Genomic DNA, 59,673 nt, shown 5'->3' with positions numbered 1-59,673 from the left:
GAGCCATCTGAGCTTCTCCCCTGCCTTTTCCTGGGGCTGGCCTTCAGGTCCTGGCTGCCCAGCATATCAAGAGTCAGCCTCTCCTGGGCTTGTCTCAATGTCTGAGAACAAGAAACTCTGATTTCCCACCAGGGCCCAGTTGGAGAGGAAACTATCTGGGAGGCTGAATGAGGGAGCTGGCCGGCCTTCCATTCTACTCACTATTGGCTCCCCAGGGTGAAGATAACACAGTCCCTCTGGGCCCATTTATCTTTGGACCCCAGGCTGGGAGGTAGCTGTTTTGAGGTGGGGACAGACACAACTTGGTGATCTTTCCTGACAAGGGCCTGGTCACTGGGTGGAGTAAAGGGACCAGGTCCAAAGGTCCCTTTGCCCCATCATTCTCGGTGTCCAGCAGAGGCCCTTGAGGAGGAAAAGCCTAGGGGAAACTCCTTGCAGAGGTGTTTGGGAAGGTGGGAGGGCCTGGAGTGGAGCTAGAAGGGATCTGGCATGGGAATGTCTGGGCTGGGTGCAGGGCAGGAAGCGCAAGGAAAGATGTGGGGACAGGGGATGTTGCAGGTAGGGCACAGGGCAAGAATGTTTGTGGGGCTATGATGCACAAAATGGCCCAGTGAGGACTGCCCATCTCCCACCCAGCCCTGGCAGAGGCCACTTCTTCCTTGCAGGCTCCGACCAGGTCAGTCAGCCCAACACCCTACGTCCAAGAAGTGTCCTTTAAGCCCCTGGCCCGGCTGCTGGTTTGCCTTCTGCACTACAGTCACGGAGGGTGGAGTGCCCAGGGTCAGGAAGGTGGCAGGGGAACAGAGGACGCCAATGGACCCCTTCCTCGGCCTCCAGGCCCTACTCTGGGTAGAGAAGTCCCTACCCCGAGGATGCATAAGGTAAGGGGATGTGCGCTGTGGGAAGAGGGCCAACCCTTCTGGCTTTTAACCCAGGAATGGGGAGAGCTCAGTCGCTTCTCCACTATAGATACGCATTGCATTCGCTCATCTGTTGGCTCCCCTCTTGAGCCTAACGTTTCCACTAGAAGTAGGACCTAAAGAACTACAAGTTCATGGACTTGGGTAGGCATGTACTGCGGGGCGACCAGGGCTCCTCTGCGGCAGCCCTACCTCTCCTGCCCCTTCTTTTCCTCTGGTGAAGAGGTTCAGCCAGAATTCCCACCTGCCCCCGGCAGCTGCCAGAACCCCTCGCGCTGGTCAGCTGCCGCTGGTTCTGCGGAGGCCCCCCAAGTCCCGACCCTGCGGCGAGATCAAGGGCACACAAACTCTAGCGTCCCGGTTTTATTGCAAACTCGGGCTGCACCGGGTAGACAATGCACAGGACGTGGGATGGGAGCAAGGCAGGACTCACGGAGAGCAGAGGCGCGTCTTAGATTAAATGGGTAGCCTCGAGGGGAGGTCCTAGGCCAAGGGTGTGGGTGGGCCCCAAAGGTAGAGGTGGAGCTTGGTCCCAAAGACTGCCACACTAGGGGCTACTAAAAACAATCTAACGACAGAGGGGTTCCAGGGCAATGGGGGCGGGGTCTAAGACAAAGAGGTGTAACCGGAGGAGCGGACCCTAAAACAGGGGTGGTTGGCAGGGCTACCGTCTGGCTTAGTGGAAAGTCTCCACTTCCACCACAGTCCAGTCACCCTGTGGGGAGGCCACGTCATCTGGAGAGAAGCTGGTGACCGAAGTGATGCTGGCACGGGATTCGTCCAGAGGAGACAACAGTTCGGCCCAGCGGCCCAGTTCGGCGTCGCTGAGCGGAGCTCGGGAGCTCCCCGTGACACCACCACCTCCCGCACCCCCTGGACCACTGCCGCTGCCTCCCGCAGTACCCTCGGCCGCCGCCAGCAGCAGCGTCCGGCTCAGCAGGTGCTGCACGACGCTAGCCTGCAGCGCCCCCAGCGGCAGCTCGCCTAGGCGCGCAAGCTTTGGGCTCCGCGAGGACACCCCAGTCCCGGACCCGGTCGCAGCCTTCCCACCACCAGCGCCAGACTCGGGCCCCTGATCCAGTGCTCCTGGTGTGGGAGTCGCCGACTCGGGCCCTTCCGCCTCATAGATGGTGCACAGACCATCAGTTGAGCCAGGCCCGGTAACTGGAGGCCACGGCAGGGCCGATCCTGCCGGGAAAGATTAGACCTTGAGCAGAGAGAGCTGGAAGTTCGGTCCCCAATCCAACTGGCCCTCCCACAAGCTGCGAGCCCCGCCTCCTGCCCCACCCACAGCCCGGTCCGGCCCACAATCTCCCTTACCTGGCGCGCCGCGGATTGCCAGTGGTGGAGCCGAACTTCGGCTCCAGGCGGCCGGGTGGCAGGCTGCGAGCTCCGCGTCTGCAGGTGGGGAGGCTGCGGCGCCACCTTCGGGCCCGCTGTCGTAGCCGCGCAGCTCCTCGGGCGTGCTTGTGGCGCTGCTACTGTGGCCGGCCAGGTCCGGGCCGCTCAATGTACTGGACGGGCTGCGCGAAGGTGGCGGCGGCGGGGCGGGGGCCAGTGCCAGGGTCAGCCGTGGACCCGAAGTGGAAGCATCTGGACCTGGGGTCGGGGGGCGGCGTGGAACCTGCGGAGGGGGCGAGGCAGGGGTCTGCAGAATGGGTGAGGACAGTGAGGGCGGAGCCTGTGGGGGCGTGGTCACGGGAGAGGGAGGAGCCTGAAGAGGGGACAAGGACAGAGGTGGGGCAGGCTGAGGGGGCGTGGTTGTGGGAGGGGCCTGCAGAGTGGGCAAGACTGAAGGAGAGAGAGGGGGAGAGTCCAGAGGTGGAACCTGTGGAGGGGGCGGGGCAGAGAGAGACAGAGGAACCTGCCAATAAGGTGAGGCGGGAGGAGAGAGAAGAGCCTGCAGAGGAGGTGAGGAAGGAGGAGAGGGAAGGGGCAAATGGTATGTGGTAGGGGGAGAAGGGGCCTGCAGAGGGGGCGAAGTCAGAGAAGGTTGGGTTTGTATCAGGGAAATGGGCAGGAAAGAAGGTGTGGCTTGCAGAAGAGGGGAGCCCAGAGAAAGTGAGGCCTGCGGAAAGGAGGAAGCCAGAGAAGGAGTGGACTGCAGAGGTGGTGAGGCCAGAGAAGTTGAGAGAGAGGGAGAGGGCTGTAAAGGGGGCGTGAGCAGAGAGGATGGGGCCTGCACAGGGGGCGTGCCCAGGGGAAAGGAAGGCGACTGCAGAGGCTGTGAGGCCAAAGGAGAGGGAGAAACTAGGGGAGCATCCTGCAGAGGGGATGTGACCGGAAGAGAAGGGTCTTGTGAGGGAGGCATGGCCAAAGTAGAGGGATTGGCCTGAAGAGAGGGCGGAGACAAGACAGGACTGACCAGTGGAGGGCTCACAGTCAGAGTGGAAAGGGCTGGCAGGGAGGGCATGGTCAAGGGAGAGGAGGGATTCTGTGGAGATACTGGCGGAGAAATAGGGGCTTGTAGAGGGGCCATGGCTAAAGGTTGAGGAGCGGACAAAGGAGGTGTGGCCAAGGGAGTCTGAAGAGGGGACCCAGCCGAAGCCTGGGTGGAAAGCACATTCTGCAGAGGGGGTGAAACTGATGTAGCCATGGGCAACGGGGAGACCGACGCCTCTTGAGGAAAGGCTATATCCTGGCATGTGGGTGGAGCTTGCAGGGGAGGCGTGGCCGGTGGAGAGGGGAGAGTCTGCAAAGAGAGTGGAGCAACCATGGCTAAAGAAAGGGGCGTGGCTGTCGGGCCAGTTAGTGTCTGTGAATGGGGCGTGACCTGTGGGGAGGATGTGGCAGGAAGATTCAGCAATGCAGGTGGAGGTGGTGTGGTGGGTGGAGAGGGAGGGAGTGTGGCCAGCAGGGGAGCCCCGGAGACTTGGGGAAGTGGTGCCTGTTGTACTGTGGAACCAGGTGGCGAGGATGTGGCCAAAGGAGGAGGAGATACCAGGCCCTGCACTGAGGCTGCGTCCTTTCTTGCTGATGTGGCCTGCAGAGGGCGTAGAGTGTGCAGTCCTTTGGACTTGGGCTGCGAGGTATGTGCAGGAGCTCGGGGAGTTCCACGGGCCAAAGCCCCAGAATGAGCTGGGGAGGACAGTGGAGTAGCATTGGAGCCCAGGGGACGAGAGGCCGGCTTCTGGAGACTCCCACCAGCATTGGGGCGCCTCCTGGTGGCTGGGCTGGGCTCTGTGGTACTGTGTTCTGTTGCACTGCTCACTGATTTCCTGGGCAACTCAGTTGGGGGACGTGGCCGGGCAGTTGCAGCTGTTCGGGGGAGTCCTGCTTCTGTGCCCATAGCCTTAGACCTCCGGGCGATGGCTGGGGAGGAGGCTCCTGAGGTGGGCCCTGAAGAGTCTGGAGACAAAGCAGAAAACCAAAAGTGCCAGATACCTCCTGGCTAGTCCCCCTCACATCCAGGAACTACCTCATCCCAGATCACATACCCTTTCGTGCTCCAGAGCTCAGGACACTCTTTTTGGGTGCTTCTGGGGTTTTTCCTCTGGCCACAGGTTCCTCAGCTGGAGGCCTGAGCCCCTTCTGTCCAACAGGGCCTGGCCTGGGGACAGGAGGGACCAGCTCTTTATTAGACCTCCCAAATTTACATTTTCCCATATGTAAAATGGGGCACATACCCTCTCTGCCATCCCCAAATGACTTTCACCCAATTTGCACCTATTTATCTGCAAACGTTCCTAAGCCCCAAACTCATGTGTAACATTAGAAAGTTCAGCTCAGCAAAGTGACACAGCCTAATCCCAGCAACTTGGTAAATTGAGGTAGGAGGATCACAAGATCCAGGACATCCTCAGCAATTTGGCAAGACCCTGTCTCAAAATGAAAACTAAAAAGGGCTGGGGATGTAGCTCAGTGGCAGTGCTTGACTAGCATGTGTGAGTCCCTGGGTTCCATCCCCAGTTCTGTAGAGACAAAAGAAATTAATAGCAGTTTAGACTGCGACGCTAACCCTTGCTTAGGGAACTAAGGAGGTGGAGCAAGTTACCTGATGGTCCCGCTGGCACGCCCCGGGCTGGAGATAGAGCCCTGGCCTGGGGTCTTGGCCGAGGCCCTTTCCCCTCTCCCAGCCGCTGCGGGCCTGGAGGCTGCAGGGAGAAAATTTTAGTTGAGGTGCCCCAGAACGGAGTCTCAGAAGCAAGAGGTGGGGTTTGGGCTCAGAACTGAGGGAGCTGGGTACCTGGGCTCCGCGGACCTGCTCCAGCGCTCCGAGTCGGTGCCACTCGGGCTGCAGCCTCGGGAACAGCGGCTCCGCTGACGCCCCCACCTCGTTCCGCCAGGGGCCTTCTTCCCATAGCTCCCGTTGCTCCCAAAACTCGAAGGGCTGCGGCGGTTACGGGGGGAGGAGGTCGAGGAGACCCTGGGGGCCTGGGGGTCGCAAGACCCGGAGGGCGAGAAGCCGGCGTTCGCACGGCAGCCCCTGCCTTGGCCTTGGCCTTCTTGTCCATGCCGCACCTGATGAGGAGACCGGCGGATCAGTATCCCTGCTCCCGACCCCCTGCGTTGCCTGTTGGGATCCAGACCCCGGCACCTCGCTGCCCTGTCCCCAGCATCGCCACCCATGGGTGTGCAAACCTCCGCCGGGGCCTGGTTCCCCTTCCTTCCCACACACCCACACCCACTCACGAGCCGGTCTGCTCATTCCAGCGCTCGAGTCCCACCCAACCCCTTTTCCCAGCCCGCCCCAGCCCCCTCCCCTCCCTCACATCGACATCCACGCCCTACCCTTCGCCCCACGGGAACCCAGAAGATCAGCCTCGGCCAGAGAGGGCAGTCAAAGGGTCCAGATGCGGGGGTCCGGAACGCACGCCCCTGTCTCCCCACCGTCCCCCAGCGCCATCCCCCATCCTCCCTAAGGGATGCCAGCACCTGCCACGAGACAGAGCGGCCCCTCGGCCCCGCGAACTGGCTACCGGAGACAAAGAGCCGCGTCCCGGGCCCGCCCCCTCCCCCAGCCCGGCCCCGGCCCGCGCCCGGCCCTTCCACCTGCTCGCGGCTCGCTCACCTCCGGCTCCGGCCTCCCGCCGCTCCACCGAGGGTCGCCTGGGGTGGGGCGGGGCCGGAGCACCGCGAGCGGCGGGAAGGCCAGCGGAGGGGGCTGCAGGCGGCGGCGCCGGGGGAGCCTGGCGGGCCCCGCCCCTCGGCCGCGGGCGGGGAGCCCCGGCGCGCGCGCTGGATCCAAACCCGGGAGCGCGCCGAGGGGTGGGGAGAGGCTCGCGTCGGAGGAAGGGGCCGCCTCTCGTTGGTCAGAGGGAGGCCTGTTTCCGCGACTCCGCCTAAAGACCCCAAAGACTCAACGAGAGGGACTCGGCGGGGAAATCACTTGGGGACCCCCAGTCCTCCCCACATGCACTCACGCACCTGCTCCGACCAGCACCCCGACCACCTGGAGACCAAGGCCCGCCTGGACGCGGATAGGCCGAGCCGTGGCAACAAGGGGGCGGGACCACCGCGCCTCTGGCCCACCCACCAATCCAGTCACTGTGTCCCTGGTCCCTGTCGTGGCCTTCGTGACTGTGGAAGCCTGGCCGCCCAGGGGTGTCTGGGGGAATCTACCCCAAGGCTTTTCTCAGACCCTATGAAAGCCCTTAGCTAAGGTGGGATAGGTCTTGTTGCTAGGAGACCACAGCCCTGGGAAACTAGAGGATGCTAGGCAGACCCCAGGAAGAGGAAGAAGGGAAGGATGGGAAATAGACAAGAAAAACAGTATGGTGAGAGTATGGTATGGTGACAGTATGGTGACCCAGTCTTCTGTAGGGCAGAGCTCTTCCATTTCTACACCCTCCCAACTCTAGGTCACAGCAGCGAAGGCTTCTCGCCAGATTTGGGCTTTGGGGAGACAGACTACCAGGGGCTGGGTGGTATCAAAACAAGTGCATGAAGGATCTGAGGACATCTTTTCCACTGCCTGAATCTAGCTTGAGTAAGTGGGAGTGTCCTTTCAGATATCTTCACCTGACAGCACAGGGGCCTCAGCGGAGATTGACATGAAGGGTGTTCAACCAAAACTCTGGAGGTCTAGTGGCCTCCGAAATAAAAGGATTCTTGAGCCATTACAGTTGCTAGACAGAAAAAGGACAAGGTCCTGGAACAAATTCCCATAACTTTCAGAAGCAGAGCTGGATAGAAGTCGGCAGTATGTCCACTGGACCTAGAGATAAAAGCATTTTTATTACAAAAATTTGGGGAAGGCAGGCATGAATTGTTTCACTGAACTTTCATGGCTATAGATAAAAGGAACAGGGTAACAAAATCATGCAGAGTTTTCCGATAGGAAGTCAGTCCACAAGGGAAAAGTCTTGCTGCTTCTAGAATGGTCGGAATAGTAAGCATGATGCAAGTGGTGTCCAGGGGTGGCAATGGGATTTGCCAAGGTTTCAACCTACATTCAGGAACATGGTTTTGTTGTTTGGGGACCACTGTTAACTTACTAACTCCCTTATCTCTCCTCCTCCTCCACTCTCTGGCCCTTACAATTAAATTGAGGATATCTCAGAATTTTTCTCTGATCAAGGGGGTGTAGACTAAAGCAGGCAATGGCCATTCTCAGCTGCCCTGTGCTGACCTCCTGATGAACCTCCCCTTGTATCTGAGGCTTTGTCACCTCTATCAGCCAAGTTCTCTCTCCATGTTGTGCTTTCTGCCTTGGTGCCTCCTGCCTCCCGGCTCACAGCCCCTCTTCACCCCATCCCAAAGAATCAGCTCCCTGTCACAAGTGCACACATGCATGCTCACACATGCACCGCTGCACACGGGTATGCACGCATGCACAGAGACATGAACAATCCATCTTCTGGAACTCAGAGGGCTTCTTGATGAGGGTGTGGCTAGAAGTAGGAGACTGAGCTTTCTCCATTCAAGCTTGGTGCCCATCTGAATTTCCAAAGATGGAAGAAAGAGAAAGATGGCAAGCTCAGAACTGAATGCCCTTAGCCGGGTGTGGTGGCGCATGCCTGTAATTTCAGCGACTCAGGAGGCTGAGATAGGAAGATCCCGAGTTCAAAGCCAGCCTCAGCAACTTAGCAAGGCACTTGCAACTCACTGAGACTCTGTCTCTAAATAAAATATAAAAAAGAGCTGGGGATGTGGCTCAGTGACTAAGCCCCTCTGAGTTCCATTCCCAGTATGGGGCGGGGGTGGGGGGGGTAGAATTAAATACCTTGCCTTATCCTCCTGATTGGATCATTCTAGGCCTTACCCCCTCCCCAGGTCTCCTGATTGTCACCTGTGTCAGCCACTTGTGGCATGACAGCAGCTTGGCTCCCCTGCCTGCCTATTCACCCATCTCCAACAGCACTCCCCTTCTGGGTCACTGCCACCTGCCAGAGGCCTGATCTCCTGCCTTCTGACCGAGATGCAGGGGATCCTCCAAGGCTACATTGACCCCACTGTGTATTCAGTTGGGATCTGGACTCTGTTCTCCTATAAAAACACTCCCCAAATGTCGACGAACAGGGAAATGGAGCCAGGTGCAGCGGCATGTACCTGTAGACTCAACTACCTGGGAGGCTGATACAGGAGGATCACTTGAGCTCAGAAGATCTGGGCCAACCCGGGCAGCATAGGAAGACCCAGTCTCAACTCAGCCAGGGGGATAAACAACACAAACTAAAGTACGCCTGCAAGAGAATAGGACTCAACAATTAAACAAAGACAACAACACAGAATACTGGCACACTGAAAATAGTAACTGATCTGAAAAGCATGACAAAGAAGACACACACACGCACGCACACACACACACACACACACTCTATGATTTCATTTATAGAACATTCTAGAAAATACAAACTAACCTATAGTGACAGAAAGCAAATCATGGCTTGCTTAAGGATGGTTGGGGGGGAGGTTAAATGAACCGCCCAGTACAGCCACTCTCAGGTTACTGACCTCAGAAATTATGTGAAATAATAAACACTTGTTATAAACTGTTAAATTTAAGGGAAATTTGTTCTCAGCAACAGATCTGTGAAATTCACATTTACAAAATTTTAGGGTATTAAATTACAAGTATTCGTGAGAATGTGGAAATATTGGAATCTTTGTGTGCTCTTGGTAGGAGTGTAAAATGGTGCAGCCCCTGTGGAAGATAGTATAGAGGTTCTTCAAAACATTAAATAGATACCACATGATACAGCAATTCCAATCCAGGACTTACACAAAAGAATTGCAAATGACAATTTAAGGAGATTGTACCCCCCACCATAAGCATAGCAGCATTATTCACAATAGCCAAGTGTAAACAGAATAATCAGAATGTGGTCCATCCATACAATGGGATTTTATTCAGTTTTAAAGAAAATTCTGCCAGGCATGATGGTGCACACCTGTAATCCTAGCTGCTTTGGGGAGGCCAACTCTAGAGGATCACAAATTTGAGGCCAGCCTCAGCAATTTAACAAGACCCTGTCTCAAAATCTAAAAGTTTTTTTGCCAGGCACAGTGGCACACACCTGTAATCCCAGTGGCTCAGGAAGTTGAGGCAGGAGGATTGTGAGTTCAAAGCCAGCTTTAGCAAAAGTGAGGTGCTAAGCAACTCAGTTGAGACCCTGTTTTTAAATAAGATACAAAATAGTGCTGGGGTGTGGCTCAGTGGTTGAGTACTCTTGAGTTCAATCCCCCCCACCCCACCCCACCCCGCCCCATACCAAAAAAAATTTAAAGTTTTTTTTTAAAAAGGGACCATAGTAAAGTGTGGCTGGATTAAATATTTAGTACTAGAGACAGGGGAAGAGATAAAAAAATAAATAAATAAAATTTTTAAAAGATGGAAATTCTGATACATGTTACAATGTGGATGAACCCTGAGAACATTGTGCTCAGTGAAATCGGTCACAAAAGGACAAATACTGTATGATTCCACTTCTATGAGGTCCCTAAAATAGACACATTCATAGAAACAAAAAGTAGAATGGCGGGTGTGAAGGCTCAGGGAGGGGGAGGGAGAGTTAATTTCAAAATGAACAAGAGTCTGGCAATGGATGGTGGGGACGGATGCACAAGAATATAAATGTCTCCAATGCCCCTGAGCTGTGCACTTAGAAACTGGAGATGGTAAATTTCACGTTATGTGTATTTTACCAATTTTTTAAAAGCTGGATATTACCATTAGGTAAGTTGCCATAGGAATGGGATTGCGAAGTGGGAGCTTCCCATAGAACACTTGGAAGGCATTTTCAGGATTTGAGCTACAGCCCAGCCATTCCATTCAGACATCTGCAACTGCAGCAGGTCCCCTGCAGTCCTATCAGTGTCCCTGAGCACTCTCAGTGCCCACGCCCAGGGAGGGCCAAAGGGCCAGAGAGCCGCCCTTCCATTCCCCTTCTCCAGAACAGCTCTCAATGACAGATGGGCTGGTGGCTAGATACTTCCAATTCCCTCACGTCTTTGGTGGAAGAACCTGGAGGTGTCTCCATCATCTCCTAGATTTCCCCCAGCAGAGTGGACTTCAGACTGCCCACAGCACTAACCTGCCTTTTATCCTCATTAACAATAAACTGGCTTCTTGCTCCTCCCAGTCTCACTTCCTCATTTCCCTACTGCTTTATCCCCAGGATCACCTGCCAGATAAACTATTTGCATCAAATTCCTCCTCTCCGCAGGTGAGGTTGGAGGAGATCAAACCCAGACAACCTTCCATTAATCACACATCCATCAATCAATTATTAATGCCTGCTGTGTCAGGCACCTTTCCAAGGGCCAGCAGGAAGCAAAAGCCAAGTGACTAGGGCTGGTACTCCACTGACTAGGATTCTTGCACAAGGAGAGAAGCATTTGCATAGATTGCAAACAAACCTCCGGGGCATGGATCCCAAGGACAGCCTTTCTGAAAGGTCTGTGCCTCCAGGAGGTCCTCAGAACACTTTTTCCTTTCTGGGGCCACTGATTCAGCCTGATTTGTTATAACTACAGCATTTGTGGGAATCTGGCACTATCTTATTCCCGCAATTGTTTGTGTACTTAATGTCTGTCTAGAAAAGAAACTCTGGGTCTAGGATGTAGCTCAGCAGAAGAGTGGCTTGAGTAGCACAGGTGAGACCCTGGGTTGCATCACCAGCACCAAAAAACAAAACAAAACAAAACAAAAAAACCAGAATCTAATGAACACCCAAGAAGTTTCTGGACTGCCTGCGGTAGTACCCAGAGGGCCTTTGATTAGGTGATCCTAGCTCTAAATGCCTCAGGCTGTCTCAGACATTTTCTTTTCCTCCATGGGGGAGGGGGCTGATGGGCTTTCCCTTGTGAAGGGATTTTAAGACCAAGAGTAGATCAAAGTTCAGACCTGGCCGCCTCCAGGTCTAAGAGGGAGGTCTGCTTGATTTGCTATTCTGTGACCCCAGGCCAGGCTCCCCACTAGGTGACGGCAAGGCTAGGGTGATGGTGGGAAGGCAAAGTCTTGTGGGGTTCCCAGACTAGAACTCCATCCCCAGCTACCAGAGTTCTCTGGCCCCTCCCTGCAGCCCTCAGGATCTGGGTGGGCCACAAGTCTGCACAGGGACTGTCAGGCTGGGACCCCCACTGGGCTGGCTGCTTTGGGCTAGGCCCAACTCCTACCCCAAGGCCAGAACAGAAGAGGGAAGCCCTCCCCTCTCCCCTGCTCCTCAAAAAGGAGCCATCTTCCATCTGAAGACTCTGGTCACCTGTGTCTTGGTCGGCTTCGAGGCCAACTGGCAGTGCCTTAAGTAAGGGTTGGGGGAAACATTTCCACCCATTGCTGACACCTGTCCAGAAAGACGACCATAATATAGTTTTGAGAGCCCAGGACGTCCCGTGTCCTCAGTTTCCCCCCTTGCGGCTGGACTGCAGACTCCTAAAGCCCCTCCGCTGGGGCCGGCTCTGTGCCCACCTGGGCAGAGCAGGATGACGACCCCTCGCCTGTCGGCGATCGTGTGGCGCCCAGAGCCGGGTGGACCAGCGAGGCGGGCCGAGCTGTCCGGGGGCGGGGCGGGGCGGGGCGGCTCTCCGGCTCCTGGCCCGCCCGCTCGCCCTGACTCACCCTGGCGAACCCGCCCGGGAACTCTGCGGGAGTCCGGGCCGCTCCGCTCCCAGAGACCCAGGAGTTGGGCCCAGCGTCCACCCCGGAGCTGTGAGTAAGGGGCTCTCCGCCCGCGGGCGTGGGATGACCAGGTGGGGGTCGGACTGGAGCTGGAATCCCGCGGAGGGAGGATCGCTCAGGTGCTGCAGACTCTGTGGCCCGGGCGGGACGTCCGGGACACACCGGGAGCTGGCGGGTGGGTGCGCAAACAGAGGCAGGCCCCAAGGTCGCCTGTCCTGGGAACCAGGCAGACCCAGCCAAGTAAGGACACCTTCCACCGTCAGGGGTGGACCTGGGGGTCGCGATCTCCATATCCTGTACTGGGGCTGGTGACTGAGAGGTCAGACAACTTGTCCCAGCGAGTTTCTCAAAGCCCCAGAGCCTTTTCACTGGGGGTCCGCACCAGCTGCTTTCTGAGATTTTTGAACTTCAACACTCCCCAGACCCCAAGTTCCTGCAAGGGAAGCTTGGAAACTGTGCTGGTGGGCTGAGTCCACAGGCTGGCCAGAGATCTGCTAAGTGGGCTATGCTCCCCCATTCCCCCACCTCAAGTTCCCCTTGTGAAAAAAGCAGGAGTTGAACTTTGTGCTCTTCAAGGCTGAAAGCCTGCTGTTTCTTCCTGGCTGTGGGTGAGGAGGGGTCTGCCTCCCGCCACCCCCCACCTCTGCTCCAGCAACTAACCACCACATCATGAGGAGGCAAGAGGCCTGAGGGGCCCAGAGACAGGGAGCAGGAGTGAGGCCCAGGTGAGGGGCCTGGCGGTCCAAGATGCTGAGACCCCCCCATCCTGGCCCTCTGGAACACCCCTCAGGGTTCTTTTTGTGGAGATGCCTTTTCACTGTGGGAGGTGCCTTCCTGAGACAGAGCATTGAGGGCCGTCAAGCAGACAGGTGAGGGGACTGGGATGGAAACCTTGACAAGTCACATCTCTCCTCCAAGTCTGGAAAACAAGAGCCCAGCACCCAAGCTCTCCAAGTTGGGAGAAATGACGCACTGAGAACATCTGATGGCACACATTGAGTGTGGTCCCCATTGCCATTTTTTTCTGCCCCTACCCCAGTTCCATCAGCCCCTCTTTCTGGGCTCTGCCACCAGCTCTGCTCAGACATGGCGGGGGGGGGGGGGCACCCTTGTGTCTGCGGAAATTTAATGGCAGGTTTGGGACCAACAGGTTTGAGTCATGGAGACGGATAATGATAATCCCCTGCATCCGCCTCCGATTCATCCACCTCCCCTGGAGTCACTGAGAAGTCCAAGGGGACCCTGAGGGTTTCTGTCTTTTTGCCTGTGGTTGTACACCCAGGAGGGTGGGCAGGCAGGGGGTGAAATTTACATCAACGTGAGATGGGTCCTGAATGGTGACCAGGACAAGGAGTTGGTTCCTACCAGCGTATGTGGGTGGCATTGCTGCCACTGTCCCCAGCAACGAAACAGCATTCCTCAAAGGCCACCCTGGGCGAGTGGCTGAAACTCAACACAGACATTATAGCTCCCTGGTTCTGGGTCTTCCCTCATACACAAATGTGTGTGCTCCAAAATGTCCCCAGGTGTCCCTTTTGGTGGCTACCATGTACAGTCATCCCCTGGGGTTGCTGAGCTGCTTGGGCTTTTCTCTGGATTCGATGCTACTGATGAAGGTTGGAAATATTCTTCCTTGGCTCTTGGTGTCGGCCTGGGAGTGTTAGTGAGCGTGGGGGATGGGCCACTGGAGAGGACCCTGCACTCTGGGTGAATGGGGCGGACACAAGTGTCCATCATGTGCGGGAAGACCCTGGGCACCTCCTTGCCAGCAGATCCCCCACATGAAGGTGGGAGCCTCAGAGGAAATGAAGGGAGTCGTGGTGAGGGACTGCCAGCTCTCAGGCTGGTGGGCAAACCTGCATTCTGTGTCATCATCCCCACCCTGACTTTATCACTCAGAAGTCATTACAAAACCTTTGGGGGGGGGACATGGGGACTAAAAAGGGAGACAGAGATATGAGCACAGTTGGCTGAGAGATGAAACAAGAGCCAGGGCTTCCCTTCTCTACCTAATCCAGCCTGTGCCCAGTGACAGGATGGGGACAGGAGACTCTTAGAAGCCTGCTTAAGAGAGAGGTGATGGAGATGGGTAAGCTCCGATGCTGGCAAGGGTGAGCTGCCTTCGGACCCCTGCTCTTTCCTCCCCCCCAGCCGTGGCAAGTGGCTGCCTGCCTCAGAGGGTGACGTCCCAGCTTTGTGCCCCTCGCCCCCGTCTGTGACTTGGGCTGGCCAGACTGTATTGCAGTAATGATACCTTGGTCAAAAAGGAAGCCAGGGACAGAGGAGTGGGCCGGAAGCCAGGAGCCTGGCAGCGCAGCTCCCTGCCAGTTGTAGGTGTCACCCAGGGGCATTCCACTTGTGGTCCTCCACCCTTGGCCAAGCCAACACTCCCCTCCCTCACAGAGCCCAGTCTCTAGTTTGTACCTCAGGTGCTGGGTACAGCCCCCTTAGAAACTCTGGTGTCTCTGTCACGCACCACCCCCAGGGCTGACTACCTTGGCTGGGCCACTCCCTAACCCCGGGGCCCTGGTAACCAGAGCAGAGCCAGGTTCCAGCCAGGTTCCAGCCAGGCTACCAGCCGGCTTTTCAGGTTAGAGGTTGGAGGTGGTGCCCAGGAGCACCCCTGGAGGGGGTGGGGGACCTACACCCCGGAAGTCCTGAGCTGTGGGGCACTCTCCTGCCCGGTGGCAGTGAGATTCTAGGCTGGAGTCAGGCAGCCCCAAGTGGGTGTTTTGGGGCTTCCAGCATCAAGGGTGGGAGGGGCATGCTGGGTTTGGGAGAAGGCCACATGGGAAGGCCGGGGGACAGGAACCCTGTGGACTGTCCCTATTGAGCTCTGAGGGGGCAGACAGAGTCAGATCAGGGCAGGAGAAACAGCAAGATCTGGTGCCCTGGCTCTGGGAAGGAGGTGGGGTCTGGCAGGGCGGAGCCTAAGAGGAGAAGCTGGGCACATGGCTCCTGTCAGGGAGCACAGGCTGTGTCTGCCCCCCTGCCAGGAAGGCACCCCTTCCTCATGATCTCTCTACACCTGTCTCCCTGTTTGCTGTAGGCAAGATGATCCCCGTGGCCGAGTTCAAGCAATTTACGGAACAGCAGCCAGCATTCAAGGTGCTCAAACCCTGGTGGGACGTGCTGGCCGAGTACCTCACCGTGGCGATGCTCATGATTGGGGTCTTTGGCTGTACCCTCCAGGTAAAGGACCGGGCCATCGAGGGGCCAGGCCGCACTAGAAGCCTTCCTGGCAAGCCCTTGCCCGCCTGCAGACCGATTCTGGCCCCTTCCCTCCCCTCCACCACGGGGGGTGGCCTCTGAGTCCTCCTGTGGTGTTCCCTGCTTTCACAACACTCTGTCTATCCCCGGAATCTAGAAAGAACTGCGGTTGCTGACTTTGGTAAGACTGCTGACATCGAGTAGCACAGAGCGAGTAGCTTAAACACCAGAAACTTACTACGGTGCAGTTAGTTCTAGAGGGCAGCGGAGATCAAGGTGCTGAGGCAGTGGGGTTCCTCCAAGGACAGTGAGGGAGAATCTGTGCCGATCTTTCTCCTAGGCTCTGGCAGCCCCGAAATCTTGTGGCATTCTCCTTGTGTCCATGTCCAAATGTCCCCTTTCTATAAGGACACGGTCCTACTGGATTAGGGTTCGCTCTCACGGCCTCATCTTGATTACTTCTGCAAAGACCCTTTTCCAAAGAAGGCCACATTCACAGAGGGTTGGAGGTTGAGGACTTCAACATCTTTTTGAGGGGAGGGACACAATCCAACCCAACTCCTTTTTTTCAGACAAGGACTGATGTGGAGGTTTAGCACCCGCCCCCCACAGTCAGCCAGTTGGCAAGGGTCTAGGACCAGGGTCTCTCACCTTCAGCCTGCTTCTGTCCCCTGCCCCCTGCTTCATGATCCCAACACTCTGCTTTGCCACCTCCTCATTCTCAGGTGACACAGGACAAGATCATCTGTCTGCCCAGTCATGAACCCCGGGAGAACCTATCAGAGGCTCCGTGCCGGCAACTATTGCCTCGGGGGGTCTCTGAGCAGATGGGAGGTCTCCGGCAGCTCAGCGGCCTCAAGAACAACCTGGACCTGCAGCAGTACAGCTTCATTAACCAGCTGTGCTACGAGACCGCCCTCCACTGGTATGCCAAGTACTTTCCCTACCTGGTAGTCATCCACACACTCATCTTCATGGTCTGCACCAGCTTTTGGTTCAAGTTTCCTGGCACCAGCTCCAAGATCGAACACTTCATCTCCATCCTGGGCAAGTGTTTTGATTCACCGTGGACCACACGGGCCTTGTCTGAGGTCTCTGGAGAGAACCACAAGGGCCCGGCTGCCGGACGGGCTGCAGCGATCGTGGTAACCACAGCGGGTTCAGGGACAGGGAAGACAGGTGAGGGAGAGAAGGAAAAGGTGCTGGCAGAGCCTGAGAAGGTGGTGACTGAACCTCCTGCCGTCACTCTGCTGGACAAAAAGGAGGGCGAACAGGCAAAAGCCCTGTTTGAGAAGGTCAAGAAATTCCGAGTGCACGTGGAAGAGGGTGACATCCTCTACACCATGTACATCCGGCAGATGGTGCTCAAAGTCTGCAAGTTCTTAGCCATCCTGGTTTACAACCTGGTTTATGTGGAGAAGATCAGTTTTCTGGTGGCCTGTCAGGTGGAGACCTCAGAAGTCACCGGGTATGCCAGCTTCTGCTGCAACCACACCAAGGCCCACCTCTTCTCCAAGCTGGCCTTCTGTTACATCTCCTTCGTATGTGTCTATGGCATCACCTGCCTCTACACCCTCTATTGGCTGTTCCACCGGCCCCTCAAGGAGTACTCCTTCCGTTCTGTGCGGGAAGAGACAGGCATGAACGACATCCCTGATGTCAAGAACGACTTTGCCTTCATGCTGCACCTCATAGACCAGTATGACTCGCTCTACTCCAAGCGCTTCGCTGTCTTCCTCTCAGAGGTCAGTGAAAGCCGCCTGAAGCAACTCAACCTCAACCATGAGTGGACACCTGAGAAGCTTCGGCAGAAGCTGCAGCGCAATGCGTGCGGCCGGCTGGAGTTGGCCCTCTGCATGCTCCCGGGACTGCCGGACACTGTCTTTGAGCTCAGTGAGGTGGAGGCGCTCCGGCTGGAGGCCATCTGTGATATCACCTTCCCCCCGGGCCTCTCGCAGCTGGTTCACCTTCAGGAGCTCAGCTTACTCCACTCACCTGCCCAGCTGCCCTTCTCCTCACAGATCTTTCTGCGGGACCGCCTGAAGGTGATCCGCGTCAAATGCGAAGAGCTCCGCGAAGTGCCCCTTTGGGTGTTCGGGCTGCGTGGCTTGGAGGAGCTACACCTAGAGGGACTGTTTCCTCCAGAGCTGGCTCGGGCTGCCACCCTTGAGAGCCTCCGGGAGCTGAAGCAGCTCAAAGTATTGTCCCTACGCAGCAATGCCGGGAAGGTGCCAGCCAGCGTGACTGATGTGGCAGGGCACCTGCAGCGGCTCAGTCTGCACAATGACGGGGCCCGCTTGCTTGCCCTCAACAGCCTCAAGAAGCTGGTGGTACTGCGGGAGCTGGAGCTGGTGGCCTGCGGGCTGGAGCGCATCCCCCATGCCATCTTCAGCCTAGGTGCGCTGCAGGAGCTGGACCTCAAAGACAACCATCTGCGGTCCATCGAGGAGATCCTTAGCTTCCAGCACTGTCGGAAGCTGGTCACACTCAGGCTGTGGCACAACCAGATTGCCTATATCCCCGAGCATGTGCGGAAGCTCAGGAGCCTTGAGCAGCTCTATCTCAGCCACAATAAGCTCGAGACCCTGCCGACTCAGCTCGGCCTGTGCTTTGGCCTCCGGTTGCTGGATGTGTCCCACAATGGGCTGCGTTCCCTGCCACCCGAGGTGGGTCTCCTCCAGAACCTGCAGCACCTGGCTCTCTCCTACAATGCCCTCGAAGCCTTGCCAGAGGAGCTGTTCTTCTGCCGAAAGCTTCGGACATTGCTTCTGGGTTACAACCACCTGAGCCACCTCTCACCCCACATTGCTGCCCTCAGGGCCCTCAGCCGCCTGGAGCTCAAGGGCAACCGTTTGGAGACACTGCCAGAAGAACTCGGCAGCTGCATGGGACTCAAGAAGGCGGGACTGCTGGTGGAGGATACCCTTTATGAGGGTCTTCCTGCAGAGGTGCGGGAGAGGATGGAGGAGGAATGAAGACAGGGTGGAGAAGGTGGAGGTAGAGGCCTTTGGATGCTTCTGCCCCAGCAGTGTCTTCCATGAGAAAGGGCCACTGGGTCCAGCCAGGAGAGGAGAGGCAGACATGTCAGCTTTGTGGGGTCCAGGAAAGATCCTGGGACTGGTTTGTCTAGAGAGACACAGGAAGTTGTGGATTTGGGGTGGAACCCCATACAGAAGGATTAACTCAAGAATTCTCAGACAAAAGCCACACCTGTGTCTTTGGCTGGTTGGCATGCCCTCCCTCTGGACATTCCAGCTCAATTAGTGTCATATATGGGAGTGGGGACACATCCTGATGGGATTTCCAACCCTCCCACCACCAACAAGCAGCTTACATCTGGGGTTCTCTCCCAAGGAGAGGACACAGACACAAGGAACCAGTTCCCCAACCTCCACCCCAACTTTGATGCTAAGTCTTTATTTATGAGTCCTTTGCTACAGACATGTGTACCAAGAACAATCGTCCTCCTATCTGGCTATGTGCCAAAATCAACTGAGGGGCTAGGACAAAACAGAACATCTCAGGCCCCACCCTTGAAAGACTCATTCAGGAGCTTGGGTGGGGGCTAGGGACCTGCTAATAAATAAGCATGCTAGGTAATTACGATGCAGGTAGTCCTAAGCCTCTATGATGGAAATACTAACCTAAAGAATAGCTACCTGAATGTCTAGATTCTGTGCCACTTTTAGATTCTGGCCCTTTGAGAACCCAGTGAAAGCTGGGCACCTCCTTCCTTAGGAAAAAAACGCTCTTGTCACGCACATGCAAAACTCTGCAAGCCACCTCAGGCAGTTGACAGTTCTCCCAGAGGACTATTCATGGACTTCCTAAGGTTGGCCAACGCCTGCTGTGGAGTCTACATTCTTCTGAGGACAGGCAAGGGCTTTGTTTTTTGGATGTTCCCTGGGTGGGGGGACATGTACCTTTGGGTGCTTAATAAATAATCATGATTCTGATCTTTTATGTACACTCCTGTTATTGTCTATGTCAGATCAGGCGAGGTGGGCAGCGACCAAAGGAGGCAGATTTAAAAAGGCTGCTGAAGGAGGCTTTTCTGAGATATCACTCCTGGGCAGAACTCGATCAGACCCACAGAGGGGACAGGAGAAGGATCTGAGGAGAAACCTTGTGGAAGCTTGACCAGACTGGACTTTTATGGGGCTTACAGCAGGAAGGGAAGGGCTTGGGACAGGAAAAGGTGTTTTTAGGGTCCCTTGCCCCCTTGGAATTGGTCAGGGGAGTTGGCTGAACTCCAGGATTGGCCAGGGGATCCTGCTGATTGACAGGCGTTAGTCAGGAGATCTGGCTGATTGACAGGCATTTCCAAGGCAGGCATCTGATTGACGTTCCTTTCCAATCCGGCTGCTTTGTTCTAAGTCGCCACCAAGTCACCACCACCGACCTAAGTCTAGATCTATTTCACAGAACTAAGTGGCTACACCTATCTGCCAGAATCAAGGATGCCTCTGTCCTAGGAGGAGAGGCACCAAAGGGGCTCAGGAAGGCAAGGTAGAGACCTCCTCCCATCAGAAGGAAAAATCTGGTGGTGTCTTCTGCCTGGATGTTTTCCCAGAGAATCCCTTTCCTCTCCCTTCCCTTTTATCCTCTTAAATCCACATTTGAGTGTCTGCTCCACCCTCAAGTCGTCACCAGGAGTCCAAAGCCTTCAAAGCCCATCCCAAGGTGTTCCCGTGTTGGACTCCAGAGTGAGTAGGGCACTTGGCACAGCTTCACCTCGTGGGTTTGGCCACTTGCCAAGTGTCTGCAAAATGCAGATTTTCCCCTGGCACCTTAGAGCAGACACAAGCTGCTATTGAGGGACCCAGGGCTTCAGACAGGGGCATTTCCCCAGCACCCACCTTACCCCTTAAAAGGATCTATTTAGACGGGGGGGGGGGGGGGGCATCAGACAGAAGCACGTAACCCCAGGGCCCACACTAATTCTGGAGGTCCTGAAGCGGGACAGATGGGGGTGGGACGTCTAAAGGTCCCACGCTAGTGTGGCCAGGAATTTTGGCCTTGACCTTGGCCCTGTCATCGAGGTGAGAAGTCACACGGCTGGATTTCCAGAGCCCTTGCCTTCCGCCAGGTCTTGTCCAACCCTGAGCTTGCTGGGACTAGTTGAAATGGAAAGGGCTTCCCACGGATGCACAATTATGGTGAGGAGGCCGCACCGCACGCCAGCGGGAGTTCAGTCAGCAATTAAGCATAACAGGATCCTAATGAAGCACTGAGGAGGAAGCCAGTTCCGTGAGGGTGCGGCTGCCAGGACCCCACTCGGGTCGGGAAGAGCGAGGAGATGAAAACGCACTGCTACGGCAACCACAGGAGACAGACAGCTAGTGCACTCGCTCAGTAGAAGCCAAGCGCGCGACCGCGTCTCCACCTCTTTACGCATGTGCGCCGTTTACCCCACACACCGTTCACTAAATAAAAGTAGGTTTATACACAGCGCCTCTTGGCGGAGCGCTCGGGAATTTACGCATGCGCACCCCAGTGGTAGTGGTGCGCGGGTGTGTTGCACGTTGCCCGCCGCGAGCTCTAAGAGGCGTTCTCCCTGGGTTGGGACTAAATACGCACGCGCGGAGTTTCGCACGCGGGCAGGGCGGGTGCGCGCCGCGGGCATGCGCCATCCAGGGCGAGACGGCGGCTCGGCGGGGTCATCCGGGCGCAGGCGCAGTGCGGTGTTTGTCTGCCGGACTGACGGGCGGCCCGGCAGTGCGCGGCGGCGGCGGCGGCGGCGGGGAAGATGGCGGCGTCCTCCCTGGAGCAAAAGCTGTCCCGCCTGGAAGCAAAGCTGAAGCAGGAGAACCGCGAGGCCCGGAGGAGGATCGACCTCAACCTGGACATCAGCCCCCAGCGGCCCAGGCCCAGTAAGCACGGAGGCGTGGGGGAGGGGCAGGTGGGGCGGGGCGCGCACCGCGGGAGGCCCCGCCCCCGGGACCAGGCCCCGCCCCCGCTTCCGGGGCGCTTGCTGTGCTCCTCCCCGCCCCCGCTGTCAGCCTGCAGGGAGAGGGTCACGGTGACCCGGGGGGCTTGGGGCCGGCGGGTTCCCAAGTGGCCGTTCCCAGGGCCTGGGGGTTTCTTCTTTGGGGGTCTGGGAGCTAGTTACCAGGCCGCAGGCCGGGCCTCCGTACCCATTGACCCGCCCCCATCGCCGCGGTCACTGGACCATCTGTCACCTGCACCGAACTACACCCGTTCCCACGCGACTGTTATCCCATCCCGGCCCCCGGCAAACGTGGTCATGTCCCAAAAGGATTCCCGTCAGTCCCTCTGTAGCAGTAACTGTCAAGAGTTCCACTGTCCAGCCTTGGGTTTAGCTGACAATCCTTTCACACTCATAGTCACACAGCTGGCCTGGGAACACCCGAGGTCACCCCCCCCACACACACATATAATCCTTCTAACTCCATTCTCCCATTCGACACCATGACTATATCAGGTGGTCCTTTTTTCCCAGCCTGGGGTGACCTTGTCATTGGGCTCAGTGACCCCCTCCCACATAAAACAGGCCTCCCCATGCCCCTGTGACTAACTTCAGTGCCACTCTCTTGGTGAGATGTCTATCCCTCTGGAAATACACACCATCTCCTAGGGGGGTGACTGTCTTCTGGATTCAAATGACTGTTTCCCTCAACACACACACACACACACACACACACACACCCCAGGCCTGGACAACTGGGTAGGTCTAGCTCCCCAGTACACAAATGCCTCCTTTCTGATCTATGCCTTCCTCCCTGGCATCTTGTTGTCCTGGATCAACAGCTGTCTTCCCAACCCTTCACACACACCTGGCCTGGGATAGTATAGCCTTCTCATTGTGTTTCACAGATACCTATCTCCCAAGTCTTTTCAGCTGGAAGGAATTGGATTTTTCTCCCTCCCCATGGACCCTGTGACTGGCCCCCTCCTCATGATGACCCTTTCTGTCTCTCTTTTGACCTAGCAAAAAAAAAAAAAAAAGTTGTCATATCTTCTTTGGTATGACCCTGGAAGTTATATAATTCCTTGTCAGGTTGACAGGAGGAGGAAGGCACCCCCTGATATCTCAGAATTCTGTCTACTCCCTGGTCACTGTCGCTTGACCTTCAAGTCTTACCCTCCCTCAGTCCCTATTTAGAGTCCATCCATCCTTCTTTAGACATGGGTTGGTTCGGTTTCCTCCCTGGGGAATCTCTTGGGGGCCCAGAGAAATCCCAGAGATGAACATACTGTCTTTGGATGTTATTGGGGGCTGGAAGCCTGGCCAAGACCAGTAAGGTCCCTGCTGGGTCCTGCAGGACTGTTGTATCCAGCCCCAGCATGAATGAGACAGGATTGGGTATGGGTTCCAGGGTACCTTAAGAGTGGCTGTTCCCAGTGCAGAGCAAGGCCCAGTGAGGCCCATGACGGGCAGGTCCCAAGGAGTCCCCCCCAGGTGTCTGTGTCTGTCAGCTCCATCCCATCCTCCCCACCTTCCCATCTCTGTCAGTTTCTACCCATCTCTGCAGTTTGGTGCCTCGCGTCTCCCCCTCCTCCTCATTATGATTTGATTTCTTTTCTTTTGGACAAATCAGCCATTTCTGTTGTGATTTATCGTGGTGTTGTTTTTTTTCTTCCTTTCCCATCCAGTTATTGTGATCACTCTAAGCCCTGCTCCTGCCCCGTCCCAGCGAGCAGGTACCAGCCTTTTTATCATCGCCGCTTGGACATCTGCACCATTGACCTAACCGCTGCCCTGGCCGCAGAATGCCATCCCCCTAGCCCCATGCTTCATGTGTATGTTCTGTCTCCTCTTCCTACTCTTACTTTCTCTGAGTCCACCAGAGCAGTGTGGGCCCAGCCCCATCTTCCTCTGTCCTCTCATCCCTCCCTCCTTCCTCTTGAGCTCAGGTTTGGACTCCCTAGAGGAGGAAATGGGCTCCCCTAATGAGTGGAAGTCTGTTGCCCACTAAGGGGGTGAGTGAGTGTGTGTGTGCTCGTGCGCGTGTGCGTATAATGGAGAATGTGGGACCAGGTGAGTGCTTAATGCCTATTTGGTCCATCTCAGTAATTGGATGAATGAGTATTGCCCCTGTGTGCTGTGCCTGCTCTCAGTACCAGGGATACAACAGTGAACAGAACAGACACAGTCCCTGTCCTGTGGAACTGAGGATGCAGTGGAGAGCCATTAGTGGACAGTGAACACATTCCTGGTTAGGGAGAACATTCTAGCTGGGAGACAGGCTCTGCATGGGCTGGCTCAGGAAAAGCTGCTGGAGAAGATAGGATTTAAGCAAGGTGTCAGGGAAAGAGGCAGAAGGGGACAGCCCTGCAGATGTCCCTGCTCTGGTGCCAGCATGTTTGGGAATAGACATAATGGGCAGTTGGGCTGTGCTGGTCCCTGGGTATGGTGTGGCCCTGTGTGTAGGAGAGAGCACCTGTGTTGGCAGAGGTGGGGTCTGCTTTGTAGGTGGTTGTGTGCGTGTGGCTGGTGGGACTGTTGTATGTTCTCAATGTTGTGTGTGTGTGCAGATGTGTCAGAGGAAAGGGGGTGCTGGCTCTGCTCGTCTGCATGTGGTGGGGAGGTCATGCCATGCTGTGGTGTGTGTGTTCGTGTGCACGTGTGTGCACTTGCATGTGAGTGTGCGTGCATATTGTGCTGATGGCTTGCACATCTAAGGCTCCTCTTGGTTTTCTGTCACTCGTTCTCACCGTCCCTCTCCCTCTCACCCTCTTGCATTTACTCTGTCCACATTACCACGTGGCACCCCCTCTGTGATCTCTATTCTCGGGCCTTCATGTGTCTTCCTTCCCCACTCCAGCCCACCTCAGATTCCTACCATGCTGCATTTTCTGGGGCGGGCAGCCCTGGAGGGCTGGTGGACTGTTCAGGGAAGGGGACTGCTTAGGGCACCTGGAGGCGTGGTCCTCACCCCAGAGAGCTGATGATACTGGACAAAGGAGGCCCAGATAGCTCTAGGGGCAAGACCTGTGTGGTTCCTAGAGTGACAGCAAGGAATCAGGACTGTGACAGGACAGAGCAGAGGCACAGGGACATCAGAGTCTGTGCAGTCATGAGCAACGGGAGGTGAGGATAGTGAGTGTTGCCCCAGCAATGCCCCCACGGCCCTTTCTTGACTCCAGCCCAGCTCTGGCAGGACCTGCATCCTTTGTTGGACTTTGAGTCAGGGTCCTCTTCATGCCCTCTCTCACTGGCTAAGGTCAAGGTCCCGGGCCAGCAGGGTCAGGAAAGGGCCTGGTTGACAACTGGAGCATATGTGTCTTTCTCTGCCCATTGGTCACTGGGCCCAAATGGCAAGGCAGGGGATGTGAAGAGGGGAGGGGACATCTGTGGCAGGTTTTGGGAGAGTGGCAGGCTCTGGGATTTCCTGGGAAGGTGACCCTTGGAGGGTTCTTATAGCCAGTTGCCAGAGGTAAGCAAGCTTGTTTCCCTTCGGGGCACCAGGTCCTCTGGAGTGTGGAGGGTCCAGGAGCCACACTGGCCTCCCAACCTCTGCTTCCCACCCCTTGACAGACCAGGCAGGGAGACCCTTATCCTCAGGGAACCTGCTCTGCTGTCCTGGGCCCCTCTCTGGCCTGTCTCTGCAGTGCCTCCTCTATACAGCTGGGCCCTAAGTCTTGGCTCCTGTCTATCTGTCTGTCTCCTGCCCTCCCACCTCGTAATGCCGCCTGCCCGTCCTGGGTGCCTGCTGCCTACCTGCCTGCCTGCCCGCCTGCCTGTAGCATGCCCCAGCTGTCCGCATGCAGGCCACTGGACAGCACCAAATCCCCTCCCTGGCCCTGTCCCCAACCCTGCCCAGCCTTACCAGCCTCTGGAGGAGCTGTGCCACCCAGATCTCCTTACCCTGAGGGTACAGGCCTACAGGCCCAGCTTGGAGTTCTGCCCCTGGCCCCTTGGCCCCAGCTCTGTAGGCTTGACTGGGAGGCACCTACTGGCCAGAGGGTGGCTCTCCCTAACCCTGGAGCAGAACATGGGGCAAGGTAGCAAGAAGCCAGAGGCCTTTGCCCACTGTCTCACCAGGGTGGTCTACCTCATTCTTGTTTGGCTGCCTAATGCAGTGCTGGTGGCAGGGCCAGGGCCCAGGCTGGTCCTGGGGAGTAGTCCATCCTCGCATGAGCCACTGTGGGCACTGTGACTTTGGGCCCGTTTCCTGGCAGAGGAGGGGAGAAAGGGATGTGTCAGGGAGGTTGCCTGGCCACAGGTCCCTACCAGGTCTCCACCTCACTTCTTCGTTATCATAGACTTTGGAAAAAAACCCAGCCTCTGGGGACCACCCTCTCCCACCAGCCTACCCCATCCTTCTAGGACAGGGGGCAGGAGAAGGCACCCTAAGGATGGCCCCAGCCAGCAGGGCAGGTGGCTGTGTCAGCTTGGCTGAAGGGTACGAGGGAGGGGAAGATGAGGGTCCCTACCCATCCCCAGAATGTCAGGCCTGGAGCTGAGACCAGCTGGGTGCTGACCCCTTCCCTGCTTCTGGTTCTCAACCCCCCAGCCCTGCAGCTCCCGCTGGCCAACGATGGGGGCAGCCGCTCACCGTCCTCAGAGAGCTCCCCGCAGCACCCCACGCCCCCTGCCCGACCCCGCCACATGCTGGGGCTCCCGTCAACCTTGTTCACACCACGCAGCATGGAGAGGTGAGCTGTCAGAGCAGGCTGGCAGGGGGTCAGGGCCCATTCAGCAGGGCAGCATGGGGAGTGTTGCTGTGCCAGCCCCGGTGAGAGGGTGGTGAAGTCTGGGGAACACTGGTGTGCGGGCTTGGGTTGCTTCGGGTTGGTTAGGAACCCCTTCACCAACTCCTGCTCCCTGTCCCCAGCATCGAGATTGACCAGAAGCTGCAGGAGATCATGAAGCAGACGGGCTACCTGACCATTGGGGGCCAGGTACCTCCCTTGCTCAGCATCTGGGAGGAGGAGGGCAGGATACGGCTGGGCCAGGGGGTGGGGGTGGGAGGACAAGCCCTGGGGAACCCTCCAGCCTTGTTCCCTCTCCCACTTGCCAGCGCTATCAGGCAGAGATCAACGACCTAGAGAACCTGGGCGAGATGGGCAGTGGCACCTGCGGCCAGGTGTGGAAGATGCGTTTCCGGAAGACAGGCCACGTTATTGCTGTCAAGGTGAGTGCAGTCCTTGCCTTTTGGACCTCTGTCTCATTCTCTGTGTCCCTGGTGCTAAGGTTCCCTCCTGGCCATCCCTTCTTGCAGCAAATGCGACGATCGGGAAACAAGGAAGAGAACAAGCGCATCCTTATGGACCTGGATGTGGTGCTCAAGAGCCACGACTGTCCCTACATTGTGCAGTGCTTTGGCACCTTCATCACCAATGTGAGCAGGTTCTTGACTGGCCCGGCCCATGGGGAAGCCTCAGGGTGCCCTTTGCCCCCACAGGGTCCTCTTCCCTGGGGATCAGAGCATGGCTCGGGTGGACAGGAAGGCACAGTCACCCCAAGCCACATGTGCCACCCCTCCCTCTGCAGACAGATGTCTTCATCGCCATGGAGCTTATGGGCACATGTGCCGAGAAGCTTAAGAAGCGGATGCAGGGCCCCATCCCTGAGCGGATCCTGGGCAAGATGACAGTGGCGGTGAGCTGTAGGCCAGGGCTCATGTGACTGGGTTGACGGCCCCAGGCCATGTCCGCCCTTCACAGGAGTCTTCTGCTGTCCATGCTGCAGATCGTAAAGGCACTGTTCTACCTGAAGGAGAAGCATGGCGTGATCCACCGTGATGTCAAGCCTTCAAACATCCTGCTGGATGAGCGGGGCCAGATTAAGCTCTGTGACTTCGGCATCAGCGGCCGCCTGGTGGACTCCAAGGCCAAAACACGGAGTGCCGGCTGTGCTGCCTACATGGCGGTGAGTTGGGAGCCTGTGGAGCTGGGAAGGTGGAATGGGGTCTAACACACTGGCCCCTATCCTGAAGGTGCATCCTTTTCTCCCTCCTGGTAGCCTGAGCGCATTGACCCCCCAGACCCCACCAAGCCTGACTATGACATCCGAGCAGATGTGTGGAGCCTGGGCATCTCATTGGTGAGCTGGGACCCTGCCCCCACCCTCAGGCTGGGAGTAAGGAAGCAAAGGAGGGCAGGATCTCCTTCCCCGCCAGTCCAGCCCTGCCTGTCTCCCTGTCAGGTGGAGCTGGCAACTGGACAGTTCCCCTACAAGAATTGCAAGACGGACTTTGAGGTCCTCACCAAAGTCCTACAGGAAGAGCCCCCACTCCTGCCGGGTCACATGGGCTTCTCGGGGGACTTTCAGTCCTTCGTCAAAGACTGGTGAGCATCCCTACTTGCCCTGCCCTTCTGCTCTGGGAGGCCTCAGGAAGCCAGGTGTGGCCCATTGCTCAGGGCTGCTAGAGAAGGCTGGTGTAGGAAGAGGAGGGAGAGGCCACCCAGGGATGGTACTTTGGCAGCTTCAGGCCGGCTACTACCAGGGGCTGTGCCAGGAGTTGAAGCTGGTACAGAACCATGAGCTGGGTTTGGACCTGTTGATACCTGGCCCAATGGGTATTTGGTGGTCAGTGGGCTTTGCCACTGGATATTGTGAATGAATGGTGCTGCTTTGGGGCCAGCAGCCCTAAGCACTCTACCTTAGCAAGGAGAGTAAAGTCTTCAGGAAATCATGCACCAGTCTCCTGGGAGCCCACCCAACTCTCTAGTAGGAACCTCCCATTCTAATTCTAGGTCCCAGGCCAGGCCTTACAATATGCCCTGGCTGGGAGACTTCAGGGATACACAGCTTGGCAGGTCCCAGCCATGAACAGATCTGGAAGACCCCTGGCTCACCAGAGAGGGCTTACACGGGGAGGCAGCCCAGCCTGCCCCACCAGACTCTCACCTCCCTCCCCTTCCTCCTCTTCCTCCAGCCTTACTAAAGATCACAGGAAGAGACCAAAGTATAATAAGCTACTTGTAAGTATGGGGGCCCTGCCCTGCCCTGCCCTGCCATTTGGGAACCCAACCCCCCCCTCCAAGCGGAAGCCTGGAGGAAAGACCCCTCATCCTAAGCCCCGCCCCTCGGGTCCACAGGAACACAACTTCATCAAGCGCTATGAGACGCTCGAGGTAGATGTGGCATCCTGGTTCAAGGATGTCATGGCGAAGACAGAGTCACCGCGGACTAGTGGAGTCCTGAGCCAACACCACCTGCCCTTCTTCAGGTAGCCACACGGTGGCTGCCAGCCCCACAGGGGCCAGGGGCATGGCTATAGGCCCCCTTCCCCACCTGGCCACCCAGCTGCCCGCCAGGGGAAACCTGGGTTCTGGACGGCCACTGAGGGCTGAGGACAGAAAGTAGGGGACACCCATCACCCCTGACTCCCTGCCCACCAGCCGTGGACAGATGGGCCTACTGGTCCCCAGCCCTCCTGACCCCAGGGTCAGCCGGCTATGTGCGTCCGGTGACAGACACTGTGAATGGAAGACAGCAGGCCGCCAGCAGACTCGCTATTTATTCAGTCGAAACCTCTGGGCTGGGCAGTCCCCAGGGGCCAGGAGAGAGCTCCCACATCTGCACCCCACACTTCCAGCACCTGCCCTCTCTCTCCCTGACATGTGCTTGCTCTCCATGTCCCTCTGCCCTGTTCCTCTCTACCCCTCTGTCCCTGTCTGGCTTTCCCCAGTTCCTTCTATTCCCCTGCTTCTCTCCTGGCTCAAGCCTGGGCTCGGGCACCCCACCCCTCTGTGGGAGCTCTGGGTCTACCTAGGCCTCCTTGAGTCCTCACCCCAGGATGGCGGAGTGGTCATTGTGACTGCAGCCGGACCAGGACTGGTTTCTCTTTCTCTTTTTCTCTCTCTCTCTTTGATCTCAGGGGGTCCTTTTTGGAGTTTATTGTATTTTATTGTACTTGGTGGGGTGTTGGGGGGAGGGGGATGAGGAGAGTGTGTCCTCATGGGGTGTGTCGGTACCTTCAGAAACTTTTACCAAAGTCATGTTTAGCTGCTTGTGCTGGGGCCTCCAACTGCTCTCTGGCACTGAGGGGGCTGGGACTGGGGGCTGAGCCAAAGGGGCCTGGGCTACTGCTCCTCGTGGGTCCCAGGCCCAAAGAGGCCAAATACGGGCTCTGGGGGTTCCTCCACCCTTGAGGCTGGAGGCTGGCCGCAACTTGGGGGTAACTTGAGAGCTTAGGCAGTGGAGGGAGCCCAAGGGGCCTCGGCCATGCAGGATGGCCTTCAGGGAAGGTGGTGAAGGGTGTACTAGGGAGCAGCAGGCATCAGGGAGGTGGCTGGAAGGCAGGAGTGGGGCCAGGGAGCTGGGGGAGGGCAGGAGGAAGTCAGGATTGAGGGCAGAGGGAGCGGATGTGGAGGTTTGAGGACGTGACAGGGATAGGCTTGGCTGGAGTGTCGGGGGAGAGCAGGCCAGGGTGTGGGAGTGTTGAGCCCCTGAGCAACCCTCAGCTTGCCTGATGGAGCTGGCCAGCCCCCAGGCCACCTTAAGGCCTGGGATGGGGAAGGACTGGGCCAGCGTGCCCTGCCCCCAGCCCACCGCAGCAGCCAGAGCAGGATGGGTGTGTTTCCTTTTTGTTGGTGATGCATGCAAATCAAGTGGACAAGAAAACAAACAAAAAAGAAAAAAAAATTAAATCACAAACATAAACCAACCAACACCAAAGGTGAGGAACCTGGCTGTGTGCAGCTGAAGCAGCATAGGCCTAGACAGCCGGGCCTCTGACCTGTCTGTTGACTCATTACACTATTATATTCACACATGCCGCATGTTTAAAATGAAATAGAAGTCACCTTCTCTCTGCCCCCCAGGGAAGGCACCTTCGTCTCCTTTGTGAGGGGATGGGGGCGCGGGTCAACAGGCCTGGCCCCTGCCTTTTTGGGCAGCTGGGCAGCTGGAAGGGCCCTTGGCTGGTCCCACAGCCAGCACAGGCCTGAGGCTGGGCTGCCTGGGTTTGTTTTTATTTAACTTTATTTTCTGTTTTGTGTGTGTCCACCCATGCCCTCCCTTCAGTGTTGAGTGGGAGCTCCGGGGAGTCGCTCCTGCCTCCCTGCCTCCCAAGACTTCCCCTCTGTCACCAGCCATCCCTCTGGACCAGAGGACAGTCGGGTGGGCAGGGTCCTGGGGTGGCCTGGCCCAGCCCACCGGCCCAAGAACCCCTTCTCAGGCCACCAGTATTGCCCTGTTCCTTTTTAAAATAAAATGCCCTCGTTTGTAAATCCTTAGACGCTTGAGAATAAAACCCTTCCCTTTTCTTGTGAGTCTGTCGTGTCATGGGGCTGGTAAGACCTGGCAAGGAGAGGTGGGAAGGGGCCAGAGGAGGGGCGCCATTCAGGTGGATGAGACCCCTGCATTGAGGGGAAACTGAGGCAAGCTTGGGAGGGGGTATTTGAAGTGACTCACTGAGTATCAAGTGGCCTTTGTGAGGTACAGGTACCCCTTCTCCCCAGTGATCTGGAGCCAAGCAAGAGAGAAGCCCCTAATCCCTGCAGGCCTTGGACACCAGCTCTGGTATCAACCCTCAGTCCTCCACCCCCGCTCCCTGCTTTCCAGGGTGGCAGCCCATCCAAGGCCACGGTTGCCTGCCCACCTGCTGACCTGAGAACAGCCCAAGTAGGTGCCACTGCTGCTGGCCCTGCAGTGCGCCAACCTCAACCAGTGCAGCATGCTGGGCCCCAGACTCCTGCTGCTGGCTCTGCTACCAGGGACCGCTCCCTTGCCTAGTGGGCCGATTGGTATGTAGAGGCTCTGGGCATCCTGGGTGGGTCACGCTCTCATTCCCCTGTTGTTACTTTTCAAGACCTCTGCTTCTGGCGGTGTGGGGGTCTGGCTCTGTCCAGGCTGGCCATCTTCACAAGCCCCAGTAGCCACTATGAGGATCAGGGCTGGGGGAGTGGAACCTTCTTTACAAATGCTTTTTGGAAGTGGGTGTGCAGATTGTATTTGACAGGGCCCCCACAGAACGTAGTGAAGGTACTATGTGTGTTGTGCAAAGTCACAGGATAGGAGATCCCTTTCTGCTGTCCTGTGCTGCTGCTGCCCTCAGCCTGGGAGCAAAGAGCCAGAAGCAACAAACAAAACCCCAGACTCTGGCCGCCTGGCTGGACTGTGTGCCCTGAAAAGCCTCGGGGAAGGGCACCCCTGTCACCACTTTCCCGATGGCGATTGCACCGACCTTTTGGGAAACAATACGACCGACATCTCTAAAGAGCTGCCTGGGTGAAGGGAGAGACCTCTGACTTCACCCAGTTGACCCTCCGCCACCAGGCGCTCCTGTCCCTCCTCCGCCCCGCTCTGCAGAGGGAGAGAAAGAGGCCTCCCCAGGGGCGCGCAGCACTGCGCCCTGCCTGGACGCTGGCTGTTAAGCTCCGGGGCTCACGGGGGCTATCAGAGAACTTAGGGAAATCCGGAACCAGAGCCGCGCAGGTCCCTTTTCGGAAGAAGGCAGTGGGTGGGGGGCAGGAGGTCGGGACACTTTCCTGGAGGGTTTAAGGGAATGCGTCTTCCTCCTCTGTGCTGCCCTTTTCCCGCTCCCGCCAGCGCCCCCGTTCCCCGGGGGACCTGGCCCCTGGCTGCGCAGGCCCCTTTTCAGTCTGGAGCTGTCTGACGCAGAGGACGCCTTCCCGCGCCGCGCGGGGCCGCTCGAGGTCCCGGCAGATAGCCGCGTGTTCGTGCAGGTGCGGACCTTGGTAGCACCCAGGGCAGGTGGGTACAGGCGGGAACCGGGAGACCCTGATGGCACCTCTGTCCCTCAGGCGGCCCTGGCCCGACCCTCCCCGCGCTGGGGCCTGTCCCTGCACCGCTGCTCAGTAACGCCGTCCTCACGCTCGGCCTCCGGGCCTGCTCTGGTGCTGCTAAGCGGGGGCTGCCCTGCTGACGCCTCGGTAGCCTTCCCGCCACCGTCGCACCCCGATGCGACCCGCCCCGCACGCTTCAGCTTCCGGCTGCGCCCAGTGTTCAACGCCTCGGTGCAGTTCTTGCATTGCCAGCTGAGCCGCTGCCGCCGCCTCCAGGGAGTCCGCCGGACGCGGGAGGCTCTGACCTCGCCGCCGAAGAAACTGCGGGTGCGGAGAGTAAAGCCGGAAATTTGGGCGCTGGGGACCCTCTGGGAGCACAAGCGTCTCAGGCAGCCAGAGAGAAGCACTTCGGGGTTTGGGCATCTGGGTGTTAGGGTCTCTTGGGATCTGGGGCAAGAATCCCTTGAGGGCAGGGGTTGGCAACTGGGGTCTCTCTGGCTGGGTGCGCTAGATGCGGAGACCCTCCCAGGGACCCGAAGCATTCCTCGTGGGGGAAATGGAATGGACACCGAATCCCCCCGGATTCAGGCTGGATGCAGAAGCCTGCAAAGGGACCCAACCTGTGGGCCCTTGAGGTCGGGCTCCACAGATTAGGTGCTGAGAGCCGCATCTTCAGACTAGAGCGCCTGACACTTGACTCCTTCTCCGGTGGGGCCGGAACCCTAAGGCTGGGTTTCTAGAGGATCTAAAGGTGGCCTCCTGGCTGCGGTGGGGAACTGGATGCTTAGGGGCTACGCCCCCCCCCCCAGGGGCGGTTACTGGGGATTGAATCCAAGGGTGCCTTACAACTGAGCGACACCCCCCCCCCCTAAAATCTTGAGATAAGGTCTCCTCGCGGAGTTGCTGAGGTTGGCCTCAAACTTGCAGTCCTCCCCGCTGAGTCTCCGTAGTCGCTGGGATCATTCCGTACCGGGCGCTGAGGCGTCTTCAGAGAGACTTGAGGACCAGACCGGGATGGCCGACCTGACGTCCCTGTTTCTCTCCCTCCCGCCAGTGTCTGCCCCAGGATGAGGCATGCGCGGGCGTTGGCAGCGGCAGCCGCAGCGGCGAGAGCCTGGGCGCCGACAGCCCCCACCTGCACACGCTGACGCAGCCTATCGTGGTCACAGTGCCGCGGCCGCCCCCCAGTAAGCACGCAGGGTGCCCTGGGGCCGGGGAGGGCAGCACAGCTGCGTCCTGGGCCCCGGCTTAGCGTGGCACTCTCCCACAGGGCCGCACAAGAGCCTCCCGGGCAGGGCCGTGCTCCCCCAGCCGCCCGCGCCGGCCCCGGGGGCCCTGGAGCCCGCGCCCGTGGTGGCGCTGGTGTTGGCGGCCTTCGTGCTGGGCGCCGCCCTGGCCGCCGGGCTGGGCCTCGTCTGCGCACACTCAGGTACTCTCAGCCTCCTCCCAACGTCCAGACCTGGGATCGTACGGATCCCAGCCTGCGAGGCCTCAGGCTTCCTAGATCTGCCTCCGCTATGCCCCAAGCACCCCCAGGGGGCGCTCTTACCCTGGCTCAGGAGCCTCTTCCTTCCAGCGCCTCCACTCCCAAGCCCGCCAACTAGAGCTTCGCCCAGTGGCCCTCAGCCCCGGAGGCCCCAGTGAGGCCGGTAAGTGTGTGGGGGGAGATCTGGAGGAAGAGCTGGAGAAGGAAGGTGATAATGACCTTTCATAGCGCTACCTCTAGTGGCAGGCATGGCTCTGAATGTTTTACACACATTAATCTTTCAAATAACCTTCAGGTGGCTATTATAATCCCACTAGAGAGGAGGAAAATGAGGCCCTGGGGTCTAGTAACTTGCCAAAGGTCATAATGTTTGGTGGAGCCGGGGACTGGAATTCATGGACTGGGGTCACTGAGGTGGACTGTGGGGTCTGGATGGAAAGGTCCTCAAGCCTTGGACAGGTACTAGGCAAGGAGAATTTGGGATTCAGACCCAGTTTCCACTCTCCCCGCCATACAAACTGATATAAGGCCAACGCCTACTAGGAAGTGGGTGCGTAGTTTCCCCACCTTCACTCAGCCTGCTCCACTCCTCCCCAGCGACGGAGCCTTGCCTGCAAGGGGCACCCAACCATGGGTTCAGGAGTAGGCTCTCCAGGACCTGATCCGCAGTTCTGGACACAACACTTTGGGGCCTCGATCCCTGTGCTCCTCTCCTCCCTTCCTCCCACCCCCGCTCCCATCTAAGCTCAAAATAAACTTCTGGACTGATCCGGAGTTCTGGTGGGGTCAGTGTGTGCGTACGGCGCGGGGGACAGGCTTGGGCTTGTACCTGAGACTAGAATTTGCAGAGGAGGGGATTAGGCGGAATCCTATGCCCATACACACGTGTGCTGGGGAGTCCAGGGCGATTCCTTCCAAACAGAAAGTAACACTCAACACTGCCATCTTAAGCATACACTCCGCCTTCTCCCACCCCCACTCTGCAATCCTTCGCTCTCCCCCCAACCCGACCGTCTCTGCTGTCCACTTGCACCGCCCGAATCTTGCCTTAGCTCCATCCTCGACCTTCTGCCGCTGCTCGGATCTTCTGGCTGAGCTAGACTCCACCCTCCTCCGAGGTTCCATCAAGTCTAGAATTCCTTAAATTCCTTCTCTGAGTTCCTCCCTCCCCTGCGCATAAACAAAAGTAGGAATATTAGGCCCGGCTTAGAGAGGAGAAAACTGAGGCTCGGCAGCCTAAGCCACTCGCTCAAGGTTCCCAGGGCTACCCAACTCCACAGTGCAGGCTTTTGACCACGACCAGACAACTGCCTACCCATCTTCGGGAAGCAAAGCACACAAAGTAGGAGTTTTATAAGTTAGTTCAGGAATGTAGAGAGGACACGCGATCCAAAGCGTAGGCTCCAGTTCATGAATGAGATAAAACCCGGAATGTGGGTCTCAGTCGCCCCCGCCTCAATTCTGGTGCCAGTCTCATCATTCCCAAAGGAGATTCCCTTTGGCTCGCCAAGGTGAAGCCACGCCCCCATTTGCGCCCTTCCCGACGCGGGGCTTTCTGGTCTCAGCGGCTTCCGTAGCCCCGCCCTCCGGGCAAGCGGTCCTAGAGCGCCGGCGCCTCTCAGTAGCATGAAGCCACCGCAGCGGCGGCGAGCGGTCCCGGCACGCTATCTGGGAGAGGTGACCGGCCCCGCGGCCTGGAGCCCCCGCGAGAAGCGGAAGCTCCTACGACTACTGCAGGCGCGGCGGGGCCAACCAGAGCCAGACTCGGCCGAGCTGGCCCAGGAGCTGCGGGGCCGGAGCGAGGCTGAAGTGAGTCCAGTGCGGGTATGGGCGTGGAAGCTAGATCATGGGCGGGGCCAGGGAGTGGGCGGGGCCGCGGTAGGTTGCCGCGATCTGCCGCGATCAATGACGCGTCAACCACTGCTGCAAGTGTGAGCGTGGAGGCGTGAGGCTGAGGGGTGGGGCTGGAAACTGAGTGGGCGGGGCGTGAAGCTGAGGGGAGGAGCCGTGCCTGGGTCGGGGGAATGGGCGAGCTTGTCCCTAAGGCTGAGACCTGGCGTGAGACTGAGAGGCGGGGCGAGGAGAGATGGAAATGGGGACGAACTCCGAGTGAGAAGCGGTGGAGACCGGGGACCTGGCAAAAGTCGCAGTTAGACGGAGTGGGAATGAGGATGAAGCAACAGTCAGGAAATGGGGTGGAGTGGACACGAAGAGGTCAGTTTCAGCGTCCGGGCAGCTCTGGGCTGCAGGAGTAACCAGAACAAGCCTGGCCCTTACATCTTTTTTGCCTCGCTGTTCCCACTCTGGGGCCGCCTTCTGGAGCCCCGCAGAGCCTCGCGGATCCGAGGCCGGGCCACTCGCAGGCTAGGGAGCTGTGGCTGCGTGTGAAGTAGGCAAGGCTGTGGACTTTGGTGTCTCCTCTGTATCCCTGAACTCATAACAGGCCCGTTTGGCTTGCTCTTTTCCCTTCAGATCCGGGCCTTCCTCCAGCAGCTGAAAGACCGAGTGGTCCGAGAGGCCATTCAGAGGGTGCATCCAGGTGGCCGAAAACGCAGAGAAGCGGAGCCCCCAGCCCCCATAGAGGTGAGGCAGGTGGGCAGGGCAAGGCTTCTCAGGGCTGGCCTCTGTGGGATCGGGGACCCCCAAGAGGGTCAGGTCTTGGGAGACCCTTGCTGACCATGTGCCTTCGGACTTCACCCAGGTATGGATGGATTTAGTTGAGAAGATAACAGGCCCACTGGAGGAAGCCCTGACAGCAGCTTTCTCCCAGGTACAGCTGGACCCCCAGGCCATCAGGGTTGTCCCAGGAGACAGGTTGTATATATAGGCCCAAGTAAGGTGGGACTGGGGATGTGATTTCAGTGGCAGAGCACTTGTCTAGCATGCAAGAGGACCTGGGTTTTGTGCCCCTGACCAGGCACTAGACACTTGATCCTTCGTGGTGGTCCTGTCTTGGAGGCCATCTTCTATCCGTTGCATTCCTCAGAGTTGTGGGGAGGATTTGGGAAGCTGGGGAGGTGGAGTGCTCAGCCCAGGCCCCAAAGGGCAGAGGGAAATGGGGGACTTTCCTGTTTCCTCCCTGCTGGCTCCACCTGCCAGGTGCTCACCATCGCAGCCACAGAACCTGTCAGTCTCCTGCATTCCAAGCCCCCCAAGCCCACACAAGCCCGTGGAAAGTCACTGATCCTGAACATCACTGGAGGGCAGGGGGACACCACCCCAGAGGCCCCTGGTCCTGCCTCTGAGACGCCTGCCAAATCCCCAAATGGCCCTGCTGTTGAGGGAGACATCACCATGGACTTTGAGAAGATTTACAAGTACCTGTCCTGCTGCTCCCGGAGTGGTCATGTCCCAGAGCTCTCAGCAGCTGGTGAGAGGAGTTGGGGAAGGCAGGGGGTATGGGACAGGGGTCCTAGGTGGCAGGTCTTCACTTCCCTTACTCCTTCCCTTTCCATCTATCACCAGAGTCAGCTGTGGTCCTTGACCTGCTCTTGTCGCTTCCTGAGGAGCTGCCCCGCCTGCCCTGCACAGCTTTGATTGAGCATATGACTAAAACATATGCTCACCTGATGGCCCCACAGCTCAGTCCCTCTGGTAGAAGCCCTGGACCTGGGGCTGAGGATGGAAGTGCTTGCTCCCAGGGGCCAGAGGAGCCCAGCCAGACCAGCCCCCATGCCCCTGAGCAAGCCACGCCAGGGGAACCAAGATCAGCCTGGCAAGCAGCTGGGATCTGCCCCTTGAACCCATTCCTGGTGCCCCTGGAGCTCCTAGGCCAGGCAGCCACCCCTACAAGGTGAGGGGCACAGCAGGTGGTAGAAACATCTGAACTAATCTGGCCCTTAGTGTTTTGTAGCCATCACTGGGTTGTCATGAGGATTATTTTAGAAGGTCCCTGATATGGTGCTCAATGTGGTCTAGTCTTTAGATGCTTTACATGTCAGGGATCTCAGAAACAGAACTAGAGTTGTGCAGGGGTCCCCTGGGGATGGCCAGGCAACCGGGTTAATGAAGAATAGGGATGCAGGACTCTACAGACAAGCATCCTGAACCCCTGACAGACAGATGGAACTGACCTGCCAAGCCCAGCTTCCTTGTTCTCAGATAGCAGAGCCATGGCTGGTCCCCCATACTGTGACCTCCTCACATGCCCTCTTTTGCCCAGGTTTTCATTATTTTCATCCCTGAGCCCTCTTCACTCCCCTCTATTCAGTGCCCACCACTGCTGGCACCTCATTTCTTCCTGGGGTGTCCTATGGCTTCTAATAAAGTTCTCATCTACCTGTCCTGCTCTTTTCCCCATGACTAAACAATGGGATTGGGGCTCTGAGCCTGGGGTCCTGTGTACTTTGGGGGCCACACCAGGGAGGAGGGTGCAGTCACCAGCACCAGTTGCTGCCTGGCGTGACCTTAGTTTGGCCATGAGGATCCCCTTGGCAACCAGGTGGAGGTGGGTCTTGGACAGGTGTGGTTGGGTAGGGCTTATGGGGAGACGGGTGTCAGGTTTTCAGAGCAGGGCAATGTCACATCATACACGCGGAAGGTAGAAGGCAGCAGAGAATACGACGCCAACCTGGAGGCACAAGGCCATGTGCTGTGGGAGGCTTAAGTTGGGGGTGAGGTGCCCCAAGCAGCAGGAGGCTAGAGGAAGGGGAGTGAGTCCCCAGAAGTGGCCTTACAGCTTCAGGAAACCCTAGGAGGGGAGGAGAAAAGCAGAGCTGGAGGGGCCTTAGGAGGAGAGTGAGGAGCAAAGCTGAGTGGAGGAGTGGGATCAAGTCCTGGTCAATCCCCAAGATCCCACTTTCCTGAGGGTGTTGCTGGGCTTCCATGCACCAACTACATCTGCCCTGCAGGCATGGAGTAGGGCCGGTCTGGGGTAGCCAGGTGTCCTCCCACAGCACTCCCTCTCCCACGCCTGACTAGCTGCCGGGGAGGGGGCAGGTTGTCTGCTGGCAAGCCTGTGCCTGCACACAGCTTTCCTTTTATAGAAACGCTCATTTCTCCCCACACACTGCACACAGCTCCCCTGGGGCACACAACACATCTCCCGGGCCAGCAGTGGAGCGCAGCCAGCCTACTCAGTGGGCATAGCCTACAGTGCCAGGCCCACTGGTTCCAAGGCACACTTGATGGGGGAAGGAAGGACAAGGTCCAGAAAGTTTGGGGCTGCAGGTGTGGTTCCTGGGGATAATCCCCAAGGTTGGCTGAGGGTACCCCATCCCAGTATCTCCCCAGATCGAGGGAAAGAGGTGTGTATTTATCTTAGCTATGCCTGGCGCTGGGGGACAAGACAGTAAATGTCTCCCCCTGAAGCTAGAGAATTGGGTTAAGATTATGCAAAAGCCAGACCTGGGTTCCACTTCCAGCCCAGCTGAACATGAGGCAAGAAGCTAACGGCAAGTCCTTCTTAAGTGCCTGGACTTCAGTCCCCTGACCTGTAGAATGGGGATGCTAACAAAGCCCAGCTGATTCTCACCATACCGAAGAGCAAATAGGCTAGGAAAAGGAGGCCCTGAATAAACAGCTGCTTACCACACAATCAGCGCTCCATAGTATTTATTATCATCATCCTCGCTCTGGCAGGGAGAAGTGAAAAGGCATGAGAGGTGGGGTAGGGTGGCAGCGGGAGGAAGCAGGGGGGCCGATGGGGACGGAGGGTGGCATGAGGAAGGGCGCGCTGACCTGTACTGGGGCCCAGGCTTGGGGCGGGGATGAGCCTGCCCTGCACTCCTCTTCCACCGAAGGCTCCACACATCCTGGACGCAACAGCCGCAATGGGTCGTCAAGGATCCCTCTCCGGGGCAGGCCGCGCAGGATATTATTAGAAGCAACCATCCAACCCGTGGGCCCGAGAGAGCGCCATTAGGGCCGGAGCTCAAGGAGGGGCTCAGCACGCAATCACGGTGAAATTGAGGATGGTCAGAAGACAGAGGTGTGGAGGACAAGGAGTGTCCCCACTTTCAGGAAAGGACACGACACTCATGCCCACAGGCAGGACAATAGCAGAGCCACTTACACGCTGGGAAAGACGGGGATCGGTGCGGGAATCCTTTTCCCACCTGGGATTCAGAGTGCAGCGGAGAAGGGGCAGGGCAAATAAAGGCACGAGGCGGGACTCCGGCCAGGCCAAGGGGGAAAGGTGGGCGGGGTTAAGGGAGGGCGGGGCTTCTCTTAACGCCCGGGCCCCGGGCTGGGGATTCCGGGCCAGGATCCTCAGTGCAGTCCTGGCCAGGAGGTGCCCCTGCCCGGGTGACCCTCGGAGGCACAGTTAAGGGCCGGCCCGGGACGCCGAGCCCCTCACACCAACGCGTAGTCAAACTGCCCACGCTCGAGCGCCTCCTTGTGGTCGGTCCAGGACGAGGCGGGCATGCGGCTGTAGGGGTCGAGCAAGATGCGCACGCAGCGCACCATCAGCAGCACCAGCACCACGAGCAGGCAGAGCACGAAGGCGAACACCGTGCGCTGCTCTGCGTCCAGGCCCGCACCCACTGGGGGTCCTGTCGATGGCGGCAGCGGCTCCGGTGACAAAGTCCACGTCGCGCTCATGGCTCACATAGCCGCACGCCCTGCGGAGGAGGGGGCCCGCCCAGGGCTCACGGATGAGGCTACGCCCTCCCGCGCCTCCGCGTTGCCCTCTCCCGCCGCCGCCGCCGCCGCCGCCCCCAGGTCGTGCCTCGCAAATCCCCCGCCCGCGTCGCCGTCCCCGGGCTACGCCCATGGCCGGACCGCGGCTTACCACCACCACCACGCGGGGACCCAACTCCGGCAGTGCGCGCAGGCGGGGGCGCTGAGAGCCGGGCCAGGAAGCCCCGACCGGCCCAGCCCGCGCACAACAGGTGCGAACGCGCGGCCAGTGGCCCGAGCTACACCGCGGAGGCGAGTCCCCGCTTCCCCAGCCTCACTCCCTTTGTTCTCTGAGGCCGGGGACCCCTTCCCCCACCCACGCCGCCCTCTCCCCGCGCGCCCCTCACCCTGGCTTCAACCTGGACCCGGACGGGCCACCCGGCGGCCTCGCTCTCTCCAGGGACCTATACCAGCTCCGCTCTCGGTCTTTCCCCGGCGGCGGCAGCAGCAGCGACGGCGGCCCCGGCTCAGCCCACCCCACCCGCCCCTGGAGCGGCGGAGACCGAGGCAGGCGAGCCGCGCGCCAGCCGGGCCGCCGCGGCTGTTCCTATGGAGACGGGGGCGGGGCCGCCGCGGGGGGCGGGGCTGCGCCGCCAGCGGCGCGCGGGCTGGCTACTCCGTAGTGGCCTGCGCCGGGACGACGCCCCCACCCCAGGCCTGGGCAGACACCCAGCTCCAGGACTCCGCGAGCACTTGGAACCTCACCCGGGAGTGAACAGCAGCCACTCCTCTCCCACCAACACCTCGGACCTCGGCGACTGCAGCTCCATCCTCCCCAACAGGCCTTTCAGCCAAGACCGGAGGGTCCTAATACCACCAATCACCACTCAGTATGGGCGGCCAAGTTACTCCATTCCTGAGGACCCCAACCCAGCAGATCCCCTAGGGGACTTGGTCCCCTTTTCCTGGGCACTGGTCTTCCTGTCAACAAGCAGGCAGGGTCCCAGCCAGGGCAAGTCCCTCCTCTGGGGCTGCAGTTTCTTCTCTGACCTTGAACACCTGGCCTCTCCATGACAAGTTGGCGGGCTCCCAGTCACCAGCCACCACCACCCACCCCCCCAACCCCAGAGAAGCACACAGACCATCCAAGCTGCTCTTCTGCACTTTGGTGTTTTATTATTTCCAAATCTCAGGCTTATGTACAGGAAATAAGAGCACTGATAGCAGACAGACCTAAAATGGCCTGGCTGGTGTGGCCAGCAGGCCCCTGGGAGCTGCAGCCTTTGCCCCACCACCCTGTCCCCAGGGGGAGTTCCCCTCCTGAGAGCCTGTTGGCACTGTGTGGCTGGTGCACCCCTGGTGACCCGCTGTCAGCAGCCCCCGTCTGGTGCTGTGGGGCACATCTCCTGCCACCAGACACGTGGCACCTGCAACCCCTTCCTTGTCCAGCTGGTTCTCTAACTCCCTGTCTGAGCTCCAGGCATAGACCAGAGTACTGTCCCCAGAGGTCTATAGTTGCCAGGGGTGATGCCCCTGTATATGTGACCCACATGATCCAGCCGCAGAGCTCCCTGGTCACTGCTGCCTTGCTCAGAGGATCTGCTCTGAGCTGGAGGCAGAGATGTCCAGGAGGCGCCAGGCTGCGTAGGGGTTGAGCTCGTCCTGATCTCGGCAGAGGGCCCACATGTACAGCATGCGCAGCACCTTGTCCTGTGGAGCAGAATGGGGCATGAGGGACTGGGGCTCAGGAGGCAAACAGGGACAAGGGGCTATTGAGAGGCAGGGGAGGACACATGGATCAGGGAGGAATCAGGGTGCTGGGCTGGGTCCCCAGGGGTCACTGCTCAGGTCTTGGTAAAATTGGACAACTTATGATGCATCCTCTGATGACCAGGCCCAAACTCCTGACCATTCCCACCAGGTCACAGAAATTACTGGTTCCAAGCTGGCATCTGTGCAGGGTGGCCACAAGCAGGGTCTTGGGGGTGGGAAGTTGTGCCCCCTCCCCCCAGAGTTCCCCCACTTACCGGGTCACCCTCAACCACCTCGCCTTTGGGATTTCTGATCACCATCACCAACTGGGCCTGGAAGGTGATGATCAGCACAGGACCCTGCTCCATCATCTTGCCCATAGCCAGCTGCAGATAGCAGAGAGGGCAGCAAGCCTCAGAGAAGGGCCTAGCCCTCCCTGCTGCCTCCTGGAGGTGGAACCCCTGCTGTGGCCCTTCCTCCTGAAGCACTGCCACTCAGACCAGGACTGGTCCACTTCTAGGAGTGGGGGACATTTCCCATGAGACTCTTCCCATAATTTCAAAGACCAGGACTTAGACTGTGAATGTGCATGAAGGCCACAGGGGGGAAGAGAGAAGGAGCTGGCTCTGACATTCCTTCTGCTCCCCAGAGGAAGGAAATCGGGGGGGGGGGGGGGGACGGTGGTAGACCAGCCATGGGGGCTCTCAGGAATGCAATGTCTGGGCAGTGCCCCAAACCTGCCTAATGACACAGGTGTTCCTGGAAGCATGATGGAGTTGCATCCTGATAAAACCATCAGAAGTTAAAAATCGGGGCTGGGGATGTGGCTCAAGCAGTAACGCGCTCGCCTGGCATGCGTGGGGTGCTGGGTTCGATCCTCAGCACCACATAAAATAAAATAAAGATGTTGTGTCCACTGAAAACTAAAAAATAAATTAAAAAAAAAATCTCTAAAAAAAAAAATAGTTAAAAATATCACTGCTGAACACACATCGAATGCACCCAACTACTGTGCATCCTGGCATAGCCCAGCCTGTCTCAGGCACACCATGACACCTACGTTAGCCTACATTTGGGCAAAATTCTAACACAAAGCCTATTTATAATGAAGTTATTACAAGGAATTTTAAATCAAAATTCTAAGTACAGTTTCTACTGAATGTGTATGCTTTTGCACCATCATAAAGCAAAAAAATCTGAAACCATGGAAGTCAGGGATCACCTGTATCCCAACCATAGGACTATGGAAGTCCCTTTCTGCAAAGGGACCCTGCAGCTCATTTAAACGCCTGCCTATACTGAGTGTCGGTGCTAACCAGCAGGTTGTCCCAGTCCAGGTGAAGCCGTCCCCTGTCCCCTGTGTGGACCACAGCCCCCACCCCTCAGGGCTCCACCCTCAGAGGCACTTACGTCAATGTTGTCAATGTCTAGGACGCGTGAGTGGAACTGGAGGCCCAGGGCCTTGGCCTGCTGGATCGGGTGGGCCAGCTGACTGTAGGTCTGCAATGAGAGGCCAATATGCCGGTGTGGACGGCCATCCAGGGCAGGTCACAGACTCAGCTCCACTTGGAACCAATGTCTACACACCCTGGCACCTGGGTGAGCAGACAGTGAGAGCAGAGGCCAAGAGCATGGGTCCAAGAGGAGGTAGGTGCCACCAACCTGCTGGCCTGAATCATACACTTTCCTCTTTATGGGAAGAGTGTGTCTCCCAAGTGAAAGCTGTATTAATCAGCAAACAGTAATTCTGCTGGAACGCCATCCAGAGCACTCCCAGGGCAAGGGGGCGGATCCTTGGCTGGTCTTTAACACTTGGTATTTACCTCCGCTGGACTCTTGGCCTGGAACCGGATGCCTTTTCTAGGATTTGTCCTAAACCTAAGGGTGCCTCTCTCATGGACCAGCCCCAAAAGACACCCTCACTGCTCTGTGCCTGCTTTCAGACTGCGGACACGGTCCCCAAGACACATGCAGTTATGGACATATTCACTAGAAGCTTCTCTGGGCTGGGCAGGCCCCTAGGATGCAAGACACTCTGAAGGCATATACTTTTTATGGAAATAAATGATTCTCAGAAGAAAAAAAAAATCGTGCCAATCCTGCTTTTGGGCTTTTTAGAGATGACATTTCAAAAACACCTCAGTGAGCAGCTAGAACTTCAGCTGTGTTTCCAGGAGTACCAGCAGCTCTCTGGCAAAGATGATCAGCCCCAGCTTAATGGTCCCAAACTAAAAAAAAAAAAGAAAACCCACAACTCATAAATGCCTGCTGGATTAGTCACAGTGCAGGGGAGTATTTAAAAGGGAAACCTGACAGAATCTTCTGCTTTTTCCAAGTTGTTTGTGAGCAGGGTGCAGAATAGAATGAGCCAAAAAAAAAAAAAAAAAAAAAAGTCGGAATTGCTTCAAAGAAGCTGGGGAGGAAAAACAAAGCATATGGCCAAAGAGGCAGCTCAGGGAGAGTGAGGAGGGTGAGGCAAGATGGCCTGAGCAGACAGGCGCTGGGAGCTCCACAGGCATGGGGAGGCTGCCAGGAGCGGGGCAGACAGTGTGTGCTCTGGGGATGCCTGCCCAGCCTCCTTGTGCTGACTCTGATGGTGGCCCCAAGGCCCCGAGCACCGACCCTGGGAAGAAGCCGGGCCTTGTCAGGACGTGCTGCTCCTCCCTGGGCAGTAGATCTTGTTAGAACAGCCTTGTTCTTGTAAGATTGTAATCTTGTAAGATTGCCAGGTGCTTTGTACATCTAGGTTGGCAGTGTACCCTTGCACCCCAGTGAGGTAGGTGTGGTGATAAAGTCTGGCTCAGGGGACAGGTGAGCCAGGTTAGTGAGGTACCCGCCATGCGTGAAATTCAGGAGTGCCAAGGGAACATCTGGTTTCTTTACCCAGGGTAATTCACTGACCTTTTTCACCCTCTGCTTGACCCCTGGACTCCAAGCCTGTGCCCCAGGCCACCTTGGCCACAGGGTCCTGCATCATATCTTTACGGCCACCTGACCAGAGCAGGAAAAGATGCTCAACAGGCCATCCTGGAAACCTCACCTTTACTCCATAGCTTAAATCAATTATGGCTCTTTAATTTAAAAAAAAAAAAAAAAAAAAAAATTTGTGGTATTGGGACTTGAACCCAGTGACACTCTACCATTGAATCACATCCCAGCCCTTTTAATTTTTGAGACAGGGTCTCATTGACTTGAGATCCTCCTGCCTCGGCATCCAAAGCAGCTGTGATGACAGGCATGCACCACATGCTTGGCTCTTAATCAAAATTAATTTAAGATAAGGGGGGTGGGCAGGAGGCCCAGGAAAACTGGCAGGTCTGTGACATCAGGTTGTCCCTTGGCACTGAGTAGGAGGAACCCTCTTACTGAGGAGCTTCTGTCTGCATGCAGAGGACCTGACGCCCACAGGCTGGCCATGGGCTCTGCATGGGGCGAGCACCTCTGGTGGGGCACTCATGGGCACAGACACATTTGCTGAGGGAGAGATGGGGGGCGGGCTGTGGCTCTGTGCCAGCGAAGCATCTGACGCAGACTCGCTCCCTTCCAGAGCCAGGGTCGTCCTGCTGTCCCATCCTCAAGCTAGCTAAGCAGGCCTTCTTCACACGTGGTCTTTTGGGGAGTGGGGGGCCTGGGGATGGAACCCAGGGCCTTGCTGGGCAAGCACTCTACCACTGAGCCACACCTAGCCTTTCTGTTTTGTTTTTTTTTTGGCAGAAAAAGAGAGAAAGAAAAAAACAGTACTCACAGCTTCATAGCACCAATCTTTGAGAATGTCGAGCTCTCCAGAAATCATGGCCTAAAAAGGGAAAAGAAAAAAAAAAGTGTGAGAACTAAGTGGGCTTTTGAGGTAGAACTCTTGAGAACATTCTCTGGTGGGGACCTTTCCTCAAAGACCCCTGGCCCCTCAGCCTGTGAGTGTGAGTCTAGAGAAGGACATTTCCACAGGAACCTGGCTACAGGGTTGGAAAGGTTGGAAAGGGAAGTGTCGGGAGAGGGGCGAGGGGCAGGAAGGAGCCAAGCTCTGAAGGGGAAACTGTGGCCAGGTTGAGGCCCAGCACCCAACTCCCCCCACCCACCTCCCTGCCTAAGCGGTGAAAAGGACATGGGAGTGGAAGGACTTTCTGTGGTCCCACAATAGGCCTGAAGAAAGCCTGGCCTGGCTAGGTGGGGGCTGCCCAGGCTCCTGTCACACCCCAAGGGCTACAAAGAGGCAGAGAAAGGCAACTGGCCTTGGCAGGTGGGTGGCTGCAGTCCGACTTAAGCAACACCCCCCTCCTCACTTACAGACGAACGGGGGGAACAAGAGCAGCTCAATGTGGATTGTGGGATTGCCAGGGACAAGGCCCAGGAAATGTCCCTTGGTTATGGGTGTGGCTGGGGCACCCTGTTAGAGTGTGAGTGTGGTGGGTGCCTGCTTCTCCCTGACCCTGGAAGGCCACTCCCGGGCACCTGTGAGGAACAGCTTCAGGCAGGGAGAAGGGAAGGGACACTAGGAGACGCAGGACAGGCTTCCGGGGAGGCAGGGTGCTGCTTGACGACAAGGAGGAAGGAAGACTCATTCCTGGAGCAGCCAACTCTGGGCGAGGCACGACCCCCAACTGTCACCATCCCTGGAGCAGCATGGACCACAGTAGGGTCAAGCCCCCTCCTGAGACCCTATCATGGGTGCATGTAGTTAGGCATCTGTACCCTGGACAAGGCAGAGGGCAGGCCTGTGGGGCAGCTGCAGCCAGGTAGGAGCCTAGAATTATCTGCTCAGAAGACAGTTCCAGCGGCCACGCTCCCCTGGGGACACTAGACTTGGACCCAGAGTGCTGCCTGGATAGGAAGAAGTTGGCCAGAGAACCAACCACCCCAGGAGGGGCCCTGCTAGGACGTGGCAAGCACCTCCAGGACGTTGGGGATGATGTCATTCTCGCACTGCTTCAGAAACCGGTCCTTGTCGAAGGCTGGGTCCACCCGCAGGATCTCAGTGAGCACCTCTGACATTTCCGTCTTGGAGAACAGGCCTCCTATGGGAACCAGAGCCTGGGGTGAGTCAGGACCCTGGTTCCCTCCCCACTGCCTGCCAGGGTGTGGGGGACCCCTCCTGCAGCACAGCACTCACCCAGCAGGTCAGTGACCCTATCGGTCAGGGCCCGGGATGCTCGGATGAGCACGTTGTCACTCTCATCATACTTCATCTTCATCTCAAAGAACCCTGTGGGGGAGGGGGTTGAGAAGGGCCCTTTCCAGAAAGCTGCCCAGCTCCACAGCTTCTGGGGACTCCCTACAGCCCCTGTGAGACCCACCCCGGACACGACTGTGCCCCAGAGGGGATCTCTGAGCCTGCCTCCTATCTGTGCACAGGACTGCTGCCTGCTGACCTACCTGGCGAGGTCACGGAGACCCTCGGCTGGGGCCCTAGAGGGGCTGTGCAAGTTATGGGTTGCCACCCCTGCTGGCTGTGGCTTCCACTACAAAGGAAACAGAGGCCTCTAGTGGTCCTCCCAAGACAAGGGACAAGGGCAAGTGGCCTGGTGGCTCTCTGGCTCAGCACCTAGGAAATCCCATGCCCAACACAAGGCAACTCCAGCCCCAGTGGCTGCCACGGGGCCCTGGGCTGGCCCTGACCTCTGAAAGCACCAGGGTTCCTGATGTCCTGACCATTCTATGAGGGAGCAATTGCCTGGCATCTTGGTAGCAGAATCTATAACTGAACCATCAGGTGGCCTCATAAAGATGACCAGCCCTTTGTAAACTGTCTCCATTTCTACAAAATGGGAATCTGTCCAGTGGCCAGAGTGGGCACACTGACCAGTGTCCACTACCATCACCCCGCCAGAACTTGATAGGAGGGCTGTACTCACGATTGAATACCACGTTGTTGTCTTTGAAGTCCTTCCACTGCTGGTACCACTTGGAGTCCTTGTGCAGCACGACTCCCAGAGCCTCCCTGGGCAGGACGCTGGTGTAAGCTGCAGCCCTGGTGCCACTGGGCCCTCCCATTACCATGGGAGGGACAGCAGAGGTCGACCCCAGGCCCACAGCCACGATGACCCCATCCTCACCTCCTGCCCCATCTTCTCCCTCTGTCCCACCCTTTTGGCTCCTTCCAATTTTCCTGAGGGAGCCAGAAAGCCCAAGCAGAGACCAGGCCATGGCAGACCACAGGCATGATCCTGACGATGGCGTCAGGGCAGTCTGGGACCTACTCGTTGGGCTCAAAGACTTTCTCTTCTTTGAACTTCTCTCCTGAAAACTCCGTCCTTTTCCTCAGCCGTTCAGGCCTGCGGTAAGGCCCAGTCTGCCCCAGAACACTCTGGTCGATCTCCTTCTTCACAGACTCTACCCCCTGAGGGAGAGCAGCAGACCTGTGAATGCCTGTGTGACCACCAGCCTCACCCAGACGCCACCCCGGCTGCCATGCTGCCTGGCTCAGCTCCACTCACCTGGGAGAGGGCCTTGAAGGCTGCCGTCTTGCCCAGCTTCTCCCCTCCCTTGGACACAGTCTCGGCAGACTGCTTGGCTGTCTTGGCAGCTTCTTCCATCCCCTCCTTGATCTTTCGGCCAAGGTCACTCTTGCTGACTTCGTCAAAACTCTACTGAGACAGATGGAGAGATGGGCATTCACACAGCACCCACCCAGACCTGGACAGGTCCACCACCTAGAGCTGAGACCAGCAATACACACTCAAGAACACTGCATTCAATTTCTGGGGTACAGAACCCCTGGGCTCCAGGCCAAATACTGGGTTTAATGACCTCTCCCCCAAATAGGTAGGAGTCCTCCAGGGAGCAGGGAACCAACCGCAACAGGGATTCCAAGGAGCAGCAGTGCAGGGTGAGAGTGGCGGTGAGGGTGCCCGATGCCAGTCCTCAGACCTGCACCCAGGCTGTCCCTCCTGGTGTCTCACATCCACCTCACCCTTAAATGGGGGCAACATCATCAGTGTCCAGCAGATGGGCCATAGTCCTGCCTCACCCCAGCTGACCTCCACTCCAGAAGCCTCCTGGACAGTGTGGCTGCCACCACAGTCCTCCGTACACTCACCACAACACTGCCAGGCCAGCCCGTCACAAGCCCGTTCCCCCTGCTGTCAACACCCCCTGGACCCAGGGTTACTGTGACCCCAGAGGACTCCTGGCCACATTACCATTACCTCCTTCACTGTCCCCGTCAGCTCCCCCAGCTTCTTTTTTATCGCCTCGCTGGTTCGCACAGTCTCCGACTCGATGGTTTTCTGTGATAAAGAACATCGCTTCTTTTTATTCCTACACAAGTGAGCTTTACCTTATAACCAAAGGCCCCAGGAGGCGCTTTCTCTGTAGCCCAAACTCCCCACAGAGGCCCAGAGGCCTCCCCCTACAGGTTCCTCACAGCCCACAGCTGGGCTGGTGTCTCTGCAACTGCAGGCTCCTTGCCAAAGCCAGTAGCCTAGGTCCACCTGGCAGCCACCTCCAGAGCACGGGCACCCCAGTCCTGGGTCTTCCTCTGGGTGGCAGGAGGTAGTTCCCTATCCACTTGGCAGCAGTGTTATCTTGAAGGGCGGCTCTTGGCTTGATCTTATCTTACTCTGCCTTCCACCCTGGCCACCTCCCCCAACCTCAGCCTGCTGTCCCCAAATCAGCCCTTCCTAATGATTTGCCATCTAGCTGAACACTCAGTGAGACATTCCATCCTAGTGAGCAACTTGGGGACACTCAGGGAAAAGGCCTCTTCCATGACCTGCTAGGGATCAATAGAATAAAATACCAAACCAGGTGTGATGGTGCAAGCCCATAATCCAGCAACTTGGGAGACTGAGCCAGGAGGATCGCAAGTTCAAATAGTTTCAGCAATTTAGTGAGACCCTAAGAAACTCAGTGAAACCCACTCTCTTTATAAATAAAAACACTAAAAGGGCCAGGGATGTGTCTTAGTGGTTAAGTGCCCCTGGGTTCAATCCCTGATACATTAAAAATATATATAAAAATAAAAATAAAATACCAAGCAACCTGGGGCACGTATGCCCTGAGGCTCAGCCACTCATCTTTAGGATGGGTAACCTGTCCTCCTGCAAAGCCCTTACATGGTGTTCACATAAAGGTTGCCGCATCAAGTCCAGGCTGGTGCTTGGTAGCTGCTCAATAAAAGTCAGCAATGGCAATTGATAATGACCCTGGCATTGTAACCCAGTTTCTACCACTACAAACAAAAGCTCTCAGGAGCAGTACACCTAAAAGATCATGTGCCATAGATGACCCAATGTAGACCTGACCCAGCTGGTTAGGAGAGTGAGACTCCAAGACTGTCTCACAGTTCCCAGGAGAAGCTGATGCTGATGATCTGTGGACTGTGTGGGTAGGAGTGGGGGGTGGGGAAGGCAGCAGGGGGTGGAACCAGAGCCTCGTGCATGTTAAGCACAACTCTACCACTGAGCTACACCCCAGCAACGACACAAAGTGCACTGCAGAGAAACCGCAGAAACAAGAGACCTGGGCAACCCACTCCTGTCCCCTGGGAACTCCTCATCAGTACAGCAGCCTCACCTCCTCACAAGCAACCCCTTCCTCAACCACAGGGCCCTGCCCTGGAAACCAGTGTGGAAGGGGGGCGGGGTGGGGGGACAGAGCAAAGGGACTCACATATTTCCTTCTGGCTTCCTGGAGTGCATCAGACTCTTCCAGCTTCTTGGCCTCATCCCGGAATTTTTTTATACTTTCTTTCATCTCTTTGTTTTTGGCCAATTCTTGTTTGATGTTATCTACCAAGCCAGACAGAAAACCCTTTCTGTTTCCAGAGGAATATGATTTGGACTAGAACAAATGTAAAAGAAAAAGTTAGAGACTGGAAGAACACATATGAAAACACCCAGTAACTACTGAGGGACTAGGAGGCACTCTAAAATTTTTTATTGATTCAAGTTAAAAAATGAATCTCTTGGGCTGGGGATGTGGCTCAAGCAGTAGCGCGTTCGCCTGGCATGCGAGCGGCCCGGGTTCGATCCTCAGCACCACATACAAAGATGTTGTGTTTGCCAAAAACTAAAAAAAAAAAAAAAAAAAATGAATCTCTTATCTATTTCTCTCCTTTTTGCAGTGCTGGGGATCAAACCCAGGGCCTTGCACATGTCAGGAAGACACTCTACCATGGAGCCACATTCCTCAGAAGATGAATTAAAGAAACACCTGATCATAAACTGTGGTACAGTTAGCCCTTTATATCCACAGGTTCTATATCTTGGAATTCAACCAAACACACATAAATACATTTTAAAAAAGAAGCTGGGTGCAGTGGCACATGCCTATGATCCCAGAGACTGGGGAAGCTGAAGCAGAAAGATCACAAGTTCAAAGCCAGCCCAGGCAACTTAGCTATAACCTGTCTTAAAATAATAAAATAAAAAGAGCTGGTGGTAGAACACCTCTGAGTTTAATCCCCAGAAACCGCATCTGTACTGAACATGTACAGACTTTCTCCTTGTTATTATTCCATAAATAAATGCTATCTCCACAGCATTTATTTCACTAGATATTTTAAGTAATTTAGAGATATTTACAGTCTAGGGGAGGATTGTGCAGATTCTATGCAAATATTGAGCCATTTTATTGAGCCTACTCAGATTGTGTTATCTATAGGGGTCATGGAACCAATCCCTGGCAGATACCAAGGGAAACTGCACATCCAACAGTGGAATATTGAGAAATGAACTCTTAAGCCACAAGGAAACCTGAAATGTACACTACTAAGTGTTAATGAAGTAATCTGCAGGGCACAGTGGCGCATGCCTGTTAATCCCAATAGCTCAGGAGGCTAAGGCAGGAAGATTTTGAGTTCAAAGCCAACAATGGCGAGGGCGCTAAGCAACTCAGTAAGATATTGTCTCTAAATAAAATACAGAAAAGGGCTGGGGACGTGGCTCAGGGGTTGAGTGCCCCTGAGTTCAATACCCTGTACCAAAAAAAGAGAAGCCAATCTGAAAAGGCTCCAGACTGCATAATTCCAACTCTATGACTCTCTAGAAAAACTGATCAGTGGTTGTTGGGGACTGGGGGAAGGAGCGATGAACAGGCAGAGCACAGAGGATCTCTAGGAGTGAAACTACTGTGTATGAACCTGGACATGTTGTGGTGTAACGGTCAACAGGATTCATTTGTCAGGAGCCACAGAATGTACAACACAGAAGTGGTCCCAGCCAGGCAGGGGTGCACACACCTGCAATCCCCGCAATTTAGGAAGCTAAAGCAGGAGGACCACTTAGCAAAGCCCTTGACTTAGCAAGACCCTGTCTCTAAACATAAAAAGGGGGCTGGGATTGTGGCTCAGTGGTAGAGTGCTTGCCTAGTACATGGAATGCACTGGGTTCAACTCAGCACCACATAAAATAAACAAAGATATGATTCCATCTACAACTAAAAGATTTTTTAAAAAATGAGGTAACTCTTTTTATGGCTTTATTTTATTCATTTATTTTTTTTTTTTTATGTGGTGCTGAGTTTTGAATCCAGGGCCTCACATGCGCAGGGCTAGCACTCTATCACTGAGCCACAACCCCAGCCCAAGATTTTAAAAAAACATATAAAAAGGGCTGCAGATGTAGTGATAAAGCACCCCTGGATTCAATCCCCAATGCCCGCCCCCCCCAAAAAAATCCCAAAGGTAAACTACTGGACTTCAGTAAATAACAATGTATCAATACTAGCTAATCAATTGTAACAGATACCCCCACATACTAGACTTGAATAACAAAGCAAACAATGTGCCCAGATAGTGGGGAGGAGGTAGATGGAAAGTCTCTATACTTTTTGTTCAGTTTTCCTATAAACCTAAAACTGTTTTAAAAGAAAGTCTATTTAAGGCAAAACAAATCACAGTCTCCTTCCTCACCAGAAGAAACAAAGGACAAATGGCTAGGCTAGGTCCTCATGAGCATTCAAATATCCTCACATGAACCCAAAGCAAAAGTCAACAACACGAAAGGGACTCTCATTCCAGGGATAAACTGTGAAGAACTCTGTAGGTTCTAATTCCAAAATCCAGTACAGGGCTTCTACTCTTCCTGGCTCCTCTAGAAAAACATTGGCCATTTTTGGTATCCAGCTCTCATCCATGTCACCCAAGAGCCTGGTGACCATCACAAACTTCCCTTTCTTAGCCCATAGAAGAAGAGTCACAGAGAGCCTGCATCTTGGGAAAACCCAACACATCCAGATGCAGAGAGAAACCAAGGTGCAGCTCCAAATACAGGAACCAATGTCACACACTACTTAGGGGTACATGCTTCAGGTCAAAGCTGGACTTAAATTCTGCTTTGCTATATGTATAGCAACAAAAGGGCTCAGTAAAAATAATTTTAAAAATGCTTAAAAAGTGATATAAGAGAGTCAACACAGGGAAGTAGCCAGATGTGGCTACCCCACTTAGGATATGCCACAATAGCTGAGGGGCTGCTTTCCCAATATCAAAGTTGACTGCCTCCCTGGCCTTTATCAAGCCAAAAGAGAAAGCAGCAGCTACCCTCGTGCCGCTCTTTGGAGAGATGGCCAGGCCTCTGGTTGGTAGGCTGCAGCCTCATTCCCATCCTAGCCTTTCTCCAAAGGAAGCCCAGGTCCTAAGACCTTCAGGGATTCTGCCATCTTGCACCAGCCCTTCCATATATTCTAGGGCTGCAAACTGTGGGTGTAGGGGACTGCACAACCAAGGAAAAGAATCATGGGGCCTGTCCTATATCCGCAGATTCCAGAACAGAACCAGGGGGGTAATTAGTTGCCTGCAAGGAATTAGCTGAGTTGAGGCCTTGGGTGTAGGAAGAGAGGGTGTAGGTTACCCCAGCATACATTGGGGCTTCCGGTCTCACTCATAGTTGTGACACTAATAGAAGCATGGGCAAAGAGAAGTGACCAGGACAAAGTGAAGTCCAGAAACATCAGAGTGATTCTGATTCAATGCCTAAAGGGCTGTCTCCCAAAAAAGGGGACAACTATGCCTGATGAGGGACCCAAGGGCAGAGGCAATGGGGAGAAAAAAATTTGGCGCAACACAGGGGCCTTTTCTAGTCATCAGAGCACTCAGTGTGCTACTCTTTGAGGTACGAGTACCCGATCACCAACAACATCAAGCAGGATGCTGCCCAAGCACTTCCTGGCATACTGAGAAGAGCTGGCACACTGGGCTCTACAACTTCAAAGAACCTGGGCACAGAGGCACACCATTGACATACCCCTGGTATCATGAGCATGGTATCGGGATGCCACTTACCAGTGGCAGCTCTCCACCTGGCCGGCATATCTGGTAGGCTGAACCATGGGGTAGATTGTGGCTGGAAAGAAACTGGACTCCATTGCCAAGGCATCTCTAATTGGAAGAAAAAGGAGAAAGTTCCATTCAGACAATAGTTTGTCTAGGAAGTAAGCAGACCACTCAAAAATGCTGGAGTCACCTGCAATGCATTTGCCAATTTTGACCAAGTGTTTGCTGTATGCTAGACAATCTGCAACCTTCCCAAGTCTGAGAAGCCAATGGAATCTGATAGAAAAGAGAAAATGCTACATCTGCACTTCCAAGGCATATTCCTGCCTCTGAAACTGGGAAGTAGGGACTGGGGGTCAGAGGTCCCAGGAAATGTCAACCTGTGGGGAAGAAGGCTAAATATATCAGTACAACTTAATCCCTTAACCTGAAAGAGGACATGCTAAACTTCCATGCCAGTGGCAAGCAGTCTTCTGTCACAAGCCCACCCCACTTTTGCTAGCCTCCAAAGACAAGAGACCTGAATTTTCAGAGGCAAACTCATAACTTACTGCCTCACAGACAATGCTGAAATAAACCTGCAATGTCCTGGTCAAAAGTTGGGCTGCAAGCAGAGCAATTTAGTGGAGTCATTCTGAGCAAAGCCCCAGTCAATTTCACGTGAAAGGCACTTTCTTCTCTTACCAAATGATGAATGTTAAGCTGGATTCTATTCTACCCTGCACCCTAACATCAAACACTGAAGCCTAGTGCACTAAAATCAAATGACCTAATAGAACCACTCTTCCATTTCCTGGGCCCTTTCTTTCTCTGTTCCCTACCAGTTCTGGCAACCACCCGCAACATCCCAAATTTACACAAGTACCATTACTGCCTATGGTTAGTCAAGGATAACTCTTGGGAATGTAAATAACTTGTTTTACGTCTCTATATGCTTATACCCACTGATTACAGAAGCAGTAACAACAGCAATCCTATGAAGTAAAAGAAGCTATTTAATCTGGGAGAGAAATCTCATGCTAGGATGAAACCTGAGTTTAGTTTCACCTAACCTCAAATTTGCCCAATCCAAACACGTGTAAATTCAACCTCTAAGGAGTAATCAAAGACACCTTTTATCCTGACATTCAGCTTTCTGTGAAACATTTTCCTTCCTCTTAATCCAAGGCTCTGTATTCAGGTTGATCTGTGTTTTGGACCTGTCAGTCACCTAATAGCTCTAGGACTGTGGGCAGGTGGCTTAACTCTTTTAAGTTTCTAGTTCCTTCAACTAATGAAACAGGACGAAAGGATAGCAACATGATACACTAGCTTCTGAGTGTGCATTACAAGCCCTGATTCCCATCGCCCTACGGACAGGAGAGTTCTCAATCTTAGGGCGAGAAATAAGTCCCGCACTTCCACGCTGGGAGTGAGGAGAGGCGATGTTGGAAATGCCCTCGGTAGAAGACCTGGCATTTGAACGCGTGCTGTGAATGTCACTTTCTTTGCTTTCACCTGGCCACTTTTTCTCCAAGGGGCACTGTCGCTCGGACCACCATTCACTTCCCCGTGCACATAGAGACTGATGAGCGAGAGGTGACTAGCTCCCCTTCAGGCTCTGCGCACAGCCGCCCCCAGCTTGGTGTGCTCGGTCCCCGCGCTCAGGCCTCGCTACGTGCTCTCTGGCCCGGCCTCAGGTGACCCAAAGACTCAACCCCAAGCCTCCACGGGAAGGGCTACAAGAGCCGAGGGCCTGAGAAGGAGGCCTCGGAGGCTGCGCACCCAGAGCCCCCTAAACCCACTCGCCAGCCCCGCAAGTCCGCTCACCCGCGGACAGCGGCACCAGCCACCCCGCAGCGCCGCCGCCGCCATGTTGGAAGATCCCGTGTGACCTTCTCGCGGCGCGGCCGGATGGCGTCAACCGCCGCGACCGCCTAGTGCACCGTGGTCCCGAGAAAAGCCGGCCCAGCGGGCGGGGTTTCAGAGAGGGAGAGCTTTCTGATTGGGTAAGACGCAATTGGGGGCGGAGAGAGAGCGCGAGCGAGCAACAAAGCCGTCCGTGGTAAGGGCGGGGCCTAATAGCGGTACCCCGGGAATTTCTAAAGAGCTTGTCCTCTGATAGGGCAGGGTTTTGGAAAAACGGAGCATATGACTGGTTGTGGGAGGCCTCAAAGGAGGCCCAGGGGGCGGGCACTCCTGTGAAGTTCAGACCTGTGGTTGGGCAATATCGAGAAGGGGCGGAGCCTGAGGGCGAGGATTGAGTCAGATCGGTGATTCCACTACAGTCTGTTCAGGGAGCTCTCAATATTTGATTGACAGGGACTGACCGGCAAACTATTTGCTCCAAGAACGAGAGCGAAGGAGCTCGCTCTTATACAGCACTTTGAGAAGACACCTATTGGTTCTGACCCAGAACAGGAGGGCGAAGCGATACCAGGCTGGGTGTGGACTAGTCTTGCCCTGAAGTTTGTTTTTCATTTGGAGAATGCCGCCATCAAGTGGTGGCACATTGACAAGGTTATTCGATCTTTGTCTGGGGAGGAGGAGGGATGATACCTTGGGGGAGAGAATGTATGTTGCCTGGTTGTCCTCTTGAAGCTTTTTGTATTGTTAACCCCTGATGTGGACTTGTGGAGCTCAGTTCCTTGAAAAAAGATGCCGCTTGTGCTGTAGAATATTGAGGCAGCATCCTACCATGAGGTTCTGTTCTCAAATTCATCACTCCCTGGTTATTTTACTACATGTTATTATTATCTGCTCTCGTGAGGTTATTTACATGTAGTCACATGCCACATTATGCCACCTCGATTATGGACAGACCACAAATATGGCAAACCATGGCCCCAGAAAATTATGACATTGTAATTGTATCACCTAATAACATTGTAGCTATCCTAACAGCCCAATACATTACTCATCCTACTCTGCTGCCAGTTGTTTAAAAATATGGCACATACATTTGTGTACAGTACATAATACTTGATAATAAATGACTATATTATTGGCTTATTATTATTGAAGTGTACTCCTACTTACTGAATGTTTATTGTAATCCCAGTTCATTGGGAGGTTGAGGCAGAAAGATCACAAATTGGAGGCCAATCTCAGCAACTTAGCAAGTCTCTGGTTCAAAATAAAATAAAAAGAGCTAGGGATGTAGCTCAGTGGTAGAGTACTTGCCAAGCATAGTGGGAGGCACTGGATTCAATCCCCAGCATGATAAAAAATAAACAAAACAGTTCACTGTAGAACAGTTAGCCATGTCACACCAGCAGCAGGTTCACACATCTCATGTTCACCGAGGGCTTGATCACATCAAGAAGCCAAGTTGAGTGATTGGCCTAACCATGTGGGTTTGTGTAAATGCACTCTGTCATTCACTACAATGAGATCGCCTAATGTGTCCCCCTCATTAAGCAAGGCATGGTCACATGTTGTATCTGCATGCTGGAAACATGATGTATGTAGCTACATCTCTTAACAGTTCTTGGATGGAGCCCTATTATTAGTGGAATCAGTCACAGTGGGAGTATTTACACCACAGGAATTGGCAAACATTACAAATCAAATGTTTTTGGTTTGTTTATTAGGAGAGCCAGTTACTAAACACAGCAGAGGATGAGAACATGAAGGACAGTGAACATCGACTGTTCCCAAAAATCTGCCGTGCATAGAAAGTGAAATGATGACAGCTGGAGGAACATATGGAGAGGAGCAAGAGTGCCTGGTTTGTTTTCCCCAACTTCTTATTTTGCAGAATTTCAAAGCTGCAAAACTTGAAAGGATGGTATGATGAAAACTCACAGGCCCTTCACCTAGATTCACTTATTCGTGTTTGCTATAGCATCCTTTCCCCACTCCCTGTGTTTGTTTGGTTTGTTTTGTTAACTTTTTAACAAATTTTTGCAGTGATGGGGATGGAGCCCAGGGCTTCACTGCATGCTAGGCATGTGACTACCACAGAACCACACCCTCAGGCCTGATTTTGTGTGTTTCTTTTGCTAACCCATTTGAAGGAGAGTTTCAGACATCCAGAGGTCACGTCATTCAATACTTAATCATGAATCTCTTTAGGACACTTTTTACAAGATGACAGCATCATTAACCCCCAAAATACTCATTAACATTGAATAACTAAATAGCTCAATATGGTGGTGATTTCCAATAATCCCAGCTATTCAGTAAACTGAGGCAAGAGGATGGCAAATTTGTGGTAAGCCTCAGCAACTTAGGGAGGCCCTATCTCAAAAATTAAAAGGGCTGAGGGGTGTGGCTGTGTGGTAGAGAACCCCTTAATTCAACTCCCAGAATCCAATCCAGTGTCTCTTATTGCATCTGGTTTTCCTATCTCTTGCAGTTTCTTTTCACCTAGAAGTTCCCTTTATTTTTTCTTTCATGATTCTGGCAACTTGGAAGCCCTGTTGTGTAAAATGCTCCACATTCTAAATTTAACTGACTTACTTATTAAAAATGATTGGATTCCAGTTTGTCTAGAAGGTGGTAATGGGTCTTTCCTGATGCACCCTAACAGAAGGTCCATCATGTAAATGTGTTCCACTTTGAAGGATGCTAAATTCCATGATTTGGTTAGGGTTTGTTTTTACCTTCACCTTTATTTTAATGTTCTTTCTAGTGCTGGGGTTGTTTTTATTTGTTTGTTGTGATGCTGGGGATAAAACTCAGGGTCGTACACAGGCTCATCCAGCTCTCTACCACTGTGCTACACCCCAGGCCTCGAGCAACATAGTTCCTTGTGGTTGTTGGACTGACAACCAGTTTCCTTGCTGCTTCTCAGCGGGCCACTCCTACCTCCTAGAGGTGGCCTGAACTCCTTCTTATGTAGCCATCAGAGTCCCTTCCCAACTTTCCCAAGCTTGAAATCTGATGTCCTCTTTTGCCAGAGAATTAGTCTTTGCTTTTAAGAAAGGCTCTTGTGATCAGATTGGGCCCACCCAGATAATCTTCCTTTTATCATAAAACATTACCTCTGGAGTCTCTTCAGGGCTGCTCTGCTTCATAGATGATGACTTGTAAAGGTGCCCTCACCGGTGGAGGGAGTAAACTAGCTCTCTTGGCCCTGACATCATTCAGGAAGATGGAGCCTCACTTCTAATCACCACAGCATTGAGGATCAGCTTTCAACATATGAATTTTAATGGACACAACTTCAGACCAGAGTGGTTTCGGCAGCCCAGGCTGACTGAGACATCAGTCAACCAACCATGCACCCCAGACTGCCTGGTGTTGTGGCTGGGGACAAGGGACCTTCCCCCAGGTATATGGTGAATGTGTGGTAGAATGGGACAAGGATGGTCAATGGCAAGGTCAGAAGTGGCTGAGGAAAAGAGGCAGTGAGGGAACCATCCTTTGAAGAAGTGTCTAGAAAGTCTATTCTTGGAATTATTTCCAAATTTGAGCAAGATTTTTTTTGGCATTATTTACCTGCTACTAGGTGACAAGTCACTCCAAAGCTTAGCAGAAAGTAGGAAGTGGTGGCCAGGGCTGGGGGAGAAATGGAGAGTTGCTGTTTAACATGTATAAAATTTTAGACGTGTAGACTAAAGCTCTGATTTGGATATGACTTGAGTCTGTCCCCCAAAGGTTCACCTGTGGGAGGCCTGGTTCTCAATGTGGCAATGTGAGAGGTGGTGGCACCTTTAAGAGGTGAAGTTCAGCAGGGCATAGTGCTGCATGCCTATAATCCCGAGGATGGGGGTGGGGACTGAGGCAAGAGGATCACAAGTTTGGGACCAGCCTCAGTAACTTAGTGAGACTCTATTTCAAAAAATACAAATAAAAAGGACTTGGAATATAGCTCAGTGTT

The 59,673-nt window shown here is 55.6% G+C and overlaps 6 protein-coding genes across 9 annotated transcripts; 4 read left to right on the top strand and 2 right to left on the bottom strand.

Annotated features, from left to right (window-relative positions):
* The first annotated feature begins 11,939 nt into the window (after positions 1–11,939).
* On the top strand, positions 11,940–19,116 carry Lrrc8e (leucine rich repeat containing 8 VRAC subunit E). 2 transcript variants are annotated; one of them, XM_076850060.2, is made up of 3 exons: positions 11,940–12,012; positions 15,032–15,174; positions 15,918–19,116. In XM_076850060.2, exons 2-3 carry the CDS (start codon positions 15,037–15,039, stop codon positions 18,165–18,167), a joined length of 2,388 nt encoding a protein of 795 aa, XP_076706175.2. In that variant the 5' UTR covers positions 11,940–12,012; positions 15,032–15,036; the 3' UTR covers positions 18,168–19,116. The 2 variants fall into 2 exon arrangements, with proteins under 2 accessions (XP_076706175.2, XP_076706185.2); XM_076850070.2 differs by having other exon boundaries at positions 11,981–12,053.
* Positions 19,117–20,877: 1,761 nt separating this feature from the next.
* Positions 20,878–30,364, top strand: Map2k7 (mitogen-activated protein kinase kinase 7). 2 transcript variants are annotated; one of them, XM_076850158.2, is made up of 12 exons: positions 20,878–21,065; positions 22,810–22,857; positions 25,674–25,815; positions 25,995–26,061; positions 26,181–26,294; positions 26,382–26,501; positions 26,654–26,761; positions 26,852–27,031; positions 27,125–27,205; positions 27,308–27,450; positions 28,041–28,086; positions 28,204–30,364. In XM_076850158.2, exons 1-12 carry the CDS (start codon positions 20,942–20,944, stop codon positions 28,336–28,338), a joined length of 1,308 nt encoding a protein of 435 aa, XP_076706273.2. In that variant the 5' UTR covers positions 20,878–20,941; the 3' UTR covers positions 28,339–30,364. The 2 variants fall into 2 exon arrangements, with proteins under 2 accessions (XP_076706273.2, XP_076706283.2); XM_076850168.2 differs by lacking the exon at positions 22,810–22,857.
* Positions 30,365–30,785: 421 nt separating this feature from the next.
* On the top strand, positions 30,786–34,082 carry Tgfbr3l (transforming growth factor beta receptor 3 like). The gene is made up of 8 exons (XM_077109565.1): positions 30,786–30,855; positions 31,661–31,797; positions 31,876–32,170; positions 32,652–32,671; positions 32,912–33,044; positions 33,128–33,286; positions 33,434–33,506; positions 33,941–34,082. The coding sequence occupies exons 1-7, from the start codon at positions 30,786–30,788 to the stop codon at positions 33,499–33,501; spliced, it is 882 nt and encodes a 293-aa protein (XP_076965680.1). The 3' UTR covers positions 33,502–33,506; positions 33,941–34,082.
* An 846-nt stretch (positions 34,083–34,928) lies between these two features.
* Positions 34,929–37,627, top strand: Snapc2 (small nuclear RNA activating complex polypeptide 2). 2 transcript variants are annotated; one of them, XM_076850231.1, is made up of 5 exons: positions 34,929–35,152; positions 35,816–35,926; positions 36,045–36,113; positions 36,443–36,713; positions 36,809–37,627. In XM_076850231.1, the coding sequence occupies exons 1-5, from the start codon at positions 34,970–34,972 to the stop codon at positions 37,138–37,140; spliced, it is 966 nt and encodes a 321-aa protein (XP_076706346.1). In that variant the 5' UTR covers positions 34,929–34,969; the 3' UTR covers positions 37,141–37,627. The 2 variants fall into 2 exon arrangements, with proteins under 2 accessions (XP_076706346.1, XP_076965677.1); XM_077109562.1 differs by lacking the exon at positions 34,929–35,152 and adding an exon at positions 35,468–35,557.
* A 2,010-nt stretch (positions 37,628–39,637) lies between these two features.
* Positions 39,638–40,388, bottom strand: Ctxn1 (cortexin 1). Its single transcript, XM_076850550.1, has 2 exons — positions 40,312–40,388; positions 39,638–39,906 (listed from the first exon to the last, which is right to left on the bottom strand). Exon 2 carries the CDS (start codon positions 39,884–39,886, stop codon positions 39,638–39,640), a length of 249 nt encoding a protein of 82 aa, XP_076706665.1. The 5' UTR covers positions 39,887–39,906; positions 40,312–40,388.
* A 670-nt stretch (positions 40,389–41,058) lies between these two features.
* On the bottom strand, positions 41,059–55,784 carry Timm44 (translocase of inner mitochondrial membrane 44). Its single transcript, XM_076850143.2, has 13 exons — positions 55,677–55,784; positions 53,877–53,972; positions 50,264–50,434; positions 48,799–48,879; positions 48,088–48,237; positions 47,851–47,990; positions 47,506–47,591; positions 46,764–46,856; positions 46,544–46,668; positions 45,402–45,452; positions 43,067–43,156; positions 41,932–42,042; positions 41,059–41,614 (listed from the first exon to the last, which is right to left on the bottom strand). Exons 1-13 carry the CDS (start codon positions 55,719–55,721, stop codon positions 41,495–41,497), a joined length of 1,359 nt encoding a protein of 452 aa, XP_076706258.1. The 5' UTR covers positions 55,722–55,784; the 3' UTR covers positions 41,059–41,494.
* Between the last annotated feature and the right edge of the window lie 3,889 nt (positions 55,785–59,673).

The sequence above is a fragment of the Callospermophilus lateralis genome, chromosome 1 (genome assembly GCF_048772815.1).
Source record: "Callospermophilus lateralis isolate mCalLat2 chromosome 1, mCalLat2.hap1, whole genome shotgun sequence".
NCBI lineage: Eukaryota > Metazoa > Chordata > Mammalia > Rodentia > Sciuridae > Callospermophilus > Callospermophilus lateralis.
This window is presented reverse-complemented; position numbering and strand designations above follow the sequence as displayed.

Excerpts from the sequence above, each read along its gene's own strand:
- Ctxn1 (XM_076850550.1), bottom strand. The coding sequence starts at position 39,886 with ATGAGCGCGACGTGGACTTTGTCACCGGAGCCGCTGCCGCCATCGACA.
- Timm44 (XM_076850143.2), bottom strand. The coding sequence starts at position 55,721 with ATGGCGGCGGCGGCGCTGCGGGGTGGCTGGTGCCGCTGTCCGCGG. Across the intron at positions 46,857-47,505 it reads CAACAACGTGGTATTCAATC|GGTTCTTTGAGATGAAGATG; the intron begins GTGAGTACAGCC and ends CCTCCCCCACAG. Across the intron at positions 45,453-46,543 it reads TCATCCCCAACGTCCTGGAG|GCCATGATTTCTGGAGAGCT; the intron begins GTGCTTGCCACG and ends TTCCCTTTTTAG.
- Map2k7 (XM_076850158.2), top strand. The coding sequence starts at position 20,942 with ATGGCGGCGTCCTCCCTGGAGCAAAAGCTGTCCCGCCTGGAAGCAAAG. Across the intron at positions 26,295-26,381 it reads GCCACGTTATTGCTGTCAAG|CAAATGCGACGATCGGGAAA; the intron begins GTGAGTGCAGTC and ends CCCTTCTTGCAG. Across the intron at positions 26,502-26,653 it reads TTGGCACCTTCATCACCAAT|ACAGATGTCTTCATCGCCAT; the intron begins GTGAGCAGGTTC and ends CTCCCTCTGCAG.
- Snapc2 (XM_076850231.1), top strand. The coding sequence starts at position 34,970 with ATGAAGCCACCGCAGCGGCGGCGAGCGGTCCCGGCACGCTATCTGGGA. Across the intron at positions 35,153-35,815 it reads GGGGCCGGAGCGAGGCTGAA|ATCCGGGCCTTCCTCCAGCA; the intron begins GTGAGTCCAGTG and ends TTTTCCCTTCAG. Across the intron at positions 36,714-36,808 it reads CCCAGAGCTCTCAGCAGCTG|AGTCAGCTGTGGTCCTTGAC; the intron begins GTGAGAGGAGTT and ends ATCTATCACCAG.
- Lrrc8e (XM_076850060.2), top strand. The coding sequence starts at position 15,037 with ATGATCCCCGTGGCCGAGTTCAAGCAATTTACGGAACAGCAGCCAGCA. Across the intron at positions 15,175-15,917 it reads TCTTTGGCTGTACCCTCCAG|GTGACACAGGACAAGATCAT; the intron begins GTAAAGGACCGG and ends CCTCATTCTCAG.
- Tgfbr3l (XM_077109565.1), top strand. The coding sequence starts at position 30,786 with ATGCTGGGCCCCAGACTCCTGCTGCTGGCTCTGCTACCAGGGACCGCT. Across the intron at positions 32,171-32,651 it reads GGAGGCTCTGACCTCGCCGC|CGCCCCCCCCCCCAGGGGCG; the intron begins CGAAGAAACTGC and ends GCTTAGGGGCTA. Across the intron at positions 33,287-33,433 it reads CCTCGTCTGCGCACACTCAG|CGCCTCCACTCCCAAGCCCG; the intron begins GTACTCTCAGCC and ends TCTTCCTTCCAG.